General features: G+C 42.3%; 2 long non-coding RNA genes across 2 annotated transcripts; both read right to left on the bottom strand.

Moving 5' to 3' along the window:
• Nucleotides 1–8,906: 8,906 nt before the first annotated feature.
• On the bottom strand, nt 8,907–19,282 carry LOC125332310. The gene is made up of 2 exons (XR_007206445.1): nt 19,018–19,282; nt 8,907–18,702 (listed from the first exon to the last, which is right to left on the bottom strand). It is a non-coding gene; the product is annotated as an uncharacterized LOC125332310 (long non-coding RNA).
• Nucleotides 19,283–26,109: 6,827 nt separating this feature from the next.
• LOC125332352 lies at nt 26,110–36,339 on the bottom strand. The gene is made up of 4 exons (XR_007206455.1): nt 36,166–36,339; nt 28,662–28,733; nt 27,507–27,650; nt 26,110–26,316 (listed from the first exon to the last, which is right to left on the bottom strand). It is a non-coding gene; the product is annotated as an uncharacterized LOC125332352 (long non-coding RNA).
• Nucleotides 36,340–69,651: the final 33,312 nt, after the last annotated feature.

The following is a 69,651-nucleotide window of genomic DNA, read 5'->3' as shown; positions in this document are numbered from 1 at the left end:
AAACCACAGCATCTCTTTGGAGACTCATTCTGTGACCTGTAACATCTTGTGGCCTGGGAAAAGGAGCCTCTCCACTGATACTGTCTGCTGACAAAACCCTCCCTGTAATTTGTGTTCTGTATAGCCTGAGGAGTCCCTAAACACAGTGACTTGTTCCCACCCAGTGCCTGGACTGAGAGAAACACACTTCATGTAACACTACTGCTTGCTTCTCCTCTGCCATTCTGTGCTGGAAAGATGCAGAGGGGGTGATCTGGAGAGAACCTGTGATGTTGATGTCTCCCTCTGAGCCTCCTACACCGGGGTTACTCCAGCCTTTCATAACCAGGAATAAACAACACCATATCCAGCTGGACTCCACACTTATTTTGGAGTCCTTTGAATCAAACATGAGCATGGCTCCCTTGGCCAAGTCACACCTAAATAAATGTGGAGTTACAGAAGGACTTGGCCCCATGGTTCTTCAGGAGCTCACGTTTTTAGCACCCAAGCTCCACCGTGTCAGTGTGCTGAGGTGATGGTGAGTGTTTAAGGATGCTCCTGTGAGATGCCCTCGAGGTGCAGCTGGAGCAGCCCCCTTCTACCCAGCCTCGAGGTGTGTGTGGGGCTTGCCCTGGTGCAGGACCAAACAGACATGAACTTGCTTTGGTTGTCCAAGCTGGTGCCCCTTTCTGAGGTGGACGGGTTAAAAAGCTGCCAGGAGAGCTCCGAGCTGCCCTGTGTGACAGCCATGGTCTGTAAATGCTTTGTGGGAGCAGAGGTGTTCAGAGGGCAGCTGGTACCACACTGAAAGAAATGGGAACACCTCTTCTTCATGTTGGCCCTTTTCAGTTAGCCACTGATAGATGTGATAAAATCCCAGTGCTGCTGCTAATGAGCAAAGGAAAGGAAGCCAGTGTTCTTTTATCCTCTGACACGTGGTGTGTTTTGGTTTCACTCAGAGTAGCAAACCTTTCTTTCTTGTAGCAAGCATTATAAATAGGCCCACTCCTTATCAGATCCTCCTCTAAATGTTTTTCATCAGAAAACCACAGTTAATTTTAGATAATTGTTGGAGATAATCTCAAATTTGTGTGTAATGTATGCCCCGGTTCTAAGAAAAACATGGCATTGGGGAAGGTACCACCTGCCTAGCAGCTCTTCATTTACATGAGTGGTGTGAGATCTCTTGTTCTTCTCAATTGAACTCTCGTGTCTCAGACATTCAGACCCCTATCTCAAAGCAGATAAAATTTTAACTTGCTTAGTATTTATTGTCTTCTGTATTTTGTAACAGCTTCTGAGCAGCGTGTTCAGGTACTGAGCACATGTCCTGCCAAACAAGAAGAAAAAGGTTTCCAAGCAGCCAGATATGCCAGAATTTCTGATGGCATATCTGACTCCTTAAGCTTTCCTGTGGGAGTCAATTTTGCTTTATTTGACAGCAGTAGCAGTTGCTCCCAGAAGAATAAAGACAACAGTTGTTTGAAAAAGCACGTGTGCCACCCTGCACTATCAAACAATCTGCTCCACATTGTGAGAGTTTTAAGATGAAATGAACAGATGAATTCCCAGGACCAAGGAGAAGAAGTGTTTCTAACACCAAAGGAAGAAGGATGTTCATGTACTATTAAAAAAGGATTAAAAGCAGACTGCAAGTAGTCCATCAAACTTTCTGGACAGGGCAAGGAGCAAAACCCAAACATGTTGAAATTTTTAAAAAAAGAATTATGCATTCAAGTCCAGTTTTCGTTCAGTATAATTGCTGGATATCTCTTGAATAACATGCAAATAAATATAAAATATGGTGGTATTTGGGCCTATTGTATGCAAGACATCATAAAAGGGAAAAAAAAGCAACTTCTAATCTTCTGCTTCAAGAAAGGCAATGAGGAAAGAGTGCTTCAGGGATTTCCTTGAGATGGTCAGAGAAAAGTGAGAGACTTAGATACCCTGGTCTTCCTAGTCCCTGGCAAAGGCATCTATTTCCTGAGCAATGTTTGCTTTAACAACCAGGGCTGGATGTTGCAAATATTTGTAGCTGAATTATCTCAACATTTTGAAAACTATGTACCTTGGATGCTGTGTTTTTTTCTGGGAAATGGAGTGGAAAGACTTCTTCTTGGCATGCAGAAATGCTAGGAAATTCTAACATCATGCATGAAATTTCAAATCTGCCTTTAGGAAAAGCCAACTTCCTTCATAAATTGGCTCCTTCTCACTGGCAAAGGTGAGCAGGGTCAGACAAAAAAGCAAATACAAGCCTACTTTAAACTTTGTGAGGAAATTTTAAACCCCATAAACTTCAATAAATTTTGCTTTTTATTGTGAAGTCCTGGCATATTTCTAATAGTAAGTTTCTTATATAAAGTTTTGCCCTGCTATTCTATACTCTTTTTTTATGATATGTGTGACTGGATCTGTATCCAAGTTTAGGGCTGACAGATCCATCAGAATGTTAGCCAGCTTGGAAGTCTGCAGATTTTTGGGCTCAGCCCCACTTTTCACTCCCTGTGGTCCATGGAAATCCATAGTTTAGAGATCTTAATAGGGGACCATGGTCTTTTCAACCAGAGTGAAATATATTTCAAACCATCAGGCATATACTTCCTCTCTGATACAACACCCAGAAAAACTATCTCACTTTCCTGATAACTGGGGAGGGAGAACAAACTGAGGGTTGATCACTATTCATACACAACATCTCTGCTAATAAGACTCATTTCTTATCTTGTCATTCCTGTCTGGCACCTCAAATGAACAGAAAGTGCTGGTAAGATCTGAAGAAAAAGTGTTTTTAGCAATGTAGTGTATTAAACTAATTTTCACATGGGACCAGAAGCTTTTCCCGGTAAAGAAGTTAAACATTAAGGTGTGTATAACTCAGATTAACTAACCTGGGCTATCGTAGAACACAACATTCTGCTTTTGAGTGTAGATTATTCTTGTGGCTGCATTAGCAAAGTAACAAATGAAGGGGGGAAAAAAAAAGAAAATGCATTTCACACTCTTTAAAAAATATCCATTAGATCATAATGTATCTGCAGCAAAAGCAAGTTTTGAGACCTCAAAAGTCAAAACTAGTAGGTTTGCATTGATTGATTGGATCTTGCTGTCACTGTAGTCTTTTTTAGATCAGCAAGATCAGGATAGCTCATGTCATGAGTGTGTCCCTCATCATAAATTGTAAACCACAAAAAATTTCTATTTCCTGTTTTGAAATTGCAGGTATTTGTTTGACAGCAAGATATGTTTGGCCAGAAAGCCCATACTAAAAATCCCCAGGGTGAAATTTAACCTTATATAGCTGATTAACCCTTTAATACACATGCTGGAAAAAAGGCCAAGCCATTGCCTTCACAGTTCTGGCCAAGGACAAAGATAACATTGGTTTTTAAAGCCACATTTTGCTTGCTGAATTATGCAGCATGCTGCCAAATGGGATCCTCTTCTTGTGGCAGCTATCATAGGAATGTTTATAACTCCCATCTCTTGCCTGCACAAAAATCTGGTAACAAAAGTTGACACTTTAACAGTGTTATTAGTTTCAGGCTTCTACTTAGTGACATATTTGCAGAAATACAGGTAAGGGTTCCTTCCCCCTCTCTTTCCCCCTTTTCTCCATGTTGAGTTGAACTCCATGACAAGTGTGAACCAAGACCACAACCTTGGGGTGGCTTCACTGTATGGAGGAGATTAGAGAATAAAATCTACCCTACTGACCCCAGCAGGCACTTCTGCCCTCTCACTTCTAACAGCTGTGAGAGGCCAATAACACTACAAATGGTGCTTTCTTCATGGTGTGGGGCTACAGAGGAACTGGGGAAGTCTGCACCCAGCTAAAACTTCTGAGCTGGCCTCACGTGGGACAAGTCCCCAGTTCATTGCCCACCTAGGCTGCAATCATGGCACGTGATGGGGGCGACCAAAAAATGGATCCCACTTTCCAAGTGCAGCATAGCAAAGGGTGGTTTTGGCTTGGCTGCTCTAAACAAGGCACTGATTAGCCAGTAATCAGCGAGCGATTAGCACAGACAACTGGGTCACTGGGAGTTCAGCTGAGCACTGCTTGCTGGGAGGCACTGAAAGGCTCAGCCCAGCAGGAGCACACAGGCTGATAGGATAGTCCACCGCAAACATCCACTCAACAAACTCGGTTTGGGTAACCAGCTTGCCTCCCATAACATTTTAATCATAAAAATGTTGCAAAATAAGGATCATGGTACTGACTGGCTTTAAAAAGCTTCAGAAGGTCATTAATGGTTTGGATTAAATAGCTCCAGTTTGTCACACATAATCAGGAACACTGGGATATGATGAAGGACCATCTTTTTCTTTCCCAAATATTATAATAAACAAGCTGCATCACTTTGTCCCACAGCTTAGCCACAATCATTCAGTATCAGATCAGGAGGTACCAAAGCCGCTGACAGAAGGTTTGCATAAAGGATAACTATGGATCAGTCCTTCCAGAGCACAGGCACACAGGAGTCACACACAAACCACAGCTGGTCTCAGCCAGAAGGTCTTCATTAGTGACAGCTGACACCTCATGCATTTGTAGACATCCCCCTCCTCCAAATCAAAGCTTGTATTTCCACTGGTGAGCCAAATCTACCTCCTGTGAAAACTGTGAATCCTAGTTCAAAGCTTTTATTCTGTGTGCCACATCCTAGACATCAAGGGAAATAAAGAAATACAGTAGTTTTCAACCTCTTAAACAACAGGGATAAACTTGTACCTGACACAATATCATTTTGTCCACATTCCCCACTGCAGTCAGTTTCTGTTAGACTGAAGTACCCACTGTATCTCAGCAGCTCATCACCAGGTACATTTGAAATCTTCTTTGTGTGTGGGGGTGTTGGAATGGAAGAGATCTCACCTTAGGGGACCACGGGCAAGCAGCGTCCAGGGATGGCATTTTGGTTATCTGGAAGAAAGCAGGTCTGTTTATCCCTTCTTTGTTGCAATGGTGAAGAACTATTCCTGCCAAAGGCAGAAAATACCATTCTTTTGTGAATTGCTGTCTTCTCAGCTGAAGGAGCTCCATGCAAGGATCATAGTTTTGAAACTCAAAAGTCAGCAATCACAATACCTCTATGGGAAAGATCCCTTCTTCGCATGCTGCCTCTTCCTTCTCCCACTTTATTTCTCTTTCAGTACAAGACAGAAACAGAAACATCTTGTAACTAGCAGAAGCCTCGTGTGTGGTGACATTGCATTCCCCAGCACACTTCTTCTGCTTTGCCTGCAAGCACAGAGCTTATGATCTTTCCAGACATGATTTCCATTGAAATCTGCAGCCGGGCTGTGCAATGCTGAGGTCTAGCAATGGCCAGGGCGCACGTGTGTGTGTGCACACATGCAGTACATGCATGTTTATTTGTGTCCATATATATATAAATAACACGACTAAGAGTGCCAGAAACTTGGCCCTTAAGACTACAGCTGAGGACTTGAACACACTGCTGTGCAACAGGCCTCTTAAGTAGTTTGCATTTCCTTGTAATATTAATTTGAGTGCCATGGGACTTCTATTCCTGCTTCGAAGTTTGTTATTGTTGACTTTAACTAAGATTGAAACGTAAACTTTTAAAATTCACATTTTTGCCAGGTTAAAAACCAAAAATAATAATAAAAAATTCCCTGTGAATCTGACCTCTTTTTCCTGTAGTGCCTTTCAGTGGGTGTTGTAAGAAAGCAGCTATTCAGTTATTACAAGCAGGGACTGTTTTGCTAGAGCATGATATTTGTAGTAAAAAGTTATAGCAGAACAAGAGTATGTCCCAAAGTTAAGCTAAGCCTAGAAACTGGATGCACTGAATTCAACCAGAGTTAAAGCTGGAACAAATATGGACAAATCCTTCAGCCAAGAGACAATTTTTTTTTTCCAGTCTCTAGGACAGTAAAAATATCCTGGCATGGCAAGACTATGTAATATTTGAAGTCTGATATGATACAAAACAAAGTCTGAAGACACTCTCCTGGGCCCATTTCTTGCTTGAGCTCTGAATCTGATTTACAAGCATATGTTTCATCAGAGACTGACCCCAGACACACTTGGACAGGAAACTGCTGGTGCAGGAGAAGGTTTGAACCCTCAGAAGAGTCCAAGTCCAGTGACATTAGGGAGCGACATGCTGTAGAATTGGGCATTTAAGACACTTCTGATCCCACCCTCTCTTCAGTGTCTTTTCCTTCTCAGGGGACCAAGTGGGACAGAAAGATGAGGGGTGTCACTTCTGTGCCCAAAGCAGGGCTGATATGAAGACTGGAGCAAGAACAGTTCTGACTATGCCACATCCAGGCTGTTGTAACCGAATGTGTGGAGAAATGCGACCGCAGATTGCAAAGCAGAAATGAGGCGTACGGAGATTTACGGGAAATACAGCAGAGGGAGAGGAGAAGCATTTGAACATTTTCTCCTTGCCCAAAACATACACATCCATAAAGTCTGTGCCACACCAGTGCCTGCCCTCAAAATAATGCCTATAGAGCCGAGGGAAAACATTGCTGTAATTATTACAGAATGATTAAAGAGTCTTTACTCCAGAAAAAGAGTAGGACTGGAAGAGCAGGGCTTCTCATCGTGACTTCATGGACAACTGAGTTATAGAAGAACATTTATTAGCAGAGACAGTGCTCCAGAGGTGGCAAAAAACATAGGAGAATGCAGAGCAGGGAAAGAAGTTACACCAGCAAAACTGCGGGTGCAGGAAGCAGGTTTTGATGCTTTATGAAACCCTCTTGATTTTTTATTTGGCTGAAAGCAGTTAAGGAAAGTAACCAAATCTCTCATGTTTTCCCAAAAAAACCCACCTTTATCTACTGTATGTGGAATGAGGAAAAGGCTGACCAAGAGGGCAATTTCAGCATGAACCACCCTGTGCATATGAATAGTATCAACCAAGCTGAGATGAAGAGGTATTATAAACTCTTGTTGCTCAAGCAGAATGTTTACGCTCTTAATTGCAAAACATCTGCATCTCGTTGTCCATAAAATGAGCAAACATGTTGAAGACACCCAGGGAAGAAATGAACTCATAAAACTAGAGGATTAAAAAACAAGAGAAGCTATTTAATGGCAGCCTTTCAGGTTGGAGAATGTTTAGGCCATGAGATTTTGTCTCAATCCCACACTTTTTAAGATCGCATAGACCAGAAATAGGAATATAGTCTGCAGGAGACAAGCAAGGGAAAACTTGATAATTTACTGATTCCTGCAACTCACCCCTCTTACCAACATCTTCAATCCTCATTGTTTTTGCAGATTTCCAAGCAGATTATCCTAATCCTTACAACAGAGCTGGTAGGAAACTTTAAATCCATAGGGACCATAGAGTCCTCCATAATTTTCATTATGTACTTTCAGGTGAGATAAAACTGTTCTTGATATTACATCAAAGCTCTTCTAGACACAACCCACATTGGCACTACTTTAGTTTTATGCTTTAGCCCAATGAGTCTCTTTTCCCCCTTTGGAGGCTGGCACTGGAGCACACTGAGCTCCTGGTCAGGAAACAGAGGCCAAGGAAATGAAACAGAGCTGCTCCTGCTCCCGACGATGCACTAACAGTGCTCTCACTGCCGCACACAGGAAAGCAAGCAGCTCTTTCAAAGCTTCTTAAGAGGATTTGGATGGCTCTTTTCCCTTAATTCCAGAAAGTAGAAGTGTTTCGGGGTGGTTATGCAATGACCCCAAAGCTGACACAAGTGAAGGAAGAAACAGCGCAAAGGCAGCCACGAAGGGGAGTTTCTCCCAGACTTGAGATAGTCTGGCTTCCTACTGCCCCAGGATCAATACAGGGATTTTGGCTTTTGATTACTGACAGTGTTAAACAGCTTGATGCATGCTACTGGAAAATATAGCAAACACTGGGCAAGGATGATAATACATGCATGAAGCAAAAGGCAGAGCTTGCATCATATCTCAGCCTGTTAACTCACATTTGCCTCATGGATTTCCTTGCCTGCTGTTGTTAAAATAATCCCCAAATTACAATTGAGCAGATCTACTAAGAAATACAGGCAGAATATCAGCTTACACTGCAAGAGGTTCCTGTGCAAATAGAAAATGCCGGCGTCTTGGAAACTGGAAATTCCTATCTCCCAGCCTGCAACTCCATCCTGACAGTCATGTGTTTCCAGCCCATCAGGGCTAATAGGCTCTACAAAACCCAAGGACTGATTATACTCAGAGCACAACACAGCCCTGACTATTATGTAGCAACTTAGCCAGTATATAATTACTTTTGAGGAAAATGCATTGCAGAACAACATCACTTCTCAAAGATTTAAGTTATTAAGGAAGATTAAGGAATTTCACTCTGGAAAAGAGACTTCACTGTGACCTAATTGAAGTTTTTAACATTCTCAAGGGAACTAATAAAAATTGGTTCATGCAAATTCTCCATACTTTCAAAGAACATGAACACAAGAGGACATTATCTTAAAAAAAAAAAAAAAAATAGGAAATTGAGATCAAAAAGAATTTAGAACAAAAAAAAAGGGAAAAAAAGAAAAAAAGAAAAAGGCCAACAACAACAAAACCCCAAATCCAACAAAATAAGAAACATTACCCAAAACAGAATAATTTAAATTAGAGGGGACTATTCTACCAGGTCATTTAATCCATCCCCTCCTCCTCATGAATCACAGAAAGATTGATTTCCTTATCCTTAAATAATCCCTAATAGATGGGTGTCTAGGTGAGCCAGTGATGACTATTCCACAACCTCTCTTGGCAGCCGGTACTTTCAGAAGAATAAACATATTGAATAAATTATTAAAAAAGGCCACTGTGGGCAAGGAGAATCAATGAAATCAAGGGAAAAGTTGTTAATATAGAGTGGGGGATGAAAGATAGGGTGTAAAAATAAGCTCATTAGATGAATGAGAGACAAAAATGGCAGAAAGAAACAGAATCTTGTGATATATTCCTTTATTCTTGAAGTACTGTTTTCACTCAGTATTTAAAGAAGTTGCACAGAACACCTACACATTTGTCCAAGCACGAAGCAATTTCAAGAATGATCACATGAAAACTGCAGCCAGTATGCTGTCAGCCTCTAACAAAGGAAAATGAACAAAAGAAATGCCCAGCAGTACAAAGAGGAACAACTTTCTTGCAAACTGAAACCAACACATTTGCAAAAGACAATTTCAGGTAGATTCATAAAGAACTTACATTCAGGGTAGCATACAGGGGAATAAGGCACACGAACCAAGTACTGACATATGAAAGATAGATTTTCAAGGACATGAGGTATAAATACATAAAGCCCCTCACCCTGCAAGCAGGCATATATTTAACTTCACACATAAAAGCAGCCCTGGTCAGCTCAAGGGGATTAATAAACTCCACAAAGTGTTTGCCAGATGAAATCCCCTGACAGTGCACAGTTGCTCCCTCTGTGGCCACTACCCACCAGTTAATCTTGCCAGCATCTTTGATGCAAGAGGGTCAACAGAAAACCAAGTGTTTTCCCCAAAACTGTCACCTAAATACATCCTGCCAAAGCACATTTATGATTTCACACTTTAGTTGGGGCTGCAGGAGAATTAGACGGGTGCTGCTACCATCCCTTGCTGCTGGGGAGGACCTGGGCAAGGGCAGTGGAGACCCAGTGCCTGTAAATCATGAACGGACTGTCTCATCAGGAGAAAAACTCATCCTACTTTTTCATGGCTTTTCCAATACCAACTTGATGTGAAATCATGCAGGAGAGACCCTTGCAGGACAGCAGGAACACTTCAGAGGTTGCAGAGAGGGGTTGTTAGAGCCTCTTGAGTTGCTCATACACGTTGCAAGTGGCAGTGTATGCTCCACCAGATCTCTGTGTGTAATTCAGATTATTCACATAAACTTTTACACTGGGATGTCACCAGCTGATGCACTTTCACCAAAATGCCTGGACACTATTTGTTTTCTAGAATGGGGTCAAAACTCACAGCTCCTCCTCACTTCCCTTTCCTCGAAGTGCCCGTGGTGGGTTATTATTAGATGTATGTGAGTCTCCAGAGAGGAAAGAGAAGGATGTGGCTCGATTGCTTTTGTTTGGATGGATTGACTAACTGCTCGTGGTTGCATTTGACATTTGGATTATTTCCCTTCATGCATTTTTGGGGGTTTGGATTTCGAGTGGGATCAGAGCACTTCTGGTAGATATTTAATAGAAACTGAAAAAACACAACAAATATGAAAGTAGGAAAAAAAGTCTTCACTGCCTACGAAGTTCTAGATAAGCATGCTGTGATTAAAGAGGGACAGATGTAACTACCAAACATTTAATTATTTTTGATTTTTAGATCCCTTCCAGATACTCATATGCAAAGTCTGCAGTACGTGTTCACTCACTTGTATTCCTGAAAATCCGGATCACTCTAATTCTTACTGTCGCTCTCTCTCTTCCTAACAAGAATGTTTATTTTTCATTAGCCTTACTTCTACATCTTTACTATTTATTCATGCTCTTATTCATAGTGCCTGGTCGTATTCTCTTTATGGACTGTCCATGCAAGGCATTTAAGTGACCTGCAAGCTGTAATTATAACTGTATAAGCATCTTTTGTCACTTTTTTGTCACTACACACATTATTGATTCACACAGGATTGTACCTGCTTTATTTTTAAATGTAGCAAAATTTTCCTTGCTAGGAACAACTCTGATTTAGGAACTCTTTTGCTAAGTTTAGCCAGTATTTTCTCAGGCTTTAGCTGTGGTGCAGCCCTTGCTGAGATTATTTTATGTCTATGTAATGGATGCAGACCAACTTTTTTGTTTCTGACAGGTAAAACTATACTTCCCTAGGCATTGAGTGCATTCAGTCTCATGCAGTTTTATATATTTGCTAACTCCTTTGTTTTTGGGATGTGAACTCTTGTTCTGCCTTGAAATATATTTTGCACTGTACTTAGACTGGTTACCAAAATCCAAATGACCTCATTTTAGTTTAGGACATATTGTGGGAAAAAGATGACAATTAAGACATAAAAATTTTGGGTTTGTGCATTTATGTTTTCTTTTACTCCTAAGGAATATTTAAGTGAAATTGAATGTAACTTGACTTGAGGTTTGTTTAAGCTCAACAGTCATTGGTTTATTGAAGTTACTTTCAGAGAATTTTTATCTTAAAAATCTTTGGCATTAAACCAGAAAGCATTCTAGCTTTCTTCTCCTTTGTCTCTAAGCTTATGACTTGCTTGTGCAATTGTTGCATGAAAGCAATTCTACATTTTTTTCTCTTATAGGAAAACAGATGGAGAAGAATTTATCTGCAGTTGGGATTTGCTGCTTATAATTTATTTCACAGGATCAAGCAAAAGATAACTGTGAGCTCACACTAGTCAAGCTTCCAGGACGCCGTCACTTCCAAATTATATATATATATATTGAGATTATAGTTATGGAGAGACACGGGTAGAAGGCCATTGAAACATTTTTCAGATTTCCATGAGGTCTTAACATTTCTCTGCAGCTATACAGCACGTTCCTAGTGCTCCCTCTTGGCTGGGTGGCTCCCATTAATAGAAATATATTTCATATTCTGTTTCCCAGCTTTCTGAAGCACGTGGTACAGAAGAAACTGTCTACACACCTTTAGGAGCTGCTCCCTTCTCCACAGCCTGCACAAAGTCATGTCACTCCACCATACGCTCAGATTCTGCAAACAGGATGGAAATCATTCTGACATGAGCTTATTACAGAGCCCCATTCCTCAGTGGAAATTTTTCTGGTATGTCCTATTGTTTTAGCATTACATTTTATTATTTTTTCGTTAATACAGTAGGAAAATCACATTGCTTCCAGGACACGTTGATGCTAGTCAGGACGCTCTGGAGGCTAACAATGAGTCAGGACTCTGGACTGAGACCAAGCTTTTCTTCCATTGAGCTCTGCTCTTTTTTCTTCCTCCTTAAGGAACTGGCTTTTATTGGCCTCTTTAGCTTTGGATTAACTTACATCATACATTTCATCGTACATATATTCCAGTAAAAGAATACGCACAGTACCATGCAAATTAACCTCCTAATCAAAAGGTTGAATGACTTATACAGAGCAGCTTGGAGAAGAGGCTCCACATGTCAACACAATGGTTCACGTCACGAGCCTCGGGAGACAGGCACCTACAGTGCACCCAGGGAGTGATAAAGCCAAACTACCTTGAGTCAAAATGTTGAAAGAATTGTGACAGAAAATTGTGCAGAGAGCAGTCCCTCCTTCCCAGTGGGCTCTGACACGTCAAGTGCAGCACCAAGTTTGGGGGAACATGCAGAAGGTCTAAAGGGAGAGAAGGGAAGGAAATAAAATTGGTTTTCTGTCAATGGCACAAAGAGACATAGAGGTAAAACTCCTTTTATTTTCCTAAGCACCTTTAGAAACTTCCCTGGGAAAGGTGTAGGGGCGTAGCCATAAGCAGGCAGTGGGCTGCTGAGAGCAGCAGCTGCTGGTGAGCATTGCCTGGGATTCTGGAGTGTGGGCATCCATGTACTCCTCTGCTCTCAGGCTGGGAAACTCTCCTACACAAACAGGGTCTGCATTATGGCCAAGGTGGAAAATGAAATAGTGCCAGCACATGCTTTATGGCAGGTAAAAGCCTCCCAACACCACTTCAGTGCCAACAGTGCTGTGATAATTCCTCTCTCCTCCACACCTTCAATTGTTGCACTTCTCAGCAACATATTTTAGCTCTATGGCTCCATTAGCTTTTTTTTTTTTTCCCCTTTTTTTTCCTTCTGTTTCTAAGCACAGGGTCATTGACTGCCTTAATCAAATCTCATACCATAATGAAAAGTAAAATGCATAATGTAGCATTTAACAGACCGATGATCCCCTGTGCTGACTGGCATATGATATTTCTAAAAGAATGAATCTTCAGTGAGGCCTGAATGGTTCAACTCAGGAAGAAAGAGAGGCCAAATCATCTTTCTAATCACAAACCTTTGCCCCATGGGGTCTGAATTCTAGCTTTAAGGACCACATCAGAAGATTTATGAAATTTGCTGCTTTGTTCCTATTTTCAGGAACCACTCCAAGTCACACTGAATTCAATGGGAGTCCTTTCATTGACACGATCAGGGTTTGGAGCAGGTCCATAGAGAATGTCAGTTTTCTATGATAAAAAGAGAACTGCTCTGAAACTATCTGCATTTCCACTGATGCTCATGTAGAGCGGAAAGTGTTTCTTTTTGGATGAGTGATCATCCTGCACAGTCTGTAGAAACACTAAGCAGATGCAGCACGTGCTCAGTTCTTCATCCCAGCTCCTCAAAGTGAGGCAGTACAACACCACAGACACAGCTTTAAGAGCACTTTAAGATAAACTTTAAGATAAACTGAAGTTCTCAGCTTCTCAGCTAGACTCTCACAATGCTGAACTCAAAGGGACCAAAGTGAAGGCAGCTTTCACTTGGTCAAAACACCACTCTTTATAAAAAGAAAACTGAAAAATTCGTTACAAATTACTGCCATGTTTGCCTGGGTTTTTATATTCTTTTGTGGCCCAAATACAGGTATAAAAACCATTGTGTTAGTGTGTGTCAGTTTTCTAGGCATGAAAATCAGATCTGTGTAATGCTCTAAACCTCTGCATCCCAGGGCCTCAGAAACACCTCAGATGTGATACCTGAGACACAAGGAGCGAAACGGACATGTTTTGATTGTGTCTTATAACCACCCCTTCAAAGTGAGCTCTTTGTCATAATTGCCAACACCTTCATTCACTAAATGACAAAAAGTCACCTGTTTCCTACTGGGCTTTTTGGTAATGGGAATGCAACTAACATTGCTACAGCTGGGCAGTAGTTTCTCTCAGAACCTCAAACACTGAAGAGGTCATCCCCTTTGCCAGAGGAATCCTTCAGTTATAGCCCAGAAATATTTTGTGTCCTTAGAAGAGGAACCTGAAGTTGGCCAGAAATGAAGCCAGTTGAATTCCTGGTGCTTTTACCAACGTAATAAAGAACAGAAGGAGGATGCAGGAGCATCGTGTTACAGCAGCAGTAGCAGCTGGGTTCGTCTCATTCTCCAGTGAGCAGCAAGAGATTCCATCTTCTCATTTCAGTGGGGTTTACGAGTCCAAGACACCCTGTTTTTTCACTACACTGATAAAAAAGGATGTCATTAGAAAGAATGTAACTGATACATATGGAGGAGAAGAAAGCAAGTTGTCCGTGGGAACACGGTGTTATCTCCTTCACTCCCAGCTATTGCATGCAATCAGTATTTATTTACTTGCAAGTGGAAGGTGTGCCATTTCAAATAGCTTCCCTCTGATGGATGCAGGCCCCTACTGGATCATGCTATTTAACTCTCTCTTTGGGGCTGTTTGTCTTTGGTTTTCAACTGTCTTATCATGATATATGTGTGCTGTGCATACCATGGCATGTCAGGCTAGATCAGACTACAACTTGTCACACAGAGCAACAAATTAAGTCAGTATGAGTGAGCCGCAGATACATATCGCCTGGCATTGGGAAGTTCATAAAACTTAGTTTGGTGGAAAATATTTTGGTGTGTAGCAAGCATCCTTTGGATCATGTTTCCTTCTCTCTTGGATGGCTGGAATTCTTTTTCGTGTGTACAGTTTGAAACTTAAAAGGCAATTATGCTATTTAGAGGTATATGTTTAAATTTATGTCTTTGTTGTTCCTGCTGTTCCCTGAACAGATTGTTAAAGTAGTCATTGCAAAATTATTTCAATTCATTTTTATTTTATCGCTTATTTTGCATTATTATGAGGAGCTATTATAAGAGGATGGGAAAACTCTTGGCAACTAGGGGAAGTTATCTGTGTATTTATTTAAAGGAAGTTATGCTCATAAGAGGCAGAAGAACGTTTTAAACTAATACAAGAATCACTGAAAAATGTAGCCCTGATCTCAGTTTCAAATCCACCCAGGCATTTCTTCCAGCTTACACACTTCCCCAATTTGGGTCATAAGCACTGAAGGCTGCGAAAGAAAATAATTCCCTTTCAGCCCCCATCCTTCCTTCTTAACCCAGATGTGTTGCAGAGAGGTCTGCAAACCTGGAGAAGAAGGGTCCTGAACTCAGAGCACCAAAGGGCCAGCCAGGAATCCGAGGCTCCCCGCCGGGCTCTGCCCATCACCTGGATTGACTTCCCAAAAGTTTGTTTGGGCATTGATTCAGGGAGACTCAAAGCCACGTGGCTGACTCCCAGCACAGGTAGTTTCACAGGAGTCAAGTGAAAACAATAGAGCAGTTAAACTGCTGGAGCAGGAGCTGTACAGACGTGTTCCCTTCGGCCTGGTGGCTGAACGGCAGACTGGAAAAATGATCCAGGTGAGGTTCAACCTCAAACACACAATGTGTTGGTGGAACAAACATAAAAGCCCCCCCCAAGTTTCATTTTGGGTCAGCCCAGATTGCATTGCTTGATCTAGAATGGAAGTTTTCATACTGTTTTTTAATCAAAATTTAAACAACAAACATTCTAGCTGAGCAAACCCTCCCTTTCAAACCATCAAAATGAAACTTTGAGCAGTGACAATTCACTCCCTTACTGAGAAGTCTAACATTCAATTGACCATATTATTTTAAAAATAATAATGAAGAAAAATGGTTAATTTTGAAAATTAAGTGGTATAAGAAAGGTGAAAATTATATAGTTTATTTTGAAAATACTGAAATGAAACATTTGCCCTGAGAAAAGTATTTTCCCTGATTTTCTTTCTGACAAAACTCTGCATTACGTTCAACCAGAATTTGTGAATAGTTTTCCACTTCAAATTGCACTTTTGGCAAACACTGTCTATCCTGGAAATATTCCACCAGCTCTGTTGAAACTGGCACATGCTCACATACTTTACTGGATAAGAGATTTCATCCTGTAAAATGGGGATAAGAATAAAACCTCCCCACTGATGAAGAAAAATCTATAGGTTGAGCTGTTAATGCCAGTAAGATATACATGTCGAAGGCAGACAGCAAAGTTTTTGGCTTCCTGGGGTGTAACACTTCACAGGGAAAGGAATCATCATCTTTGTCTTAATGGGAACTAGATTAGGTCTTCAGAACCTTAACTAGTTAGATGAATAAAAAGCTAAAAGACAACACAAGCTTAAGTACTTTAAAATGATGATCTAGAAGGCCTGTAATTTGCAGTATTACAGTGGAGCTGCTCAGCTTAGTTTGAAGTGATAAATGGGCACGGGCATCCCACAGAGCTGTGGCAGCGAGGCACAGAGGGGTTCCCACTGCAGCCGCCACACAGAGATTGCATCTGTGTCCCACAGAAAACCACCAGGACAACAATCCTGGCTGCAGGAGGCTGAGTGGTGCCCCTGTGCAGGTGCCACCTACCACTGTCTCACTCATCCTTCTCTCTTTCTGACCAGGAGGGAATTTTCCTCTGGAAGCCAGCGTTCAGAACGTTTTGTGTGGAGTTTTCCCAGTTCATTCTATGTGACATGTTCGAGACAGGGCTTTGCTGCAGCCTAGTAGCCGATGGCGGTGGGCAGGGGAGATGAGGCTTCACTGGAATGTGGAGCGAACACACACGAAAAGAAAATGGATAAAACATTAAAATGACAGCTTGCTGAGGTGGCTTGTTGTCACAGTGGCTTTAGCATGATCATAAAGTGATGTGCAGTACTTGACACAGCTTGCTCCTACGTGGTGAAGGAAAATTGATGCTTAGTTTGCCCCACCAGACTGGGATTTGCTAAATGCACCAAGTTTCCCACCTTGGTCACAACAGGTGTGCCAACAAAATTGCAAGTGTGCAAAGAGGTGTGTCTGGGCAGGAATCAAACACCTGATCAGACTCTGTCAGATGGATTCAGAGGTTTGATCAATGAGCCATGCTCTGCAGCTCAAGCCCACTGTTAATTTTAAAATGCTCTTGCACCCCATGCAGTGTGACAGCAGAGATGCAGAAACCAATGTCAGAGTTAATAAAAGAAAAGTCAGAGCCAAAGGAAGTGTAAATGTTTTGGGCAAAATTCTGGCATCAGTGAAATCAACGGCAATGCTCCCACTCCCTTCCGCAGTGCTGGATTTCACCCTTTGCCTACAGAAAACCAGCGGATACACAATAATAGGAATATCCATTACACTGGGTTTTATTTTGCAAAAGTGTTGGGTTTAAATTCTGAAAATAATTTCGACTGAGCTTTTGTTTAGCTCACCAAGGTCAATTAACGTAATTCCAGAACTTCTGGATGAAGTTTTGTATAGATCATTTTCTCTAATGCATTCATCTGTCATGAAATACTCATATCTTCTATTTTCACTTAATTCCCTTTGAAGTTACCTGTATGCCTAAAGTTAAGCTTCTTTTTAAAATCTTTACAGAATCAGGGACATAGTTTCTGTAATTCTCCATTCAGCTGCTGTGGTAAGAGTAATAAAAAAGGGCTGTGATATATGTAAAATTACATGCTGTGCTCTTCCTCTGAGCTGCTGCATTTCTATAGCTGTACAAAAAAATCCTGTCTGCAGGGAATCTTGTTGCGGTTAAAAATCTATATTTTCGTTTTCTACATTTGTTCTACAAAACCAAACTAACAGGCAAAACAAACATACATGGTAACACGCGTAGAAACATTCAGAAACATTCAGGAACAGCAATCATACTAGGGAGGATGTTGGAAAAAATATGCACTTGTTTTAACCAATACAGAAAGATTTTTTTAAAGTCTAAAAAATGAAAAGTACTACTTGCTAATTACCACAGGGTGTGCAAATATAAGAGGGGATTTTTCATGAGCTTTGAGAAGGTGTACAAGAAATGCTGTGTTATTTAATTCACAAATAGCATGAAACACTAAATTTACATTCCTATTGCTTCCAAGAAGATTATTTTATAATCTACAGAAATAATAAATACCCATAATTATAATAAAACCTGCTTGCGTAACATGCTCTATTTTAAAGGAAAAAGATAACTTATCCTAGCTGCTGCCAAGTATTGAAGTCATCCCTGTTTCTAGCATTCCCTCAAAGCTCCAGGACTTCAGCTGGGAAAGCTCTTGGAGCAGTGCAGGCGTGGACATGTGTACCCAGCCCAGCCTCCCCACGGGAGAGAGACCATCCCCACTGTCTGCAGCTGCAACTGTAGATGAGGAGGGCAAAAAAGTGATTTAAGTGAGAGATGCCAACTTCCCAGTCTTTCATCTCCTATGGACAACAGGGAAAATTAATCCTCTACGTTTTACAACTTCCAGCAAGAACTTGCCCAGCTTTTCCCATGATTTATAGGTGTCCTGGTGTGTTGAGGACTTCCTGTTCAGCCACATGGCATTTAACACAACCTCGGTGCAAAACTGCACCTTTTGCTTATATTGTAGTTACGCAGCAAAAAACCCCCGAATTCCCAGTTTTTCACCCAAAAGCAAGGCTTTGTGCACATGCTGAGCCAGGAAGGGGTGTTAGCCCTGTCCAGCAGTAGCATGTGGTGGCCTGGCTCCCCTCTCTGTGTGGAGCAGCCAGGACAGTCACCGCCTCCTATGCTTTTACCAAACCTCTCACCTTCTGCCCCTTAAATCGATGCTTTTGAGCACCAGCTCGGAATGGCCTCATCCTGTGCCTTGCAGGACTGGTGAGGCCTCTTGTAAGTCCATAACAGGGGCTCTGCTTTTCTAGCTGGGGTTAACTTACAGCAGCGGTTTCAGTGTGAATCTTTTCCATCACTGCTGTCCTTTCTTCAGTCTGTGTTTTTGAAACCCAGCACTTTATTCTGCTCTTCCAGAAATACCTAAAACAGCAGAGCCAAGAGAGCCCTTTCCAACCGGGCGCTGAAGGAGTTAACAGTGCCCTTTCATGCAAAACCACAAACAACCGGGGGAAAGAGAGAGGGGGGAAAAAAAGAAAAGAAAAAGAAAAAAAAGAGTTTTTAACTGAGAAATGGAAAGGATCCAAGTTCTAACCAAGAGTAAAAGCACAGAGAGAGTATGAAACACACAAATCATCCTGGGGTTCGGAGTTGATAAAGTTATTAAAAAAGAAAAAAGGAGGAAAGGGGCGGGGGGGGGGGGGGGGGGAGAAAAATCCCTTTGTTTCTGCCCTATACCTTGAGGCTGTGGGAGTAGAGGGAGGGAGCGCAGAACGAGTCCGACCAGAGCCCAGCGCTGAGCCCTATCCATCCCAGCGGGAGCCGGGTACGGGCTGGTGCTCCCCAGCTCCCCTCTGCTCAGCTCCTGGCAAGAGCTGGGGAGGGTTTGCTTGCATAAACTCGGCACTTTTTTGGCTTCTTCTTTTTTTCTTTTTTCCTTTTTTTTTTTTTTTTTTTCTTGAATTATTATTATTAGCGAGTGGGAGAAAAGAAGCCTTTAATACAGGCGGGCTGGAGCCTGGATGCGGCCGGAGCACGGGTGGGGTGTGGAGAGCCCCGCCGGCTATTGGGCCATCAGCTTAGCAACAGCGTGGAAAGGGCCAACCCCAGCGTTTGTACAGCTGGGCCACCTTCCAAGGATGGGTGCCAAACGCTCCGCTCCTCTGCCAAGAAAACAAACAAGGGCACTTTTAAAAACTCCAGAGTTAAAGAGCGTTTTTTTTTTTTTTTTTTTTCCCTTTTCTCTTCTCTCTTCCACAAACTCTCCTCGCTCACAGTTAATGATCTCTTTCCCTTTGTCATCAAAGTTCAAGCTACGGGGAATTGTCACTTGTGCACGTTTCAGGAGTCGTTTCCCCTTTCCTGAATGTGGCAGGCTCCCCTCTCTGCAGGCTGGAGCAGGCGCTGGACTCACTGAGCCCATTTCTCTTCAGATGCTGCAGGTTCCCTCCTTTCTTCCCTAATGGCAGAAATCTCTGCCGGCTGCATTAGCATTGAAACCTGCTTGCCATTGCCACGCATTTATAGAACTTACATAATTTACTGCCTATGTCACTCTCGTGTCTGCTACCTCTTCATTCATTTCAAGCCTGTTAAAGAAGTGGAATAAGAAGCACAGAGACTTAAATAGGCAAAAAGTGGCTTGTAGCCACAACCCTTTTTTTTTCTGCAGAGAAAGAAAAATGAATTTGGGAATTCTGGTTTCATTTTATTAAGGATATATTTTTACGTTGTATTTTTAGTGCAGTCTTTCTTACATATTAGTCTTTGTGATTGCTGAAGTTGGGGTAGTGCCAAACTTTTGCTGAGAAGAAATATGGACTATGGTTTTTTTTACCAGCTAGGAAATGTGCCGGTCCATACTGTGTCCCAAAATCTCTTACTTTCCTGTGAAAGAGACAAGCAGAGAAGTCAAAGCCCATTTCCAAGAAACACCAACTCTCTGCAGGTCCCCGTGGCTTAGCGCCTGCCCAGAGAGAGTGCTCGCCTTGGATCCTGATTTTACGCGCTAAAGGAAGAAAATGGATTTGACTTTTCTGTTGCTGTTGTTGTTGTTGTTGCTATAAGACACTCTGTAGAAGGTGAAGCCAAACGTACCTCTGGGGAAATATTAAACACTTCACAGAGAAAGGCCTAAAGAGGCAAATATTGCAGCCCTTTTCTCATGCCAGTCATCCCATTAACTTCAGAGACACTGCTCGTATGAGTGAGGCTGGTGGGGTCAGGCCTTTGTACACAGTAGCACCTCCAAAGGTTAAAGGATGTCATTTGCAGTCATGATCTTGTTTCACTTCCTACCTCTACCTCTGATTTACTGAGAAACCTCAAATAAATCACTTAACCTCTCTAACAACGAGTTTATTTAAGTGCAAGAACATTCTGAGCCTCCAACAATATTTGTGAAGTGCTTTCAGGTCCTTGGAGGAAAGATGTACTTGCAAATTATCAGGGTAGCTGCTTACATGGAAATAAATCTCAATTTCTGTGTCTAAGCATATGTCCCAGCTGCATCCCAATCTCACGTCTGCATAACAGTGGTTATGCACCATAATCTACTTGGATTTCATACGGAAAATATGCAGGAAAGCTGCTTGAAAGGGCATCTCACTCATTTGCAAGCAGGTCCTTGGTTCCAGAGAGCTGGGCTTTGGGCCTGCTGCATGGTGTGTTTCACCCTCAAAAACTTGCATCTGGTATACTGAGGAGTGTGTTTCTGCAGCTCCATTCTTAAACTGAACTGCAGTTCACTGATGTGACACCCATGGTCCACGCACTCTTTGCTTTCTCACACTGCCCAAACATCCGTTATTGCAAAAACAAATGGACTGGGGAAGATTTTTTCTGAATAGCAAAGAAACATGATGATGGGAACTTGTGTGGTTGTGACTGTGCTCCATGTCCTAGGCAGAACTAGGAAATATATGAACAACAACAGGAACCATACAAAAAAAAAAAAAAAAAACCTTTGGGTAAAGGTTCAGTGCAGAGAGAAAAGGGAAGGGGCTTCCTTTCTATCTGTACTGGTTCTGCTTATCTTTTACTAGAGGCTGTTTTTAGTGATGAGGAAGTAGAAGAAGAAATCCATTTGTTTTTCTCATGATACAGCAAAATACTCAACCTAATAACTCAGAATAACATCCCTTCTGCCCTAAAGAAATAATCTCACAAAATTAAACCAAGACTTTATCCAGAGATTGCCCAATTCAACAGTAAATTTCCATTCAACTGAAAAGGCTTCAAATAAAGCCTTCATGTGGGAATCCAGCAAATTGAAGAAACTTCATAAATGCTTGGTAATAATTTAGGACTAGGGTCTTAATTATTTTTCATTCATTACTTAGGTGAGCAAATTGCTGCATATTTTAATGGGAATTTGGGACCACAAACCAGGACAAAATATTGTGGCACACAAGGACAGCTGGATCAACCTGTAGGCCTCGAGCCAAGAGTCAGCCAACGCACATTGAAGCACCATTTATCACCATGCTTTCCCCAAGAACTGCTTCTTCTCCTGTTCTGCTGACTCCAGGATGTCCAAAATAGCTCCACCACCCTCTACAGCACCTTTTACAGCTACCTGAAATTGTATTTCATTTAAAGGGTACATAGTTTGTGTCAGTAATTCCCATAGACCCGTAATTGTTTTTATAACACCTGGTTATAGCAGGTAGTATAATTCGCCAAGAAGTTGATATGAATGCACTTCGTAACAGGCTTTATATAATCCATTATTAGAGGACATTGATGCATCTGTAATTATGTTTGCAAATGCATTTTATTGAGTTCTACATAAAAGTATGCAGGACTGAAACCAGCTCTTAGGCTGCAGAAGTATATATATATATATACTTTGCTTCCTTCCAAGTATTTTTCTTCTGTATGGTCAACACTACAAAGGGGAAAGAGCAAAATTTAACCTCGAGTTCCTAGCAGACTCCAGCCCTTAATCCAAGAATCCTTGAACCTGGGGACATTTCAGACCTTCACTGGAATCCTGTCATTTTTATCAACTTTAGTTTCTACATAGCAAAAGTGATTATGTGAGTTCTGGCTTCAGGCTGATCAAATCTTTCAGTGTCTCTTCTGCTGCCGACACCACTGTGAGAGGACAAATTACATTTGGTACAGGCATGCAGAACCCACACAGGCAACTGAGCTGGGATCTCCTACAGCTGGTGCTAGAAACAGTAAAAATAGGCTGATTCCCCAACCTCTTTTTGGCAAAGTATGAGCCAGAGAGAACCTGGGTTGATTGTCACATCCCAGATCAACTTTGAGTGACCAGCAGCCTTGGGAAGGGAGCTGCCTTCATTGCTCCTGAAGCCCATTTGGCTCAGTGCAAGCAGTGGAGCTTAGCTCCTTCCTACAGATTTCCAAGAAAACCTCGCCTTTAAGTTGTTAATTTGCAGGAGTCAGGCAGATCAGACAGCAGCAACCTCTTTCTCCATATTGCCTTTCCAATAAATGCCCTTTCAGTCTGGGTTAATTATTTCATCTGAAGCTGAAGTCCATCACAAGCCCTTCCATAGTCTGAGCAAATATATGGCCAAATTAATCTGTTGTGAGCCATTTATCTCTTGTGTACTTAAAAAATAAAGAACATGTGAGTTTTGGTGCATTTTTTTCTCATGCATGGAAATGTGGTAAAAAGCTCAGACAAGGTAAATTAATTATAGTTCAAGCCTTTTTCCATTTATGGTGAACTTTCTCCTTCCTTCCCAGCCCCCCAAGGAACCACACTGTAAAACACTCTCTCGGAGAGGTTTTATCTCATTCTGCCTTGCCTCCATTTCTCCAGCTTCTCTAGTGAATATTTGTCTTTTCTACCTGCTGCCCAGTTAAATCAGCCTCAGAGACAGTAACATATGCCAGATCTCAGGGGCTGTCACTTTAATTCCCTGTGCTCATATTTTTCTCTTCTAGTGGGGTGCTGGGGGCAGATGTTTGGAGAAGAGACCCCTTTACTGCCTGGCACACCGAAATCCTGACATTGGCTGCTAATTCTGGGAGGTGAATCCTGGCCCTGATGACAGTGCCCAGAGCTGAACAGGTGGCTTCTCTCAAGTGCAGTCGAGTGCAGGTTCTAGATGTTAGAAATGAAACTTTACACCCTATCACAGAGAGCTGCTGGAGCAGTTTCTCCCAGTTTCAACTCAACTATCTCATGTGATTCCTGCCTGAAGGAACAGACCTCCACAGGCTGGGCATGTGGACACTGGTCTGGTACCACCCCTCAGCCTCTAAAGACCTGTTTTCCCCCTGGCAGAAGAGAGACTGGGACTCAAGATACTGTGGCCTCCACCCCTGCATTGTACAGCCCATGATGGGCTCCAAAGCACTGGTGACTCCAGGTCACTCCACTGCAGCACACTTCACTCAGGGTGAGCCTTCGTGGGCACAAATGTCTGGGCAGGTGGCACATCCCTCATAGCTCCCTGCAGTGGGTAGTCCCTGCCCTGTGGCCACACCAAGCTGTAGATAAGCCCACAGCTGCATACTCTGCACCTTCTCTCCTCCTCAGAGGGAAAGGGAATTGTGCCCCCTTTCCCTTTAGCACAGATCTGCTGTTCAAATCCATCTAAGACAGGTTGTGAAGAGCCTGTGAGATCATTACCCTATGGGGTATACCTCACAGTCCTTAGAAATCAGTGGAAGTATCTCCATTGACTTCACACGGCTTTCATGGGAATCTTGATGTTAAAATCCTCATCAGGTCAAAACTGCAGTCCCTACCTGGTTTCTTAGGGGTGTCAGTAATTTTTCTGTCAGTCTGACTCTGAGAACCTGTTCTTCTGCCAGCAGCATTTCTCAGGAGCAAAGAGAAACCCTAAAGCTTCTGATGTTTTGCTAGAAACCCCCAGCTGCATAAACCTTCCATCTCTGGCACCGTATGGAGCCCTAATCAAAGTCTTCCTCAGGGCAGTAGAAATTTAAGGCTTAAGCAGATGAAAGCATGATAGGACAAAATATCTATGATTCATTAATGGGCTACATTTTGGGTTTTAAACTGGTGTTTATTAGTAAAATACTGGAAGGAGGAAAAATCAAATCACATTAATTCAGGCTCAATGGCAGAAGTAGCCAAATTGTATCTCCTGCATGGTGGTAAAGAGTAAAACAGGCCATGCCCTCTCTTTGCCCTGAGGTCCCCCTACACCCTATCAAGGGAGACCCTTACACACTTCTGTCTTGAAAAAAACCCCACTTTACTTTGGTGTCCTCTCAGGAAAGATACAGTTCCCAACACCACACCTTTCTTTTCAAGCTAGAACTTAACACCATCTCTAAACAGACAATGATATAACACACATTTCTAAGTGCAAGTATCCAGGGAGTGATAAATTGAAGGTTTGGGTTTTAGTTACATTAATAATGCATATAGAAAAGCTATTTGAAAATAAGAAAGTGATACATTTTATGCTGTGCAGTTTGTGGGGCAGAAATGGAAAGAAGAAATTCAGTTTTACATTTCCTTTGTAGCTCTGGGTCAAGGTGACTCCCAGCATAAGCTGGAACAACCCCACTGGCAACCTCCTACACATCCACCTCATGCTGCTCCAGCTCCTCTCCCCAGCTTAGTCACTTCTCCAGGCATATTGTAGGGGAAGACCTGGGAGAGATAAGGCTCAGGATTGCCTGTCCCCTCCCTAGGATGGCCTGGGGGATGACATGGGGGCTCTCTCCTCTCCTTTTGTCCTGTCTCCTGATCCGAGTAAAGGATTTCTGTGGGAAAACTGTGACTAAGGATTTAGTTGTTAATCATGGAAGAAATGGCTGGAGCAGAGCCTTCAATATTTTATTATTCAAAAGAAAGCAAGCAAACTGTTCATACTCAACTTGGACAACCACACAAACCTGACATAAAAGCACTCTGGAAACGTTGGCATTGAATTTGCTCCGGCTGCCCTGGTACAAGATGGCACACCATGGGCATTTGGATCCTGCATGGATAGGGAATGCATGTCTGACTCTGCTCCCCTGCTCTGCCTTATTGTATGAGTGCTTGGCTCACCCAGGGAATGAAGAATCCCAGCACAAGACAGCTGGGAATGCTGCCTCTTTTGCAAGAAGGGCTGCTCACACATACAGTTGCTTTTACCAGGGGCTGTCAGGACAGAAAACTGCACTTGGGGATACTTTCCACGAGATGGGAAAGGGGCATTGCTTAACAAAGGAAGGCTACAGGCTTCCCAGCATACCACTGCATTGGTAATTATATAAGCCTCTGAGCCACATGCGATTGTGCCTTAAGAAATTAGTGTGATTCAGAATGATTTGGGTAGAGGAAGATATTCCCTTAAAGGATCCTGCCTGGGCTTCTCAGTGCGTGGAGGGTGGGAGAGGAGAGTTTCCCAGTCCTTGTGCAAAGGTGAACTCTGCCCAGAAAGAAGAAACTCGAGCCCACTGCAGCCACCTAAGGGCATTCCACCAACCAAAATGGAAAATTAATTAAGAGAGTGAATCATTTTCTGAGACTTACTCAGTTTTGTACTGCTTTAGTGTTCGTCTCTTCTGTCAGTAGAGCAGCTCTTGATCCAACACAGTGTTTATAGTCACGTTTCCATAGAGCCCTGGTGTGCAGAGCCAGCTGGTGGGAATGACCTGCAAGACCTGTTTATAGACCTCCATTACAGAGCCTCTCATTTTCTTGGATGATTATCGTAGGTGTCAAATAAAGCTAGATTACCTGTTTTATGTCTTAGAATGATAAGCAAGCCAAAGCAAGCCATTTGGCTCATGCAATTATACAGGTATACCTAGATGTATGCATACATACATTATTTCAAGCACTCAAGGCAATCTTACAGCCTTTCTTGTTGGGATTTCGAAACCTTTTCATTTCACCAAAACGTCCCTCTTGGTAAGGTGATGCTGGAATTTTGGCTTCTCTAGCTGGGCTGCAGAGCTCCTCTGCAAGAGTTAACAGAGCATGGCAAGGGCACAGCACAGTGGCTTCACGGGAGTAAGAAGCTCCTCTCCCAGACTGGTGTGGAAGGGGCGTCTCAGTCACAGCATAGCTTGGCTCAACAGTGGTGCCTGCAATGGCAACAAGGAGGTGAAGCATGTGCTGACAGAGCTCATTGCTGGGGAAGCTTATAAATGACTCCTGGCACTACACTTGGCAGTGGCCAGTGTTACCAGTCCTACCATTGCATAACATCTGCACTTTACCACAATCACCAAAACAATCAAGAAGAAAAGCAAGCTAACGCTTGTTGGGGAATAAACTCAGCAGTCACTCCAATATCACACATTTTTCCAGCCTCCAGCTCCACCTCCTTCTCTTTTCCTGCCTGGGACAAGTGGGCTCCTGGCTGGTACCCGGAGGCCCCACCTTCCTGGGCGTGGTGGGGAGCAGCCCTGCTTCCCCTGGGCAGAGATGTGCTCAGGCTTCGGGATGCGCTGACTCAGTGATGCAGGGCTGATTGCGAGCGGCAGTTTCAGCCAGCCCCAGCCAGTGCATCATATGCGTTTACCAACACACAGACACAACCACAAGCTTTTATAAATGGATTCCAGAGCCCGGCCAGCAGCGAGCTGGGTTGGACTGGAGTCTCACACAGTGCAAATGAGGGTACGTGGGAGGCCTGCGCAACGATGGCCTTTGCGCTCCCACAGCTTGGGTCAGCTGAATTCTCGGTGGAGCCCCATTCCTCAGCCTAATCAAGAGATGCTCAGAGACAGCTCTAATTAAAACAGATTGTCACGGCCCCAGGGAGGCTGTTACATGAAATGGAGTTCAGTGGGACCTGGGGAAGCTCTAGGAAAACCCCCTTTCTCTTCCACCTATTCCAATATATTAATTTATGCTCTCAAAGGATCCACTTCTCAAAAGTATGTCCTAAAAGACAACAGATTCAAGTTCCTGCAGGGTGAGCCCGAGACCAAAGTAACCCTTGCAAGATTCTCAGGTCCTTGTTTGAGAGCAGCTCACTCCCCTTCCCAAGAGTAGCTGTTCTAGCTAACATGCTGCTCCTCTCAAATGATGAGGCAACGTCCCCAGAGAAGAGAGGGTGTCTCTCGCACAGACAAGCTATTCCAAGACTGCTGGGCCTGATCCAAAATCAACTGAAGTACATGGAGAGTCCTTCCACTGATTCCAAAAAGGTTTGAATTAGGCCCAAACATCAAAGCCAACACCATAAACTCTGCCTGGAAGCCAATACACGGCCAAGTACCAACCCCTCAGCAGAAGTGTTGTGCTTACAGTGAGATACCCGACTTACTCAGCAGGATGCTGCCTTCAGCACTGGCTCCTCATTTCCAAGGGGATTTAGTTCCCGTTACTGCATTGCAGTTCTCAAGTCTCCATGTGACAAAAACATGGGCTACAGCACCAAGATCCACAGCCACAAGGGCAGGTCACAACCCTCATTGCCAGGCAGAGATGGGGGAGGAAAAAAGGACAAAAATCAACAAACCAACAAAGTTTCTATGCATAAGGAATGGGGGCTCTGAGCTCTGTGCTAAATAGTGGGAAAACTTTATTCCCCCACAACCAAATGGAGCAAAATGATGGCACAACGGCCTCACTGCTTTAATCAGCAGGACAAGTCAAGCCTTTTATTCCTTTGTATATTCCAGTCAATGGAAAGTTATTGCTTAATTAACCCCCTTGAATGAATACCTGATAATTAATAAACCCATATACTGTACCCCAAGGCTTTGAGTTTAAGAAATCTCTTCTGTTCAAGTATGAAAAAAGAAAACATGCTGAACTAATGGGAAATAATTCTGGTAGAAGGCAAACCAATTAGGATTAGTGAATTCCATTTCATTTAAAGTTCCAAGATAGAGAAGTAATTTATCTAGTAAATTAATGGTGTTAGTGACTTTCCTAATATATTAGCAAGTCTTTCGTATCATATTAGTGAAAACCAAGCTGGCTAATACAATAAAAGACTTATTATAAAGGTATGAAGGTTACTAATGTGATAAGATTTTTGCATCCAATTAGTATTAAAAGAAGGCTGCTCTAAAATGGACTTTTACATTTATTTATATGATTACCCAACCTACTGTAGAGACCACAACTTTTATCTTAACAAATTATTAATCCTCCTCCCAAATTTGGAGCTACTGTGTGTTATGTTCCTCATGCAAAACTGCATGTGTGCCTCTATCTGCAGATCTGCATGGGTAACTGGCCCAGATTATTTGGTCTGGCTGCAATTGTGTTTAGCACTTCACTACAGCAGTTTTGCATTCTCCTAACCTTGGATCAGTGAGAGACTGGTCTAATCAGATACAGCAGCCTAAAGGCAAAACAATTACACTGAAATTATCATATGGAATCAAGCCAAAGCTCCATCTTGTCTGTTATCCTGTCTTCATCAGTTGCTAGATCCTCCCACCCTTCTCTGGAGCAAGGTGAAAAATACCTGCTGCAGCGACGTGATGGAGTAACCTTCTTGCACAGGCATTTCTTCAGAGCACAGCCAGATACTGATTTCCTGAATGAAACAACAAAATTTAGGTCCTTTAAAATCCTAATTATAAACTTTAATGCTATAATACATACCTGTGTAACTGTGCCCAATGGAGGCTGTGCTAAGGTGTCAGTGAGTTCCAGAGGTGACTCTTCAATGGCATGAAAAGGGATAAGCTCTGGTTAATCTTAAACATGCTGGGTTTTACACTGTGCTATAAGTTACTGCATGAACACAGGTTTTCTTGTTCTGTGAAAGATCTCAGCTGCCTCCCAATGTCTTTGCTGTGGCTTCAGTAGTGGAAGAGCAGAGTTGCCTTCAGTGACAACTGCAATGAAGGTTGCACACGGTAGCATGCAAAAATGGAAAAGAAAAGAACCAAAAAGAGATTTTGCTACATTTATTTGACCCACTGTTGTAAAAATGGGTAAAATTTTGGATCTGAATACAGTTAATCTTATTTATTCAGTTGTGAAGTGTCTGCCTATGTACACAGCTTTGCAGTGTGTTCATACAAAGTCTTTGGAAAGAAAGTTTTCAGACTGTCATAAAATCCCTTCTTACTGAGTTGGCAGTAGAATTGTACAGAATCAGAACCGTACACACGGGTACTAAGAAATCAATTGTATTAGAGAATATAATTGGTGCTATTTTTCATCTTTAGAGTTCCTGCAAGAGTGGTTTCCTTAGGTAGATCAAATTAGTAAAGTAGAAACAGCTGCAGTCGATTGTCCATTGTTCAGGTCGAGGTTCGGGTGATAAAGACTGATCACAGTCAGGGGATGTTAATGTGGGAAGATATACTCCTGCACATTCCTCCGAAACCGGAGCTGTGACTGATCTGATTCATTTAGTACCCTTAAATCACTGGAAATTGTCATAGTCTGGATTTCAGACTATGGTCCTACCATTTCACCCCCATAAAAACCCCAGCATCTTACACATCAGCTTGGAATTTTGCCTAACTCTGCAATTCTCACACCTCTGTACCTCCAAGGCAGAGCTAATACAGAGCAAGCGCAGGTGTGTGCAGGTGAGCTATATGCCAGGGTTTGTACTGATTCAGGAGTATAAGAAGGGGAAAAGCTTAGGATGAATTCCACCCAAGAGGACACCATGCACTTATTTTTTTCAGCCCTGCCCCAGAAATTTAGACCAGGGGAATTCCTGGTGAAGTGCAGGGTCAGTCTTTTAAGAGCACCAAAAGCTGCATGTTTTGCTGCAACAGTCAGCCTGAGACATCCTTGAGACAATTGCTACAGTTAAATTTAATACAGAACCTCTACCTCTCAGAGTGTAGGAAGAATAATTATGCAAGTGTAGTAACAGGTATATGTAACTTCATAACTTATTTATTGCCCTTGTGGGGGTGAGAAAGGATCCCACATCATTAAACCAGACTCTAAGCATAGAGGAAGCCAAATTTATGTGCCTCTTTTAGAAGCACCAGATCACGGCTGCCTCTGGATGGAGACCACAGTAAAAACATTGAGTGATTTAAATTATTTCAAAGGTGGAGGCAAAAAGGAGAGAACAGGGACAGAGGAGGAGGGGAGTGAGGAAGTTAGAGAGAAAAATAGGGATGGAGAAGTAAAGAGAAGCAGAGACAAGTGGGAATGTGTACATAAGGGACATTTTACATCTACAAGGAACAGAGACATTAACAGGGAGAAGGTACAAGGGAGGGATGAAGGCTTGGGCCATGGTCACTGAGGTGGAGGGACACAGTCTGAGCTGAGCCCCAGAGCAAACACTGAGGAAACCTGGAACCTGTGGTCACAGGAGGCACCAGCAGAGATGCTGGAAGAGCAATTGGAGAAGGAGGAAGATTTCTGTGGTGAAGGAATTAGAGATGCTATAGGAAGAAAAAAAGTTACTGTGTCAAACCACCACATAGTACCAGACAGCTGAAGAGAGAGGTCATGGGAATAACAAATACCAGGGTGGCTGGCAGGGCTGGGGAAAGCAAGATGATTTGATAAGGGAAATCCAGATTCAGAGGTCAAAGGGGAAAAAGTTCTTGGTGAAAAATAGGTCAAGGGAGCAGTCTGACTTCATTATTTTACTTTTCAAACCTTTAATTTAACAGTTGCTAATGACAGACAGTGCACAAAATGACAGTTGTATTACCCTCCAACACTGATGTAAAAATAGGCATAATCCTGTTTTTGTGATGATTAATGCAGTGTGAAAAAAAGATAATTAAACAAGGCCTGGTGTACTTTTGCTTTCCATGCCTCACTGCTACCTTCCGTGGCTCCTGCTCAATCTCCTTGAAGATCTATTAGGCTCTGCTACCAACATTTTATCACTTTCCCTGTGTTAAGTTAGACATGCCCTCCCTGAGCTTTAGACAGGAAGCAATTCCTGGGAGGAGGCAGAGCAGGGGCAAGAGCCACGGTGTGCCAGCACCCTGCCTGCCACCTCCCACTCATGTGATTGCCTGACTCCTAGAGAAATTCCAGCACATAAAGGTTTTACTGGTAATGCTCACTCTTAGTTAGCTAGTTCATGTAACAATAGCAACTTTTACCCCTCCATCTGGTTAGAAAAATCTTTGGCAGCTGAGCTCACTCTTGAAGGTGATGCACTTCGCCAGCTCCCAGTCTGAAGTCTTATTTCTGAGAATCAAGGGAGGGCAATGGGGGACAGAGGTGTTCTGAATACATTAAAAATACCCTGTAGAAAATATTTGTATGTTTGTAGAAAGTATGGGGGTTTTTTAAAAGTTCTGCTTTGGAATTTTATCCCTATACTTTTTTTTTTATTACAAAAAAAAAAAAAAAAAAAAAAGAAGGAAAAGGCATGAAATGCCTGAAAAAAAATTTTCATAGTTATTTTCTTTGCTGATGGCCTAGAAATTTGCTGGATTTGATCTGAAATAAACTGCAGGCAAATGTCAGCTTACTCCTGACATTGTCAAAAATGGATTTTCTTGCTTTATGACACCCCATACACAATCAAATGCACATTCAAAATATATAATGGTCTGATAGTTTAAAATTATTGCTTGATCCTATGGCTGTGGAAAAGCAGTGGAGTCAGCCAGTGTTTCTTTGGGGTGCATCAGCGACAGAGGCAGGACTAGAACTGAAGACACTGCAATACCTCCCTCTTCTCCTTCCAGCTCCCAAAGCAATAAAACCTCTCTGTGCTAAATTAGACTATTGATCAGTGGCTACCATTCCTAATGGACATCCTGTCTCTCATGTCTGGGATTAGGATGTTCTTTCTAATGCTGGATAATCTTAGTACTGTGCGATTGCTCTTTCTCTGCTGATGACTGAATACAGGAAAAAATATTTCCCTGTCGAGTTTGATTTTTGAAAATCTCATCGCACAGGCTCACATGAGATGAGCCAGAAAGGCCGATTTGTGACCTAGTGCTATCTGATCACATTCAATCTAACTGACAGGTATTTGGGTTACCTTCTCTGAAGGGATGTTACATCATTAAACCACTATCTGCAGCACACTGTATGATGCTCTGATAATTCAAGCTATCATGTCACAATATTCATTAGAAAGAAAAAGAAAAACAACAACAACAACAAAAAAAGCCAAACCTTTCTTCCTGTTCTGGTGATGGTCAAATGATAAGCATGAACTGAAGTCACATACACCTAACTTCTGAAAAAGTACCACAGCCAGAACATCTGCACCACATGCAGCCTGTGTGGGCAGGTTTTCAGCTGGGGTAGCCCCAACACAATGAATCTCAAGCTCTCTGTGATTGCATGAGAAATAGGGCAAAAACTCCCTTCCCTGTGACCCAAAACCCACACTTGCTCTCACACAGCCAGAGGAGCATTTCCCACATGCTCAGCAGATCCCGTTTTGGCCCAGTGTGGGTGATGGGCAAGAGACTCCTGACAGGAACTGCTCCAGCTCTTGGCCACGTCTGAGGGCTGCTGGGCGAGGAAGAAAACAGCAGTAGAAGAAGACAGTACTTGTGTCAGTACTTCTCTACCCCTTCCAGATAGCACCATTTTAAGCCATTTCTTCCAGATCCTTTATCTTTAGGACAGGGAAGAAGACCACACATCAATCAACGTTTTGGTATCTCAGCTGTTACCTGAATATATCCCTATGGCCAGACTGGGGGCAGTTTTTATGCACTTCATTGAAATCTCCAAAATTTGCACACAGCTTTTGTGTGGGCATCCACCTATTCTATTTTCACCCATCTTTTTCCCAGTCAAAAACAGTACTTAGAACTGGTTAGCAAGTCAGGCTCCCAGGCTGTGTCCCAGAGGCCAACCTGTATGACGCAGGACAGCCAAGGAGAGAAAGGATCTGTCTCTGGTAAATGTATCTTAAAGTGTATCAGGCTAAATGTGAAGCCCTGGTGGTGAATTAGCAGCCTGACACAAAGCTGGAACAACGGATGTATCTGAGAGAGTTCACAGCACTTTCGCTGCCTTTTCTACATCCACAACCAGCATCCAAATGGATGTCAAGGTTTGTTTGGTTTTTTTTTTCCTTTAAGTGTAAGCTGTTTTCTATCTCACTCTGGCCTGCAGCTCGGTACACAAGATGTACTATGGCATTATGAGATAGCGACAGCTGCTGAAGAAATGCTGTGTTATAAACATGCAATGATGCAGTGAACTGGCAAATCCATATGGCTAGAAAAATGATGAGGAGCAGGAAGAAAAAAATTATCCCAGAGTTCTTGAACAAAATAGATAGTCAGTAGTTTGCTTCAGCTTGCATGCCCTAATCACAGCTTTTTCTTTAATGGAAAAAAGTTTATATTCACTTATATACACTCATAAATATATCTCTATATAAATAAATATATATAAGTAGTATTATCCTCGGGATGACCTACATGTGGCTGGAGAAGCAGAAGTGATATTTTCATATACTACCATATTTCTGCTTCTTATTTCTTTGAGCTCTTTGGCTGAACAACCAATCTCCTGAATCATCCCAGTACAAACTCTTTTGGGTACCCCCACTGAAACCTATGTGCATTTTCCCTCTCTCTGTGTGCAGATGGGTAATCTCTGCACATTTACACCAGGGAAAGGTCAATCACTCACTTTAGCAATGTCATCAGTCATGGTGGATTCTCTGTGTGTCAGAATAAATGAGCATGGACAGGATGGATGTAGGACATCACTGAAGGAGACCCCAAAACCACATGGAAATGTTTAAATAGCTTATATATGCCCTCATAATTGATGGATCCCAGCAAGCAGACACATACATTGCTTTTAAAAATGCTGATAAATCCAAGTCCATGACACGTGTTTCTTAGAAAAGAAAGTATTATGGCATTTTAAAAAACTGAATGAGGAGATGGAAACTTGCAGTCACATCAATCCCCATTTTCAAACCTGGCTGCTGCAGTTTGCTTCCTGTTTCCGAATGAAGCTCCTAATGAAGGGGGCACAGCTTCATGAGCATCATGTACTAATGGTGGCAACACAGCCCGTCCTCAGTCCAGCCTCTTCTGCTTGGGCCCTAAACACAAGGTTTAAAATCCCAATTTTGTTACATGGATTTGCACTTACAGCCCCAAAGCAGATGGAACCAGAAGCTGAAGCTCGTGAGTCTGCTCTTTTATATGGCACTTTTCCATCCACCTTTAATCAATGATGTCTGAGAAATGAAGGTTCAACAAGTATTCAGTCCAGCACTGGCAACATTTCCCAATGCTCCATAATAATCCTCAGACTTTTATGGAGAGTTTTCTCCCTGGTGATTTTTTTTCCTTGTCATTTAGTGCCACTATTTCAGATTTCCTCTTGCTGAACTGCTGGAGTGTCATCAGTGCATCTATATAGAGAATATATTTGGAAAGCTTATATCCAAGGGCCATTGGAGATGACTAACATTTTTACACTGCACAAAAGAAGAGAAAATAAATTTAGGAGTAGCAAATAGAGCCACTGTGTTATTTCCTTCCCTGTAAATAAATAACTGTAACACTTCTACTCCAATCGTGGAGCTGGGTATCCAGCGTCTTTGTGGGGATGCAACATTTCAGGCAGCTGTAAACGTTCACCCAAGACATTGACAATGAAGGCTTAAGACAGCACAAATTATAGGGAACATGAAAGAAGCCCTGCTTCCCTTGAAGACACCACCTGTTTAAGCACCTGGGAAAAATTATTCATAGCACTTTACCACTACACAGACAATAAAGATCCTATGGAAATAGCTTTGTTTAAAATCAACATTTATGGCCCTGATTTCATAGAAGGCTATGTAAATCCTAACTGATGCAACAAATGCAAAATGACATCCTTGAAAACATGGGCCCCGCACACCAGGCTCCAGCACAAGGCAAACCATTCCAGCTTTAGAATTTCATGCTTTAGGAGCTGAGAACCAAGACCAGAATTTTCTTCCTTCTAATCTTCATTCTGCTTTGCTTCACCTCAGTACATATTTATATAATGAATTTTTCCCTGCACAAAACTGCCCTCCTCAGCTGAATACCTATTAACTGAAAAATGGGAGCAGAATCCATTGGCATTCATCCTAATGCTGCCACTCGGTTCTGTGTCCTTGTCCAAGTCACTAGAGATCTGATCCCATAAGAGCAACCAAAACCTCTGTAGTTGGCCCCCCTCCCTTTGCTGTGAAGATGGATGATCTCTACATTCACCAGGAAAAGGGAGGCAGGAGACAGACATCAATCAGATGAGAGCCCAGGTGATGTGTGTCCTTATACCCATTCCCAGGAAACACATCTGAGCCTCCATTCCTCTTCATTGTGCCTGATTTACTTATCTGCAGAATGGGAGCCAGAGTATTTCACATCATGCCTTCATCACAGTTATAATTTAGCAGCCTTATGATGCTTCCACGGAAGTTTAAAATATTATGTTTAACAAGTATCCCATAATTTAATTTTGCACAATAAATTTTACAGTTACCTTGCATGGCTTTGATTTGTTTCTGAGCCCTGTTTGAAGATCTCCTGAAACCAATTAACATGTGTTCTCCAGCCATCCCATTTGACTCTTTTGTTGCTGGCACCTTTTGGGAATAAACATTTTACCAAGGTGTAGAAAGTGTTTGGGTGTATTTGTGTCACCACATGGCAGATGTGGCCCAGATATGTTTGGAAGGTGCAGAGGACAGCACATTCCAGTGTGAAGGGTTCATGGAGTACTGAGCAGCAGGACAAATGGAGCCAAGGACCTTCTAACACTTCCCTGAATCATTTTAGCATCCAACTAGAATTTTTTTCCTTATATTCAGGGAACAGCACTGTGGACTGAAACGTGAGTAAAGATTCCTAGTCCTGACAGTCCTCACCAGGGTACCTGACCGCAGAGTTCACACTTTCCGTAACACTTCTCAGTCACATAGGAAGCCTGATGACTTTTGTCTGCTTTCTAAGCTGAGGAAAATACCAGGAACTGTCCTCTCCCCACCCCCCACTTCCTTTAGAGAAACCCCAACACTCTTCACAGAAGAAGGAAATGACAGTTACCTTCAGAGTGTGGGTTTTTGGGTCATAGCCTTCTTTCTCCGCTGTTTCAAAAATTGACTTTTCCTTCCATTTCTCTGTGCCTCAGTCTTTAAACCTTATTTGAATTGAATCTCCTCTTTCTTTTTGATCCCACTTCTAACTCAAGAGTGCTTCAGTCACCACAGCAGAGATGCCAGCATCTAAGACAGTAAAAGAAAAAAATAAATGAGCACAGTAAAATCTCATTATTTTTATTGCAAGATAAATTCTCCCTCTCAAATATTGCTTCTTCAGAAGGACAAAAGCTGGTGAAAGGACTGGGAAAATCTGGCTAGAGCAAAACTCTGGCCTCTGAGAACTGGGTGAGTGGGTTTTTAGTGGGGTGAGGAGTTTGTCCCTGGTTTGCTGGAGCATGCATGGACACATCAGGCTCTCAGAGCTCTTGCCACGTTATAAAGGAGGAGCATGAGGCTTCACCAGAGCAATATTCACAGGGTTAGGCTGCTTTTCAAGGAGAAAGCTGCCATTCACCGTGGCTGCTGCCATAATTTTAGACTAGAGGGAGGGACTAAAAAGAATAATCAAGACATAAGAAGTTGCAGCATTTTGATTTTTTTTTCATTACATTTTCACTGAGAAAAAATAAGTCCTTTAAAATATTACCTAAGAAATCATACAGTGTTTAATATTGCAGTGGAAGATTTTCACAGTATTTGGTTGAGGATACAATCTGCCCTGGCAACAGTTATGGCTGGTTATTTTTCCAAATGAATGAAAACACAGATACAAGCAGGAGTTACTGCAACTGCTGCTGCCTCATTTATCTCTGCAGTCAGGTTGCTACTGGTACAGTGCTCAGTTTTATACAGGAAACACAATTGCAGGTGCAGAACTCCAAGCTCCTGTTTACACCCACCAGCGGGAGGCTCACCTTTTAAATGCATCTGTCTATGTGCAAAGCACTGGAGAAATTGCCATAATAATGATACCTTCCCCAGAGCATACATAAATATTACAATGTCCCTTCTGTAGAGAAGAAAGTTAGTGCAGGGGTAAAAATATATCATTTGAGGTCACAACAATTGAAAAAAACAGACAGGGGAATTCAGGAGTTTCTGTTTTTTAAGACCATGTCTGCTTCTCCCTTTTAACTTACTTTAAAAAGAAATTAATTAAATAATTGAGAAACTTTTTAAAAACCCACAAAAAGAGCTAGTGAATCTATTTCATATTTGTTTGCTCTGCAGTTGCCAGAAGGTCTTTCGGTCTCCTTGTCATTTTACACTATATGACCTAAGTAACACTGATATTTATTGCTCATTTTCATTTAGCTCTTTGAAGACCAATCCACTTAATGATCAGAAACCTCACACAATTTAGCAGATAACATCACTGCAGAGACTTGTTGGGAAGCTTTAATAAGTAAAATGAATACTAAGAGGTGGGCTGGGGTGATTGCTGTGTTTTAATCCACGATGATAAGAATCAGAGTCATACCTGCCCATTCTTGCTCTGTGATTACACAGACAGAGCAGTTCAAGCGGACACAAATTCTAGGGGATGTTGTTACAGTGACTACCCCAAGCACTTGTAAGACACACATTATGATAATAATGCCTGCCCTTAGTGTCACTTGTATTTACCCCCACCCAGCTTCTCATGCAGGAGGCGATTCCTGTTACCTCTGATCTGCAGATGGGAAAACCACGGAGATCCCAGGCCCAGCAAGCCCCAGGCAGCCCCTGTCAGTGCTGGGGCAGCTGAGCACTGGTACCTTCCCTCCATCCTCCCTCAGCACCAGCTCAGGGATGGGACCACTTCTGAGCAGGGAATTATACTGACCCCCACCAATAGGTCCAGAAGCTACAGGAACTCGAACTAGGGTCACATTTCTGGATAAAAAATACTTAAGAGTATAAAAGGGAGTTTCATAGATTATAAAAGGAAGAATAACAGGGTACTGCCTGTACACACAGGCAGTGAGACTCAGTAACTTGTTCAAGGTCATACAGGAAATCGGAAGGGGAGCAAAGAGGAGAATCTGGTTCCTCCTAGTCCTTAGCTCATGTCCCAACAGCTGGACGTGGCTCTGTGACTTATGGAAACACACCTTTAGTCCCACAGCAAAATGCTTCAAATTACAAACTTCCTACTGTCCTCCAAGAGTGTTTTATTCGTGGAAACTTAAAAAAACCCCCAGTTTATATATAATAACAAACACCGAAAGTTGTTTTCTTGCAAAATTGTAAATAAAGAGGTATTTATATTATTGCTATAATCTTTCTGGTCCTCAGTGACAGGGTGACCCCCCGTTGGTGCACGGAAATGGAGCAATTAATGAGTAATGGGCCGTTTCCTGATATGCAGATGCTGCAGCCCATCTTTTGTTCTCAGATCTTCAGGGACTATCTCTTATCACAGGGCTTTTCCCCTGTAGAGAAGCACTTGGAGGTTGCTTTAGGTAACACAGCAATGAGTAATTTTCAAAGCCAACTTAAATTAGAGTCTTTTTAGCAGTTTTCAGTGGGCCATTAGTGAATGACTGCCTAGGTAAATTATTTGACTCACTCACAAAAAGATTTAAGGTTAGAAATTTTATGGGTTTCTGACTTTTTGTTAGGAAGGCATAGGAACCACCACCTCCTTGTCATAAGAACCTTCAAGTCTCATTTGAAACTACTGGGTTCTTTTCCATAAACTTCAGTCTTTGCAGGAAATTTCACTTTGAGGGCTGAATTGCATTTCATTGTCCATCAGAAAATGCCAGATCCTGTGGTTGTTTGTTTGTTTGTTTCTGGGGATGTTCACCTTTTATATGCAAACAGATGGCATCGGAACAACAGGTCTCTGTGCATAAGGCAGGATTTTGTGGATGTGCAGCTCTCCAGTGAGCATAAAACAAAGTAAAACCAGATTGAAAACTTTCATTACCCAGCAATGCAAGTCACAACAGCAGGGTTAAATCTGTTTCTATTTAGACAATATCTGGAACAGCGTTTTATTATACAGCCTGTAAAGCACTGCCTGTGCATGGGTGGAAAGTACATTGTCTCCTGAAATAAAGAACTGGGGCAGGATTGTTTGGAACTTTCTTTTTTTCTTATTTTTCGTTAACCATAAATACAAAGTAACCATTTCTCCATAACATTGAACTCTTTGTGGCCTTCCTATAAACAATAAAACTATCCAAAAATAAACATCTACTTAGAATAAATATTAACTCAGAGGCCTTTAAAATATGAAGCAAATAGTCTCTGCAATATCATCTCTTCCCTGATAATGTAAAAGCCACCCCATGGGGTTTAAAACTGAGGGATTTCAAGGCTTCAGGGTGTCTTATGATGCTCACTCTGAGCAGGCTGCATGCCAGGCTTTGTGAAAGGCTCTGTCTTAAAAGACAGAGTCCTAATCGCTTTCAACTTTTCTAATTCTTCACATTCCTTCCTAGCAAAATAACTGCCTGCCTCATAATGGCAGAAACATTTGGAGACTAAAAGAAACAAACAAAAAATAATCAATTTTCAAGGTCCACTTGCAGACGGAGGAACTGTTTATGAAGCACTTACTTTTCAGTTGCAGGAGAAAATCTTGTCTTAATGGCAAAAAGAGAAGCATGGAAATACTGGGGAGAGTTTTTTCAGGGGGTGGGTGTGGGCATAGAAATTCTCCTGCCCTACAATTCAGGTGATTGATTTTTGCAGAAAATAGATCCCACCTGTGCCTCCTCCAAGGAAACAGGGGTTTTCAGCTGTATGGAGCAAGGAGTAGGTGCTACCACCTCTCACACAACTCAGACCATATTTGCTGCCCTCAGAGGGGTCAGTTTAACTTGTAAAAACATCCCCAATTTCAAATTGGCCAAATCCTGATTGAATGAGCAGAGGTCACCCAACATCTGAGTGTTTTTCCGAGGACAGTTTTGGTTTCTGAACAAAAATCTCCTGCTGTGTTCTGGCTCACCATACTTTACACATTTCCCACTGACAGAGGAGAAGAAACTGAAATTCCATTTTCAGTCTTTCTCCATGAGGCCCATTCTCAGCTTTTCTCCATGTTTTGCACAAAACTTGGCATGGTTCTTGCAGTAGAAGCTCATTCACATGGCCTTGTGCCACTCCCAGCTCTGCACACCCTGTACTCCCTGTCACAAAACACTGACACCACGTGGAAACGCTTCCGACTGAAACCTCATGGATTCACCAGACTCCATGGACCATGCCTCGGATCGTAGCCAGTCATTCTCTAAAATAATCCATCTCCTGCCATGAGGTTAGAGGTTGGGTGTTTTGTTAGTCTTATCTCCCCTTGGGTCTGGTTTTGATCTTTATCTTCTATAGTAATATTCCAAAAAATAAAAAAATACAACAGCTTTTATCACCTTAATTTAAAAGTAAGACTTGCTTTTCAATTCCAGTTAAGTAATTCATTTAGATCTTGCCAGAGATGTTGAAAAGCAAATATGCACAGATGAGAAGCAACTTTTCTAAAAATATGAATGGAAAACATCCAGTCTTTCCTGTTATGTTTATAGTTTTCCCCTTACAGCATAACATTAAAATTACCAGCTCTCATGTGGTGTAATTTAGTTACATTCCCTAAAGACACATGAAAGTAGACCCAAAGGAACTACTTACTTCAGTGAGAATAGAAGGTGCTGAGCACATCACTCAAGAACATTAATTTTTTTGGTTATTAGTGGGTGGGAATATTGGTTTATTGCCTAAATCTTCCCAGACTGTCCTTCCAAACAATCAAGAAGGAGTTGGGTGGGGTGGTCTAGCTCACAAGCCACTCTTACACAGAGGTTTCGTGTCTCTAGGTCTTGGAGTCTGTTAGCTTTGCATGCACAGAGAAGAGGAGCTGGGACAGCAAAATACAGTCATCCCCAGACCAGTGAGGCAGTGAGAGGACTTGCACAAATGTAGAACATCCATGAGTGAACAAGATCAGAACTCAGCTCTTCTGTCTCTGACAGCTGCAGGGAAACCACAATGTTCCTCTTACTATTCCCAGCCCAACAAGCAAAAAACTTTCCAAACCTTCAGCAGTGGCCTAACTCTGCTGCCCTTGAGGCTAAAGCCAGAACTAGTGACATTTGCTTGAGGGCTTTGGAAAACCTGATCTGCTGCTGGACCTGCTGCAGACCTGCTTTGTGCATTTCCCTGCCCATATCCAGCTCCATCCCGTCTCTCTGTCCCTGCCTGAGGAAGAGCTGGCCTGCACTGCTGCTGCAGGCCTGGACTACCCTGCTTGGTTGAGGGCAACATTTTCTGATGCACAACAACAGGAAGAGTCCAGAATAAACACATTAAGTATCTTATATTTGCAAGTAAGTGCACAAGCTATTAGGCATTGATATAGTACAACAGATAAGTTCAGTGGTTAACTTCGAACATACAAATAATGCCACTGACTTCACTTCAACAACATTATGTTGCATGCTTAACATTAGGCTTATGCTTAAGTGCCTGACTGATTAATCCTCTCCCTGTATACTTCAGCTCAAGTTTGTTTAGGGTCACTTGACGCCATCTTACACAGATAGGCAAGAGCACAGACAATAAAACTATACTCTAGAACCAGTTTTCACACACTGGAAAGCAAACAGGTAAGTGTCCTAGGAATTGTTTTCCCATTAAATATGGCCCTTAATACCTATCACTACATCACCTGAGAAGTGGAACCTGCAGTTCTCAAGATATCACAGGTTCCGAATGCCATCTCAGTTTTGCCAGGGTGGGGCCACAGTACCAGCCCTTAATGGAGTGGGATATACAGTAAGTGTATTCCTGAAAATGTTTTTACACTCTTGCTACAGCTGCTAAACCAAATAGTCAGAGCTAAAAGAGGAATTTTGCTTAGCTGGGTACTACACGTTACACTTTCAGGTCTTCACACTCTAATGGCAAGTTTTGTCAACTTCATAAATTGATCCATCATGAGTAGACAGAAGACTTGTAAGAAGCAAAAACGTTTTTGTACTGTTTTTGTTTTTCTGCTTAGAAATAGCTCCTCTACAACTGCATAGACTTGAAATGTGACATGGGAGGGCAGAAGTGTGAGCAGATTGTTCTTTACAGATTCATTCTCCGTTGAGGAGACAAGGAATTAATTCTCAGTACAACCATGTGGGTTTCAGTGGATTGCACTGGCTTGATAAGGAAGAACCTATTTCTAGAGATTCTTTCACTATCTAACCTACACCACACTCCCAGCAATTTGCTTTAAGGCCACTTCACAGTTGTGGCTGTAACAAGAACTAGTTTGTAATTCGATCCCACTTTTCAAGCCACCACCACTGTGGAATTTCCACAAGTACCAGCCAGAATGGTTTTTGACTTACGTTACCCATGCAAGGCAGAATCTTACCTACAGCCCCACTTTCTGGCCTGATAAACAACTGTCCCATGTCAAGAGATAAATCCCAGCTCTGTCACCCACCTTGCTGCTGTGGGTGAACTGAAACAGATGAGCTGTAAATCACTTCCCCTTGTGAAGTGAAGCAACTGTGACCTGTACAGTGATTCTCCTCTTGCTATGTGGAAACCCTTACCCAGAGCTCAGTACAAAAGCTCAACCAAATCCTTGTAGCTGTTCCTGAAGAATCAACTGTGACCTGTACAGTGATTCTCCTCTTGCTGTGTGGAAACCCTTACCCAGAGCTCAGTACAAAAGCTCAACCAAATCCTTGTAGCTGTTCCTGAAGAGTCAGAAAAATATTATAAAATTGGATTATAAAATCCAATCATTAGCTGCAGAAGCTAATTGCTGATATTCTGTTAAATAAAAAAAGCAAAATCTTTTAATGATATGTGTAGCGCAGTGCTCTAAATGTAAATAAAGCCTGTATCTCATTGAACACATCCCATACTGGACCTTTCAGATTCCATGTAAATAATTAGACTTGTCTCTCTTTAGACAAGTTTTCAGTAAGGAGAGCTTTAAAAATATTTTCTTGTGAAATACAGTGCTATTCCTTTAAATAAAGGGCTTTGGCAGTTCTATGAGGCAGTGAGCTTAACATCATTAATACAGAATACAGTCTATCTGCATTTAGTGAACTCTCAATGACCCTCGTGGAAAGCAACCCCTTTAGCTTATATTTATGAAAAATATTATCAAAAAATGCTTTTGAAATGTAAGCATCATTTACAGTCACTGTTAAACTGGAGTGCTATTGCTAGCTCCATCAAGCATTTCACCAAAGATGGGGAGCACTCATCTTCTTTTCTCAGGGATGTAGAGGAACTCTGAGAGATGGAAATGGGAGCTTCCCAAAACATCCCACTTGTCTCCCGCCATGTGTACCCATACATTTCTTTTCTATTTGTTATTTCGCCTTTCAGCAGAAATCTCTTAAAATAGGCCTATAAGTTTTTTATTTAACCTGTTTTGCAACAGAACAAGGAACGTGTGCTATGGACATGAGCATGTCCTGATGTGCCAGGACACGGCCTTGAAAGGTCACGGCTCCTCCTTTGGAGCAGGGCATCTTGGTCAGGAAGGATCTGGGACAGGAAGTCCAGGGCTGTGTCTGCTCTTCCTGCTTTGTGGAGGAGGAAATTTTAATACTTCTGTGCCAACAAAAGACAGTAAATGACTTCTTTTGGTCATTCAGACAGAGATCTTTGGACTGCTGGACTCACATCGTCACTACTGTCCATGGGATTATGTCTGCATGTCAAATCCACTGAGTAGCGTGCAAGGTTGTATGAGAATATCAGCCCTTTGAAGAAGCAGTTTGAGGTAGTTTTTGGCATGGTGTGCAGCTATCCAGGTCCAGATGAACAGCACTGCATGTGCCCAGCTGAGATGCCTGTGTTAGGATATTTGCTGCCTCGGGCTCCCTGTAAAGTGGACACGCACACATGGAGGTCAAATGCACTTCCCCAGGGTATCCCTGGGAGTGCCTATCTCTCCCAACTGGGTATATAAGGGAGTTTAAATGCCTAATTTAGACTCCTAACTTAGACATTTCATTTAATTCAGGCCCTAGTGCAAGCTTTGGCAGTTGTGAATGGAACTCAAGAAGCTCTTGCAAGCTCCTTCTTTGTGTAACACTCAGGAAACACATCTGGTGACAGGGGCTGAGCCCTCAGCCCACAGCATCAGTGGTTTTGTGGACCAGGCACACAAGGATTGTCTGGACCCTTTATGTCAGAAAAAGGGGTTTTCCACATCTGGAAGAGGGCCACCACTGGAAGATGGATCTGGCCAGACCAGTTAGCAACATTTTTGAGATAAATAAAGCAGTGCATTTCTTAGGCCACTGGCTGATTTTAATAGCTATGAAATTACCCAAGTTAGTTCACCACGTCAATAAAATTCATACGAAAATTCCACCAGAATCTTGGCTAGCATATGGATAACTGTACAAAAGCAGCCCAAGCCAATGTGACAACCATTTAAGAGGACTAACCTCTGTCATACGGTTTTCATTTTATGTGTATGCTATACAAACACAACCACCACAAATATGCATTACAGGCTGCCTGGGACTCACTACTGAGGTGAATTAGCACTGTAGTCTGACCTGTTGAAAAGCTTAACCTTTGACCTGCCAGGCAATGGTGGTTGCAATTTGCAAGCCATTCTTGTGTTGAGTGGCTGAAAACATACTTATTTACTTGTGTAAAGCCATAAATGAGATGGGTTGGGTGAGCTCAGCCTACTTCCCACTCCACAGACCATGTCACAAAACACTACCACATGTTCAGCAATTTATTCAGCATGAGGACTCTGCTACTACATTGTGACCCAAATTTACTCCTCAGATAAAGAGGTTTTTTTCTAACCTGGAGTGAAGAGAATTCAGAGTGACTTCCTTTCTAAGTACTTTCCTACTATGCTTCCAGGAAGAAAAAAATTTCAAAGAAATTATTTGAAAATAAGTCATTTACCCTCATGAAAAATCTGCGTAATCTCTTGAGAATTGAACTCCTCTGCATAACCACACTGCTGTAGCTGTCATCAGCAGCATGTTCCCTCTTGCTGCCCACTGGAGACTCTCAGCTCTGCAGGGTGAAGAAATAATTCACTTTTCCATCTCATCTGCAAGCGCTGCCAGTGGTGCTGTTTAGGATCAACTGTAGAGACAGAGTTGGGAGGTGGACAGAAAAGTGTCCTACTCACGGGTTTTGCAAGGTTTATCACTTAACAGTTTTGTGAAAGATGCATCATTTGGGGATGTGAAGCTCTCCCATGCTAGACCTGCTCTTGCCTATCAAATGAAGCCAAATCAGTAGATAACCCAGGTGTAGCAAACTGGATGTTTTGTAATGTAGATAGCTGGATAATAACCATTTCTAGATCAAAGTCAGTGACTAGGCGTTGCCCTTGGCTGTTGGCTTTTCTGTCTGACTGTACAACCACAGGTAGGCTTGAATTGCACAATTCAGACTAGGATGCAAACTCCATAATTTGGGAAGTGTTTAGTTGCAGAGTCCTGGAGTGGTTCACGGAGAAGTGAGGCAGGAGTCAGGATGCTCAAACCCAAGTCTGCATATGAATTATGGCCAGCCTGACCATATGCTGCAGTCCTCATCCATCTTCAACCCCAGTGCACAAGCAATTGCATCCCAGAGGAGTTTTCTCATCAGCCTAAAGTCACTGCTGGGGGTTTATTCCCCCTCCTTTCCCTGTATTTACACCCACAAGTTTGCACAAACAAAAAAGCATACCTATTACAGCATGCTTTCATTAAAGCAGGTACTTCTGATTTTTGCTTTCCATTTTGGTCTTGTCTGACTATTCCCTATTGTTTCACATCCTACAATAATAAAAGAAAACAAAAGCAAATGTTATGATATACATTTACAATGTTTCAGTAAAGACATAGATAAAAAGCATTATTTTTCTCTTACTTTAGGAGCTTTACATTACCCAGAAAAATCTCCAAAGCCCCAGATGAGATGGGAAGGGTTGGGGAAGGATGTGAGAGAACAGCAGACTATATATACTGCTGGTCTTCACTGCTGTCATATACAAACCATAGAAAGCTGCAGCCCTACTAGTTTTAGGTTAAAATGGAACACAAACCCTGGAATATATAATATTTTTTCACAAAAAGATGACACAGCAAGCAGCAGGGAGAGAAGAGGATGGAGCAGAACATGGAGGTACAGGCTTGGCTCACTACAGCTGTAGACAAATTGAAGTATCCACAGCCCATGCTGGTACTGAGATCCTGGTGTCATTTCTTTTTTTCTGAATTGTGGTAAACAATAATAGTAGTAACAATAATAATAATGACACTAATAAAAATAGCACCACCATTCCAGGCTGTGTGACAACCTCCTTTCTGGATACTGTTGATAAGCCCAAGACATGCTTTTAGAATAAATTTTAATGAAAAGAGTTGGGTCTAAAATTGCACTTTGCTGAAAAACTAATCTTGGATGGAATCCATGTCACATTCTTCCCCCATATTTCAAAGTTGGTTTCTGTGGTGCATATCAGCATTTGAAACAATATTGCTGTTAATGATAGGGTCATATTTGTTCATTATGAATAAGGAAGCAGATTTCCTTCAAAGAGAGGAACCAGTATTCCCCACTGGTTGAGAGCTTGCTGTGATAGCTCTGCAGTCAGAGCCTGGCAATAATTACACCTTGGGTTTTGTGGTCATTTTGGATTGGTGTGAACATGATAAATGACACATTTTAATTTGAACTATTGCTCAGCAGGCCTGTTCAGGTAGGCAATAATTCACTTCAGCAGGCAATAAACCTGAACAGGTAATAGCCCACACTTTGAAGTATGCCAGCAAACTCTTTAGCAACAAAATAAATATGCACATGAACTTCCGCCATAAATTGTCTTTGGTGAGGCAGACCTAGGAAGAGTTTCAGAGCTGGCTTTTCAGGTACTCATGAGGAGCAGAATGAATCAGTGGGCAGATCCTACTACTGCATTAATTCTTTGAAGCTGGACTAACAAACTGGTCCAACATGCACTGAAGGCAGCAGGAGCACTCTGTTCAATGAAGGCAGGCAGGGTGACTAAGCTGGGAGGGCAGTTTAGTCCTTTTGCTAATGTAGGTAAATTGCCTTCCCATGAACCACAGACTCATAAATGAGCTTTTTCCTATGCAGCTCAGCAAACTGCTAAAATGCACCCTCCATGTGCAGAGTAGCTTTGCTGCTGCTTGGAAGAGACACAGGAGGTTCCAAACAGCTCTGATTCTTAATGCTCAGGAAATCTAACAGCAAAACTTTGCCCATCACTTTTCTTCACAGCTTTCCTTTAACCGCTTTTAAACAAGGCAGTTTGTCAGACATTGCATTACTTATATATTACAAATATAACATTTTCAATCTTTGGGCAAACATGTTGCTTTATTTACCTCAGCCAACACATTTTGTGCAAATTCCTTCAAACTTGCTGGTAACATTTCCATCCCTGTGGGATTCTGTTACAAAGAAAAGCAGAGATACCTTAATTTTCTTTTGGCTGTCGGTTGGTCTTATTTTTATTATACGTCCCATTCTATACTGTTATCACTGATTACCCTAATGCATGTTAACTTGTGATAGGAGGGGAAAAATAATTCAGAGTAATATGACTCAAGTCAACCTGTTTAAGGTTGGTGTATGTGAAAACTCTTTTGCTTTCCACTATTTAATAAACAAGGGAAAGTGTTCAAAGTCAGAAAGAAAAACAGCAACAGATTGAATGGAAAGAGGCAGTTTATCATCAACTGATGATGGCTGTGAGTCCAGATTGTTCAGCTGCCCAGCCGTGCTTTCCCACCAGAGTCCCAGGGCAGAGCTAGTTTGAGATACTTCAGTCCCTGAGACAGTGCCTGGCGCAGGATGATCCCCCAGCTGTTTACACAAACATCTCGGTCAAACCATACTGGAGGACAGGACAGAATGTGCTACCAGTCTCTGGCTGCTGGAGGAGCCTTTCTGTGACAATTCACCACGCAGGGCAAATCTTTGTTTCCTCACTGAAGATCGTTTACCTTTAGAAACGCACAGAAAATGAATTTCTGGGCTGGGCGTTGAATCCAGATTTGCATTCTTTCCTCGCCTGAAGTTGCCTAGCTCTGTCATTCTGGTTTGATCCATCCCAGGAACAAGATGCAGCAGCTTCCTTCAGATGAAAACCTGGATCTGAAAGCCTTCCTTTCCCCTTCCCACACCATCTGGGAGATGGGATTTTCCATCTTTTGTTAAAATAGTTACTTACAAAAGGAGGAAAGGGTTGAGGGCAGTTCACCACGTTTAGTTCACTTGGTATGTGTTTGCCCTTGCTTTAACACAGGCTGTTTTCATGCCAAATGACAGTTCTATTTGTTCCCCCACCCCCAATTTTGTGTAGCTTATGTAGAACATCTGGTTTTAAAAGTGTCGCAATTTCTAAACATATTCTAATGCTCTTGGGATCAGAATATCAACAACTGTCTATTGCGGTAAACCGCATGTCTGGAAAACATTCCTGCAAACTGAGTTCTTAAATAAACATAAAGCATCTATAACACATAATGCAAAGCAACATTCACTCGTAAACTCAATATTTAGACCAGATGAGGTGCAAAATACGTTTTTTCTGGACTGAAACCTCGTGATTTACTATAACATTGACGGGCTTTTCATTGTATACAAGAGAGGGTAGAGGTGTGGCACACAGATCGGAGCCTTTCCTTAAGTGCTCATTATGCAGTTAGATCCCATCTTGTGAGACTTTCTTGCCCCAGTTGCAGAGGGGAGACCAGGAGCACATCCCCTGAAAAATTTCTACTGTTATCAGGAAGTGGAAATTTAAAAAGAAACTGTAAATTGCTGACAGATTAGACATGCCTGTATCTGATAAGCCTGACCATCTTGTGCAATATCTGCATCCATGCTAATTATCTGCATACATGTGTCTGAAATCCAGAGACAAGTCAGAGATAATGTAAAGATTAAATAAACCGAATAATGCAGTGAAAAGAAAATTTAAGTAAATTGGTCTGAGGGGGAAGCTTTTGTTATTTCAATCATTGTTATTATTATTTATAGGGTGTGGAAAGTAGAACCATAAGTAACTGTATAGTGATATGCAGTCATACTTAAAAAAAAAAATGGTTTCACTTTGAAAATGCCCTCACAATTATTTCAGAAGCATTTGCTCTACTGTAATAGCACCAAAGCAAATAATCACTTCAAATCACTTTCTAGGAGTATTGGTGGCTGATAAAGTTGGTTGACAGGAAATGGAAATGCTGAAAACTCATTAAACTGTTGCTAAATGTTCTGAATATATTTTGATTATTCTTCCAGACTACTATTTCTTAAAAACATTACCTTCTTCCTCCGACATAGAGCACCAAATACTTTCTTTCAATTAATTCTTTAAGAATTTCCACTCCAAATTTAATGCAAAGGTGCTTTATAAGGAGAAAACATGAATATATAGGTTTAGGCTGATGTAATTGCATTTGAAGGTTACCAAGAAGTCTAGTGAATCCACCTCCTGCGGCATCTCAAAGTTAAGGTTTATCAAAGGAAAATTGAAAAATTAAGTCAAGCCTTATCATTTCACTCCCCAATATTAAAAAGGGTTGGATCTTTTTCTTTTTTTTTTTTTTTTTTTTTTTTTTTTTGATGATTAACATCTGGAGTTATGTAAGGTAAGATAAGGGTGTTAGAACATCTCATTTCCCTGTATGAAGATCATCTCCTCTCTTCAGCTGTATGGAAATGAGGGCCTCCACTCAACAATCCCATTAAGAAACTGAAGATATTTTGGCCCAAAACCTGCACATATCAGGATGGAAACACCTCCCTTGCATGTTCACCACTGGAAAAAGGCAGCTAGACCTAAGTGATTACTGGGGAATAGATCCTGCTTGCATCGAAGACTGAAGATCTCTTTTGAGGTTGGTGGAATTTTAGATCTCACAAGGAAAAATGTTTAGGTTCTATTCCTCTCCCCCTGCCTGCTGTAAGAAATTCAAAGTTTTGCATTGCTACTGTGGGTTACTGGGCTGACCTGGTGTAGCTGAAGCTCATTCTCCTCCAAAGCTCTAAAAAGTAGTCTCTAAAAAGCTGAGCCATTTTCAGTTTACTGGAAGTGAGTAGAATTTTAACAAATCAAACAGGGTGAAAAGGGCCGGGTGTTCAGCCAAACGTGTATCAAGCCTAAAAAAAACTGTGCTCTAACGCAAAACAGATTTGTGCCAACCTGCAGGGACTTCTCAGTCATGGCATTCCCTTGGGATTTACCAGTTCAGTGTTGTTTGGGACATCCAAGCAGCTCAGCCTCCTGCATCTGTGAGTGACGCCGGAGGAGCCGCATGCTGAGCATTGACAATTACCTGGCTGGTGTCATTCCCACAAAACAACTGCTTTTTGCCAAGTCTAATCACTCTACTATGCACCTCACCTTCTTGAATGAGAGGTCCTCATTCAAGCATGCAGTTTATTCCAAAACACATGCTGCATTCATTAGAGCTGAATATTAACGAACACCTTGAATTCTTGGAGCATTATTAGTATCAGGTCTCTTGGCTGCTGCTAGGACAGAATGCCTTATGGGGAGCTTGATGCCCAGCCAGGACTCAGATTACAAAGCATACACATCTTTCTTTCAATATATTGAAGAAGTCAGTCAACTTTACAGATCATCCAAGTACTTCCTAAACATATGTGTTTTTCCAAAATGTTTGTGCTGGGCTCGGAAAGACTGGAAAAATCTGGTTTTCCTTTTTCAGAAGCTGGAAAACAGGGATTAATCCATTGAAAGTTTTAAAAGCCATTAACTGTTTCTTAATACTTTTTTTCTCAGGCTTTTAGCAGTTTTGATAAAATCCCATGAGAAAATATAAAGAATAAGCTCTCATGAGGACAGTTTAGAGCTTAGATTGTGCTGTGTCCTCCTGCTTATGGCAAGTTTTATGTAATGACTACTGCAACCAACTCAGAACTAGTAGCATTTTCCAGGAATCTGAACCATACATTTGCATGACCTCCACCACATGAATACTTGAAAACTTTTCAAACTGTTGTGCCTTGAAGTACAACTTTCCTGTGGAGCACAAAAAAAGTTTTTTCATATTTATAAAGGCTGCCAAAGAGTCACAAGGGGAAAATAAAGTCACAGAGGAAGTCTGAGGTTGTGTGGATCACCTGAGTACCAGTTCTGCATCCTGCCTCTGAAATTACCCTTGTTCTACTCATAAAATTATGCTCTGCACATAATGTGTAGAGTAAGGAGAGACTCTCAGTATATCAACACCTTTCTTAAAGCTGTATCCAATATAATATCACATTTCTTCAAAGTATTATGTCTTTAGCATCATAAATAAATATTTGCGTTATTACTCCTAAGGAGTAATATTATTTATTCTAAAGGGTCATGGGCATAGATTTCTCACACAACTTGGGACCAGCGTTCTCCCCAGTTTCTTCTCCATCTTGTTGCAACTCATTCCCCTGATCTCAAGGACTATCTTGTAGCCTCTGCAGACACCCAACAGGCCCACCAGTGCTGCCTCTGGGGTAGCTGTGACCCTCTGGAATATGATGGAGAGCACTCAAAGGAGACACCCTGGTGTGTCCCTAGAGCAAGGACACAGTACTTTTGAGGAGTTCAAATGTTTGCCGTCATGTAAGTTCTGCAGGCGAAAGTCTCCTATCCAGTGTCACTTCAGAGTCTGCATTGATGCAAAGGGAGCCATTTCACAAACTACAACACATAAAAGCTGGCTAGGATCAGTCCAACTCTGCTATTTAGCTGAAATATGCCGTGAGATATAAGTGAGCGGAGGAGATGCTTCTTTAAAGCCAGCCCATGGCTTTTGGATAGGATTAGGCACAAATATCCTCCTGCTTTTATAAATATTGACAAAAGGAAACAGGAAGATAGGTTTGTCCATAAAGAGGAGGTCTATTAACCATAATGCTGCTCTATTCGAGTGATAGTTTTATCTTTGTATTAAAACAAAAAGGGTAAGGCTAGATATTACTTTTTTATACTGATAGTTCCAACCCTCATAAAATATTAGTATCTGTATCGGCTATAAAAATTAACAGCTCCAGATCCTTCAGTGTTGTGGTCCTCAATTTTATTTTATCACCAGCTTTCCAGTTGTCTGTGTGTGTACGTGTGGGTGTGCACACACGTCCCTTCCCTTCTAAGCTGTTGCTGAATAGGCTGATAATTGCTCAGCAAGGCTGTATGGTCGGGCTTGCAAGTGGCACTCCTGATTCCTTTACATCAGAGGTCACTATTGTACAGTGAGATCCTGATAGGAGATAATGAAAATATGATGCAAAAAAAAAAAAAAAACCAACCAGACAAAAAAAAACCCAACAAAAACCAGAAGAAAATTCTGGGTGTTGTCAGCAGGGATTGTTCTCCAGTTAAATAACTCTCTAGGTGCAAAACTCAAAAATTCTGTCAGGCATCCCAGTCCAAAACTGCCCTTTAAAAATGTTTGAGAGCCAATGTAAACACAAAACTCAGTATGATGTTTGTATTCACTTACCCAATCTAACTTTTATTAACAATTAATCCATCAAATTTCAATGCCTATAAAATCCTCTGAGTCACAAGCTCCTCTGGAAGCCTGTATCGCAAAAACAAAAACTGCAATTACAGGCATTATTTTTTGATGCAGAATCAAATTTAAATGGAGTTTTACAAACTGGAGAATTATCTGCATTTCTACTGTCTGAAGGCATCAGATTCCCTTAAAGCTCATATACAGGGCACATACGTAGAAACTACAGGAGGCAGCCAGTACATATGGAACGGATAAAGGCCACATAGTTTATTGAACCTTGTGGCCTGCTGATGTAACAAAATAAGCTTTGCAATGAGCAGTCAGATCTTAACATCAGGCCGCTCCTTTGCTCGTGTGTAATGGATGATAGCTCTCAGAGGGCCAGATTTGGATCCCCATATTTATCAGGAGTCTTACTTCAGGCTCTGGCCCTCAGTACGCTGAATAAGGATTTAGAAACGTTTGTTCGTAATATTTTCTCTTCTCTGAGCAAAGTGTGGTGAGAGGCAGCTGGAAGATTTCACGTTCCAGCAGCTGAGGGGAAAGAGATCCTGAGACCAGGTATATGAAATCTTTCCAGCACTGATGAGTCCCCCTCTTCCAAAGAGATAAACAGTTCTTTGTCAGGGTAAAAGCAATTTGGACTGAACTGTCTCATCATTGCAATAACCCCTTGCTGAAATTTTAAACCAACTAGAGGAGCCAAAAAATCAAACACTGTGTGCCATTGCCTTTACCTGCCAGCAGCAAGGCCTCCACCATTCCTGACAGATACCAAATTTTCTGTTTCTTTTTTTCATTTTTTTTCTTTCCTTAAACTCATCCTTCCCAGCATTCAAAGTCTTGCCATTCTGGGATCATTAGCAATGAAACCAGCCCAGGAGAGTCTGGTACAAGCATAAGGGAGGAAGTTCTCTCACACCTTAAATCTGGAGCTGATGGATATATCCCAGATGCTGATGCAGACCTCAGCACAGCAAGGGCTTGAGGAGAAGTCTAAAGGTATCTCAAGAAGCCATAGAGCTGTCCCTATGTGTTTTGGGACTGTCAGCCTCTGCAGATGGAGAGAATTCAGCCTCTGATGGTACAATCCCAATGCCTGTGCCCCCAGGAAGCCTCCCATGTATCTGTAAAGACATGCTCCTTATTAAAAGCTGTGGCTGTGGCAGTGAGTTTGGGCTCATAAAACTGCCTGTTTGCTGGTAGCACATCTATTAAAACACAAGCTTTTTCGCTTGAGGAGACATTTTTTGACTGCAGACTGTGGAGTTGTGAGAAGACTGGGTGCCTATTTACTCTTCTGCACTTCCAGCAGCTTTCCCTGAATGCTTTGCTTTCTCTGCTTAATCCAACACTTCTGTTGGGAATTAACTCCAAAATGCAATTCTTAGGAAAACTTAGGTTGAAGGGAACCTCTGGATAAATATGATTTCATTCCAGCATCTCAGAGGTATATCTCATATTCTCCCCCCAGGAGTCACCTACATCATCCCAGACACTCCAAAAGTGCAGGTTAATCTCATTCTTGCTATGCAAATCCTTTTACCAATGTGTATTCATTAAACATCCTTCTTCTCTTCAGTGAAAAATAGCCACATTCCCAACCTGTTCCTGCTCTCACAGTGCACTTCTGGTTCACCAGACCACAGTCAAACATCCATACTACCCAGTGAAACAATGTGACTAAGCCACAAGACAAATTAAATGTAAGTACTCATGAATCCATTCATGATATAGCAGATATCCACAAAGAGCAACTTTTAATGTGATATTTTGAGAAAAATGCAGGGAATGATAAGTACATTCCAAGATTCTGCACAAACTGAAAGCTCTGAAAAAATTACAAATACTACAAATGACGTAGATGGCTCTTGTGCAGATAACAGGAGGAGAGAAAGGACAGCTGCTCACTGGCTGTGGCCTGAGGTAAGCACTGCTGAATGAAAGGGAATCCCAGCCCTGGCAGCCAAGGAAATACAGTGAGTCAAATGAGACCTAATGCAGCTCAGAGTCAAGCAGATCAGTGTCGAGCCCAGATGAGAAAAAGGGGGCCATGGTCACCAGTGGCATAAGCAGATAAAAAGATCCAACAGCAGCAGGGAGACATGCCCCCACTGAGCAAACAGGGGAAGGTCACACAGCTCACAGCTCTCCAGCAGCTCACAGCAAAGCTGCCTCAGTGCCCTAGACTAGCACAAAAACCACTGAAGCCCTGTTGAAAAGGTTATTGCCTGGTGATATTCTCCAAATTACCTCCAAAGCGTCCCTTCTATCCTGATAAACTGAGAAAATAATTTGATCTTTCGCCTACAAAGACAAAAGAGAAGCAAACATTCACAGCACAAAAATCTGTTGATTCACAAATAATAGAAACTAGAAACTTGAGCTCATTTTCCACCTCCTTAATACTTTCTGCACTGTGTGGGTAGCAGTCAAGAGCCAATTGTTCCTAAGGTCACTGTATCTGTTTTGGTTTAAGAGATGAGAATTTAACACTTCAGGATCAACTATTATATATATATTCTATGCAATAACACATGACATATGGAAATGTCTCCCTAGGAACTGTTGAGATACACAAACAGAACAATCATAAAGCTTTCGTAAGAGCTTGTGGTCTAACCACGGGGAGCACTGGTTCAGTCCTGATCACCTTTCATCTTCCAGAGGTTAATACCCTTCATTCCATTTTGCTCATTATGCTGTGAACCTCTAAGACAAAAGCCTGAGAGCAAAGGTCCTTTGTGATTCTTGCTCCTAGAAAGTAATTTTCCATGGGCAGATCTCAGCATAGCTCTTCACATGAGAGAAATGAAGATTTATCCTCAAGGAACAGTTCTGTAAGAGAATACTCAACACTTGAAGTCATACGATTATATATTTTAGTTTAAAAATATCTAAATCTCCATACAATAGTTGTTACACTTGAAAACGAGGTTATATATTCACCATAGAGCCCTGTGGTGACACACTCCCCATTAAGCCCTCGTTCCATATCCTGTTCTCTATTTCCATGGTTCCCTCAAATTTGCATTTCACTGAGGCACTCTGGGATTCTCTAGATGAGGCACACTACTGAAATGTTAAAATAGTTTCATAGTCTTTATTGAATACATTTTTGCCATTAAAGGACTGGAATTATATGAGAAGTTTTCAACCTAATGCATAAGAAAGCAATTATTTAGATAAAGGAGATCTGCACAGCTTATTTATTTCTTGTTCTTCAACCTATTACATGACATCATTTTAATATAAAAGAACTTTGTAATTATGATGCCTTTACTGATAATTCTTTGTTGTACACCACTGGATCTTCCTTATCTGAGCCCAGAGATCTTTTTACAGGTTTTATACTCACACCTTAATGAAGTCCCACAAAAAGCCTTTCAACCTTCCCAACCCTTTGCTTTGCTTTGGTGTGCTCAGGACAGCATTTCCTGTAGTTTCCACATTTTAAGCTTTAATCTTTGCCTAGAGGGCAGCAAAACAGCATCTCCCAAGGACTCTGATACCTAAATTTCCTTCCTTTCTTCAACGAAGGACCACAGCCCCTTCTTCAGTATTTCTAACGCTGTGCTGGAAGGTACAGCCAATACACAGCCAATCTTGGCCAGTGTGGCTTGGCACAGGCCGGGCGTGGCGAGCCCTGTCTGTCTCCCCACTGACCCAACAAACCAAGCTGGGACCTGCCAGGAAAGAGCCTCTGGTAGCCATCCCCGAAGGGTTTTGTCAAACCTGCTGCCAGCGACCCACCAGCTATGAGGTAGTGTCTCCGGCTGCTGGGCCCCAGATTGCAGGACTAACTCAATTATTTAATGATGGGGGAGACATTACTGCTGAGACTGGGACTTGCAGCTCTAGTTTCTGGGCCTAAGTGCAGGCTGTGAAGAAATGCTGGAACCACGACAAGCGCACAACTGTTCAGTTGCAAAACTGAGATGTCTGTAAGATTTTCTGCCAGTGAGGTGTGTGGCTCCATGGATCAAAACTCACCTGGCTAGTGGAACGAGAACATAGGGAGGCAAGCAGTGCCTGGCTGCTCTTTGCATTTTAACCAAAAAAACCCAACATAAATTCAAAACCAGACAACATCCAGAAATATCTCTCCAGATCTCTCAAATCTCTGAGGAAAGACTTGTGCCCAGTGGGACTTACCCCTCCGTTACCCCACAAAGCATTTGAATTCCACAAGAAAATGCACTTGAAGCAGCAGTGAAGTATTTCCTAGATTAGAGCAGATAACACTGAAGTTGAAAACATTGGAGTCAATGGGAACAGGAATGTCCTCAGCAAAGAAAAACATCTGCAAAACTGAGCAGCAAGGCTAATAAATCTGGGTCCTCCTGGGTTTGTGTGTCTTGACTGGCTCCTCTGATGCGTCATGAAGGCTCCTGCTATAGATTCAGCCATTGGGAAAGGCATGACTGGAATATTTCTCCTCTGTCTTGCTGCCTATATTCACAAACCGGTATAGGCACATTTTTTCCCTTTTTTGTCTTCTGTTAAAATTGACCAAAAGGATTAAAAGTTATCCAGGGAAGATAAAAATGGACAGAAACAGATTAAGATAATAGTCTCTCCCCTCTGGAAAATGAGAAAAAGTACCAGAAAAAAAGTAATTACAATTCAAGTTAGCTATTTGGAGATATGAGGGCAGAACTCATGCCGGAGTGTCATCCCCTCAGTATTTGGAATTACTTAATCTTGCTGGGAGACAGTAACAAAAATAATAATAATAAAGACTTGCAGCTAGGGTCAGTCCCTATCAGATACTTGCAAATGTTTTCAAGTGTTTCCAAGGGATAACCCCTGCTCACAGCCAGAACAGATCAACTATTTTCTACATGGCACTGCCTCTGTCATGTTTCTTGTGCCCAGGTCTGGCTATGGTGAGCCACAAACCATTTTGCTTTTCTTTGTGGATGCCTGAACCCTCTCAAAAAGTACCAAAAACTATTAGAAACCTCAACCAAAATTTAGTGGAATGTGAAATTTGCCTGAGCTGGTATGTCTGTGTTCTCTGCTGTAAGTTCACAATACTCTAAATTCACAGCACACTCATACCCACACTCACAGGTTGCTCTGAATCAAACACAACCTCCCCTTTTCTCTCTGGTGAAAATGGAGAAGCAAAGCAAGATGGCTTGTATAAAGCATTTTATATGCAAGAGAGATTAGAACATTAGTGGCGTAATAAAGTAAATAAGATGGCAATTGACCTGAGACTTGTGGGGTTTACCCCAATTTTTTGTTTATAGTTGAAGGTCGTAAGCTATACAAACCTCTATTGATCAGAGTCCTCTTTGTTTAAACAGAACCTACTGTATTTATTTGTGCTGTTCCTCTAAAGTCAAACAAAAGGGGACAGTTTCAAGTAAATCTCTGCATGACACTGCTGCCATGTGGTTCATTCACTCAGTATACAGATGTTTTCAATCTGTACAGTTTGTCTTTCATATCCATATGAGATGAAGCAGGCTTGATTTAGGCTGGGAATGATGCCAAAGAGAGAAGATACACCATTAACCCTTAATAAACGACTTATGAAGCATCCCTGGTTTATTCATTAAAAGGACTCCATGAAGGATTATCATAACACCTTATGAGTGGTAAGAACCCTTTATTTGCCCATAATATTATGAGACATGTATTTATATTGAAAAAAAAATGCTTGGTGTGGGAGATCCTCCCCTTTCATTCCCTCGCCCACTAACATAGAGGCTAAAAATAAGCATCTACTTAAACTCAGCATTCAGATAACGAACATTGTCAAGAATTAGAAGAACAGAATTAATCTGGGGTTTGCACTGCCAGTGCTGCACTGTGAAATCAGAACCCCGTGTCCTGGGCATCACACAAGTCTTGGCAGAATTGGTTCTTGCTTTACCAGTTAATACAGACATGTATTTAATATATAGTGTAGGCATTTATTCAGTATATACTGCATATAAAATAGTGCCTCTTTTTACACCTGTGTGGAACTGACACTGAGCAAATTGAGAGACTTTTCCAAGGTCAAAGGAGAAGGAGGTAGCAGAGCCAGGAATTGAACCAAGCTGCCCCAAAATGCAGCCCAGGGAGTTCCAAAACCAACCCTTCTATATTATTTCCCCTCTGCTTTCCTCAACATCCTTTTCTTCTAACAATTACAGCTCTTTACAAATAGTGGATGTGCATTTTGAACAGCACTGGGCTCACATTGGATACAGGAATATTAGAAGCAGCTACTGGCTTGGAAGCAATTGGGGAAAAAAAGGACATGGCTTTTTCTTCAGAGTTTACAGGGTTTGCACACAGAGTCTATTCTCACTGTATTATTAGGCAAACAATCAGTTGCACCACTACAAAGAAGAAACTGCTGGTCTACTGCAACTAATAGACAATCTCATTCAATCAGTTTCATCCTTTACTAAAACATGCAAAACCCAGTAGAGAGTTTAAACCCACTGTGCCAATAGTAACATCACTTGATTTTAGCAGGGAGCAGTGTGGCTTGGCAAATAATATTTTAAAAAACTAATCAGAATTAATTTGTTTTTTCCTTCTATGCCAGCTCGGTTTGAAGGCAGAAATTAACCACACTGCTTAGCTTAAAGAATTCAGAGTTGAAGGCCACTGCTCACACTGAAAAGCGTGGGCTGAAAAGCCTGCTCCCTGCTATAGAGCCATCTCCCTATAGATTTTATGGCCAGTCCTGTGCAGTAAGCAGGACAAAAAGTCTATGAAGTTGGAAGATATTCCGCCCCATTTCAGGTTCTGTTTGAAGAAGGGTCTATACATAGTCACATGTATGTTCAATTATTAATTTTCCAGGAGGTGTTTGAGTCAGGGAGAGCAGGCTCAGCACATACCATAAAAACACTCCTGCTCCCTCTTCTCAAGATCTGCACTACAGGTCAAACAAGCTACGCTCAGTCATGGGACATTAAGTCCCTGGATCTTGAACTCCAGCTGACTGCCTCACCCAAGCTTTTAGGCTAAACAAGCATCTCCCCAGCCTGGATGTTAAGTGAAGCAGTCAGTAGGTCAGGCTTCTCTTAACCCCTCTGCCAAGAGAGCTCCTCTCAGGACAGCTTTGCACAGCCCAGACCCTCCCCAGACACTGCTCAGCAAGGAATCAGTCAAACACAGTTTTTTTCCACCTCCTTCCCTACGATAAAAACCTTCCTCCCCCCAGTGCTAATCCCAGTGCAGGAGACACAGCCCTTTTCTAGCTGACTGGGGGGAAAAGCTGAACTCACAGCTGGCCCAGCCCAGTCCTCACACCACCCATGCACACAGCTGGAGCCTGGCTCAGCCCTCTTTAACCCCTCCACCACAGCCACAGGTGAGACTCTCAATGGGCACAGGGAGGGAATTGGGGTGTCCTCGTAGGGAAAACACCATCTGGCTGACACTGGACTGCTTAAGCTCTATGTGTAATTGCAGGTGCTCAGCACAGGGTGTGGGTGTGTGCAGCTCCACATTCCCTGCTCGGCGTGTCCTCAGGTTTGTGGCCTCTCTGGGGCATGAGCAGTTTTGAGTTTGAAGCTGGGTGGGAGCCTCGACCCCTTGCAAAGCCAAAAGCTCAAATAGCATAGAATCACAGAACCCTTTGGGTTGGAAGGGACCTTACACCCCATTCAGTTCCACTCCCTGCCATGGGCAGGGACACCTTCCACTAGACCAGGTTGCTCAGGGCCCCATCCAATCTGGCTTTGAACCCTTCCAGGTATGGGGCATCCACAATTGATCAAGATCAAGAAGTTCACAAGACAGTGATGTATGCGAACTGGAAATAACCCAAACTGAAAGCAGACAGCTGAAAACAGGTCTGCAAGGAAGGGCTCTGACCATTGGGCTGTGATATAAAACAGGACAGTCACCATCCCCATATTGGTGTCTTGAAAGGTCTTGAAAGTCTTGGACTCTGCTCTGTTCCTTGGAGGATCAGTTCTGGGTGCCCCTGCCAGGGAGTTACCGGCATCTGTACATCAAGTGTTCTCCATGTGAAAATATCTGACAAAATAGGGGGAATCACAAATGGAGTCAAGTGAAATACAAACTATTTTCTCCAATTCATAAACCAAGTCAAAAGCATAATCAGCCCAGAGCACAAGTCCTCCTAGTCCCAGTCTATTCACCAGCTCCCACCATCCCAGCTCTGCAGCCCAGTCATATGGAATACACTTTTTTTGAGATATAAACTCCTCTTAAAAAAAAATAAATAGGAAAAGTGACTGTTTCATCCATGGTACTTTAACAGAAAGCTTCTTCAGTGGGACTATTTTTAAACCAATTACTCATTAAATATGGGGCAAGAATGGTGAAGAGAGGGAGCCACGGTTACTGGCCCCTTTTTAGGTTTTAAACCAAACCAGAGACAACAGTCAAACTTGGGACAATCCTGGGTAAACCACAAGAGATGGCAGCACTTCTCATCATCCTAAAACAACAACATTTTTCCAAGTTTTTTCAATCAAAAATGCTATTAAGGCCACCCTGGAATTTGCTACCATTTTTTCCTTACCCAAAGCTATTTTTCAACAGAAGTATTGAGTTTACATATTAATACACCACTAAAAACAGGATGAAGAGACTGGAATGCTGGAGTTACTGATTTGTTTGGGATTTTCTAAGAAAAAATAAAATAATTCTGTTCTACCAGTTTTCTTTATTTTTTCTATCTTTTCCTTTTTCACATTAAGTGACTGTTTCAAATTAATAGAAAGAGGATGCAGCATTTCTTGGGTTTTATTTTATGGGTTTTCCCAGCATATGGAATCTTTTTAAACATGAGAAGCTGTGGGTAATATGTTATTATATGCATATTTTAAGTTAACCATTCTTTATATCTTTCTCAAAAGAAAAGATTTATCATGTTTATGTCTGAGAAACATGTTTATTTGGAAGATTTACTCCAACTCTACTTATTTCCTTTACAGGGATATCAACTGGAAAACTATATAGCATTTTTTATAATTAAAATTAGGGTGGAGTAGAACGCAATCATTGCTTGCTTCTTTTCTAGATCATGGAAGATTTCTGTAAATCAGACTTGACAGGTTTAAAATGTTATTTTCTGAGCTTTTTTCCTTTGCCAATAAGTCCATTTTTAGGGTGGTGACAGAAACTCTGACCTGTAATGCCAGTGAGCCCACTGGCACATCTGAGAGATCACAGGAACCCACGTTTCCAAAAGCGGCACTAAACTGAAATGCAGCTCTTTGGGGAAGAAGTGAAGAGGGAAAGGAATGAGGGGAAGATGTCTAAACCCCAAACTGGCAGAAGGGAATGGCCACGGAGAGCTCCAGGTCTCCCAGGAGCTGCTGAGCACTGCTGGAGAGCAAGAGTCATGGGTGAGCTGAAAAAAGTAAAAGCAGTCAAAATCAAACCTGCAGCATGAAAACATGAAGAAAATGTGTACGTGACCCCGTTCACCTCTCCTTAACACAGATGTCACAACAGGAGGTATTCCTGGGCTGCCATGGGCATTAAAAAACCTTCCTAAAAGCTTCACTAGTGACACTTTACCTATATCCATCGCCAGCCATAGGTAGTATTCATAAACCTGTGGAAACATTTTCTGGATCTAGAACTTGAGCTGATATTGGGTCCAGCTAAATTCCAAGTACACAGTTTACTTTCCTCCTTCCCCACAACCACAATACCAGGATAGGAAATGTCATAACTCCCAAAATGGGTGTCTCCAAACACAACTAAAAACTTACATTAAACTGACAGAAAATAAAGAGAAAAACAGTTTTACATAAGAATTGCCTACTGTAAAGAAAATTTCAATTTTGGCTCAGGAAAGACATTCTAATGACATGGGGAAAATGATATGAAGTTGTTACTAAGCGCTAACTGAGGAGGCAGGTTTTTGGATTCAAATTGGCATGACTTTAGGATTTTGTCAGGGTACGTGTTTAGTGTTCCTGTGTGTCAGAACTGGCAAGTCATGCTGAATGTAACATTTATCTCCTCTCTGTGCTGCAATTCCAGGCTGATCTGAGATTTCATTGGAGGGTAAGGCCAAGTATCGAGGCAGCCTCTGATACCTGCTCACGCAGACTGCCCCTTCCCAAACCGCCCAACCTTCAGGGAAAATCACAGAATCACAGAATATCCTGAGTTGGAATGGACCCACAAAAATCATTGAGTCCAACTCCTGGCCCTGCACAGGACAGCCCCAAGAATCACACCATGTGCCTGAGAATGTTGTCCAGATGTTTCAAAGACATAATTAGATTTTGAACTGCTGTAGGAAACAGAGTGATCATGTTCCCCAAGGAAAGAAGTGGTACTGGGGGAGACGGGGGAAGTTATATGAACTCCTGAGGCCAATGCTGGGTGGCAGGACCAGGAAAGCTGTTGTCTATAGGGGGGTGACAGGCAGAGGTGGAGCCTCTGGCATGGAGGTGTCTAAATTCAGCAGCTTCTGAGCATCCAGGTGGCCTGTGGGAGCTGTGACAAGATAGCTGACTCTGAATAAAACCTAGACTTGCTTCTCCAGACCTTGCTCTGGACCACTTGCCCAAGAGATGAATGCAAGTGGGTCTAACCAGCAGCTTGGCATTACTGCCCCATTCTGCACAGGCTCTCACAACACCTTCACTCCACAGTGCCACCCCCAACAACCCCTCCCCACTCAGATGTCCTCAGGAGCTGGGCTCCATGGGTGAGGACTTCCTCATTTTGCTGTTTCAAAGGCAAACAAAGCTCAGCAGTGGGGCAGTGGGCACCACCACACCAGGCTGCAACATCAGGCTCAGGCAACTCAGACATACCCACCTCCTGTTTGACATGCCCAGCTCAGCCAGTGACAGACAGGGAAGAGGTGAACGGCCCTGCTGTGACTTCTTCCTGAGCAGAGTGTGCGAGAAGGTGGAAAACACCATGGAAGAGTCAGACCAACCCTATCAGGCAGGGCTCTGACTAGCCAGACTGCCATGAATCAAGAGCCTGTAAGGAAGATCAGAGACAACAGGGTCTTTTTGTGCCTCACTTCATATCCACTTGAAGAGTCTTTGTTGCTCAACGGTTTGTGCATCCATTTATTTATTTTTTTTCCCACAGCTGTCAAACCACATTGATTTTCAGTCATTTTAACCTGGGCAGGATCAGCAAACCTAGTCCCTCAGGTGAAAAGCCAAGCCTGCAAGGAAACGACTCAAGTTGGCTGAATTATCCGATTCTTCTAAGACGCAAAGCATTTGTTTGCTTTGCTTATGAGAGCCGAGGGAGGGATGGCACAGAAGGCTAAATCCTCAACATCCCCCTGGTACGTACTTCATGCTCTGCTATCGATGCAGGCAGAAACGTTTCCAGGGCTTACGATGCAGTTGGCAGTGTCTTTTCAGAAAAGGACCTCTACGGAGCAAGCTTGTGTCTGAATTCCATCTCAGCCCTAGGGAAGATGGTTTCTTCAGTTCCCCTTCAAGGTCAGTTGTGGGGTAACATATGTTATTCGTCTCTCAGTCTTGCTAACAGAATATCTGACTGAGCGACATGTGGAAACTGGGAAATAAAAATAAACAAAATGAATAAACACATTTAAAGGGCTTGGGGGGAGATAGAATCCTGACCTGCGTGTAACATCCTCACCAACGGGACAATGTTAAACAAAATTTGGGATTTGCATTTTGATAGGTATGGTAAATTTGAACTCTACATGACTCCTGTGCATCTGCTAAGCAAATATTTTATTGCAGATGTACAGCACAGAGTTGGTGTAAGCTCTGGGAACCTGCAAGCTCATTGCATTTGTGAATAGCATGTTGGAGTTTTTTTGGTCTTTTGCTCAGGCATTCCTTTTAATAATTAACATGGAGCAAGGTCTTGCAGAGAAATTATTATGTTTAAATGGTGTTTCAGCCCTTCTTCAGAGGATGAACTTGTAAAGGTGCTCTGTTCCCAGCTCTGCCTCTCCTCATGCTCCAGGCACAGTTTTGTCATTGCTCAGACCTGGCCAGGCACAGCTGTGGAGCCCACCCTGAGCCCTGAGGAGGAGAGATGCAGCCTTGACAGCCCAACGGGAGCCCTTCTGCCTCCTTGGTGATTCCTCTCCTGGATGGCGTGGGCACGAGTTTCAGTACAGCCTCGGTTATTCCCGCTGGGGATCTGCACTTCGTCAGCACAGCCCAGCACACGTCAGCAAAACCCACATGGTGTCTCAGGTACTCAGCACTTTAAAAGATGTTCATGTTATCCATGTTGTGTGCTAGCATCTGGGTAGTTGTAGCTCAAAGGGTTGTATATCCTAGACATTCAGGGCTGCTCTTCCCTCCATGCAGCAGCTGAAACGAAACCCCATGGCAGCACTGCAGCCCTGGTCCCGCAGCTCTCGTCTCTACAGTCATGTTTGCCATTCCAGCCTTGGTAAAGAGTTCCCTCACTGGCTCACCAGTGCTGCAGCACACCCTCTTCTTTCCTAAGATTTGGCCAAAGATCAGAGCAGTTTGGTTATAATAGCATTTGGCAGTAAAACTCTACCAAGAAACCTGGCCTGAGCAGCTGAAAGAAGAGCAGCAAAGTGAAGTATGAAAGATGATTAAAAGAGACTCCAGAAGGAAATTTCTGGGCATCCCTTGCAACCACCATATCCTTGGATTTCTATTTTTGCTTCATTCCTCTATGTAACACTTTTTTTTCACTCTTCCTTCCCTTTTTTCTTACAATTAACAAGGGAGAGGGATGAACTGTGAAGTCAGGTTACAAATATCTGCCTGAGCCTGTGTGCGCGCGTGCAGGCACGTGGGCACAGGAGCACAGCCAAAGAGAAGAGCTAGAGCCAGACTAGTGAAAAGAGGTAAAAGTGAGGATACTGAGGTACAGGAGAGTGCGTGAAAAAGTAGAAAAATTATCACACCAGTTTCTCTTAGCCAGCTGGCATAGCTGCTCTGCTAGTGAAAACTTAGAGGTTTTCACTGCAGTGTATTTCTGAGGTATTACAACTAAACTCAATTACAGAACATCACACAGAAAGGTATTTTAGTATTTTCAATGGGAGCACTGATGCTGGAACTGAAGAGCTTTTGAGCTGGAAGCAGAACCTAAAGCCTTTGCTTTGGTAATTCATGTAACAGCATGAGACAGGCCTGGGCTTCCCCAGAGGTAGAGGATACTAATGTCAAATATAGGACAAGGAACTCTTCTTCAGGAAATCCTGAGGATTGATCACTGTTACAGGCTTCCTGATGGACAAGATTTTGTTTCTGAAGATCCCATGGCTACGGATGTGCTCCCTGAAAAGCAGGTTTTGCAGTGCATCTTGCATCACAGGGCCTGGTCCTGGCCCTACATCAAAGCCTTCACCTCATGAGTCGCAGCAGACATCAAGATGTGCTGCCTGCTCTGATCTGTGCAGCAGCAGCTCTGCCCACGCCGGGCAGGGTACCACACCTCACACCACCCCAGTGATGCCAGTGGCATCCCAGGAAATAGCCCTGGTTCCAGGTAAGAGAAGGCTCAGGCATCAGTCCAGACTGGAAAGCAAATCAGGCAGGTTTTCTACCAAATTATTTCTGTGCTTTGTAGGACTGGTCTGCTGCAGCATATTCACATGGAATTCATTAGCACATCCCTTCTGCTAATCCTCACTGGGTTTAACACAACAGTATACATTGATTTTTTCTGGCCTCTGAGGAGAGCTGTGTCAAGTCAGAAGCATGTGCTTTGGGACAGGCTGAACCGAGGAAGCTTGGCCCTTGAGAGATTAGAGAAATCAGGGATTTGAATGCTCATTGGAGGTTCAGGTGGAGTGAACCAGTGTTATGACTCAAAGGAAAATTCTGCCTCTTGAGACCCTTCACCTTTGCCACATCCTACTTTAAATACCAAGATCCAACCACTATTATCCCAAGGAGACTCTTAGATCCAATACTTGGACCCAAACCACAAAACAATACAGGGCAGGTTCCAAATTTAAAGACACCCTGTCACACACACGCAGCAACAAAATGGCTTTAGAGTTCACCAAACAGGACATCCACCCATTCCACCATCCCGTGAATCCCCAAGAACTGGGAGGTGGCTCTGCAAGTTTGCTGCTTGTCTCAGAAGTTGAAGTCTCAGAAGTTGAAGGAGAAAAAGATTCTCCTTCTTCTGCCAGCTGTGAAACTGAGCCCCATCCAAACAGCTTGGCTCCAAGGCAGCCACCTAATGATTCCCAGGCTTAGCTGAACATCTTTATCCCTCTAAACACCATATGATTTGGGATAGATTCAGTGGTTTTTCTGGACTACCCCCACAAATAAACACGAGACACTCCATGAAGAGAAAGGTGGGGGGCCATCTGCTGCACCCTCAGAGGAGCCCAGACCATCAGAGCAATCACAAACATGTGGACACCACTTCTTTAAAGCACTGGCATTGCAGCACCAGTCACATGATACAACCACTCCAGTGCTGCCAAAACACTCCATGATATCCCATCAGGAGTCTCCCCGTGTCCTGCCCTCACCCTGGATCCGCAGTGCTGCTCAAACCCTACTGGAAAACCATGGGGTGGCAATGGTGGGTGCAGCCCCAGTAGGGCAGGGAAGCCTTGGAGCAGGGATGCAGGAGAGGGAAAGAGATGGCAATCATACCTGGTAGAAGTTTAGGGAACAGAAGGAAGGACGTGAGCAACAGGAAGCAGACTTACCTCACCTTTCAGAGCTTGATGAGACTTGCACAGAGATCTGTGTAATTTATTTCGCCATCCCGTTTAGATGTTGAGCACCCAGTTGCATCCAGCCCTGAGTGACAGCCAAGAGTGGATGTAAAAGTGTAGATGTGCAAGTGTGGATACGTTGAACTCTTATGGTTTCTGGAAAACTTTATTAATATTACAACCTAGAACTCTGTTCTGCCCTAGTAATTCCCACCATCTGGAGATTTCATTCTATACTTAGAGATAAATCCCCAAAGCCCATGTGCCCTGTACTGCCAGGTACTATCACTGACAGTGGTGGGGAATCTGTCCACTTTTTATTGTCTCTAATATATAATTTATTATCCAAAACATCATTTTACCCATAAAATTTTCACTACAGCTTGTTTTGTAATAAATCATTTGTGTAGTAAGCCATACTTCCCAATTTGCAAATTTACCCTATATATGCCTCTTTTTTTGTGAATATATTCACTATTCAGAATGATCAAGTGCATAATGTGGGATCTAAATCTTTGTTCCACCTATCTTATAGTATAGTTGAAGTAAAATAATTTTAATGTCAAATTATGGCACAGGTTACGTTTCTGGTCCATAACTGTATTTTCAAACTCAGGTTCTTGAAGCTGGGCATCTAAGGCTGTATTTAAGCATAAAATGAAAATTTGTTTGAGAAAAGTGCTATCTATCTACTTTTCTGTAATTTTCAGGAAAGACAAAGCATTTAGGAGAAAGATTTCTAAGAATAATATTTTAAAATTTCCATGCATTTCAGCAGCTCTTCAAATAACAGATGATTATTGTTATTACTACTATCATGAGGTTTTGGTAATCTCATAATATCCATGTCAAGTTATTTCTTGTTGCCAGAATTTGCATCTTCAATCTGGGCTAAAAAAAAATCATCAAGCTAATAATCATGTGCTCATCCTGCACATTCTGGTGCCTCTGGCCCTTGCTGCCCAGCTTCACACTGTCCGTGTGCTAGTAGATAATCCAGCTCCTAAAAGCTGACTCTCTCTTTATCTTTATGTGACGCTGGCCTACAAAGTTCAAGGTAAGGCCATTGTGTCTTGAGTCTATTTTTGCTGTACAAAACACTGGATGGAACTTAATTATTTTTTCCATCTGCCAACCATTTTGACTAATTGAACCCTTTGGAGCCAGGAGTCAAGGTTTCCCAATGTAAACCAGATCCTGGAACTCAGCATTAGCAGAAATGTTGAAAACTCATGAAGGATTTTTTGGTTCTGAGGTTTGGTTCTGTTTTCCAGAGTCTGACCAGGATTCAGAAGAAACCCAAACCCTCTCCCCTCTCCTGCATATACATTTTTTTAGGTTCTTTTAGTGTCTCAAATTTTCCAGGCACTAAAGATTCCCATTACCAAAAAAGAAAAAAGAAAAAAAAGTAAAAATTGAAGGATATAACTTAAAACCCCAGTCATATGGAAAATCCCAGAAAAGGCTCAGAATTCCATTACTTTGGCAAAAGCAGAGCATGCTTGGGCAGCATTAAAAATGAAGCATAACTTAATGCTGGAGGTTTCCTGATGAGCGTTCTGCACTGAAGACCAGATTGTTGACACTTCCACAGCGTATTTTAATATGATTTTAACTAGAATTTTTCCCCTTACAAGAGTAACTACTCTGGCCCATAAATTCCATTCCGTATTCTATTTGCTTGATAACCCATAACTAAACTTCCAACTGCAATAACATTCCACCTCTGATTTTAGCTCAGAATGTGAAAATTTTGGGATTAGCCACTCTTCCAGCAGTGGGAGATCACCAGGACTGACAGCTGAGAGGTCCTATTTTCCAGCAGTGACTTGTAACAAAACCGTGGTGAGATCAGGTAGTGAAGCCTACATGGGTGGCTTGGTGCCTCTTGGTTTCAGCTTTGTTTCTGCCTTTAGTCCTTTTCAGAACATGGTATAATTAAGGTGGCATTTCCATGTTGATGACTCCGGCTTCATTCATCTCAGGCTCTTTCTGCTGCTGCTGTTTCTTTTCCCAGCAGTTCCTCAGTTTGCCACCAGCATTAATGATGTGCCACTCGAGATGCTTCATCCTTTTCATGTCTTTGCAGCGTGGCCATTAGGAAGCAGAAGTTTCAATGGCTTCTACCACCACGTTTGTTCCCTTTGACAGAAAACTCATTTTACAGCAGAGCTGTGATACTTCGGAAATGCTTCGCAGAAATCAGGGATCTGTCTGAAACTCTGCACTGGAGGCAAATGAAAATTTTTAATAGATCTGGGTCTTAGTTCCGCTAATTTCAATGGTTCGTTTCGCTGTTCTGGCAGTCAGGATCCATTAGTGGAACAGAAGGAGAAGCATGTATAATGCATGTACAGCAACCACATTCTAATCTCAAATT

Source organism: Corvus hawaiiensis, chromosome 12 (assembly GCF_020740725.1).
Source record: "Corvus hawaiiensis isolate bCorHaw1 chromosome 12, bCorHaw1.pri.cur, whole genome shotgun sequence".
NCBI classification, from domain to species: domain Eukaryota; kingdom Metazoa; phylum Chordata; class Aves; order Passeriformes; family Corvidae; genus Corvus; species Corvus hawaiiensis.
Note: the sequence above shows the minus strand (reverse complement) of the source record. Positions and strands in the feature narration are given on the sequence as shown.